Here is a 71,905-nt window from a genome sequence, read left to right as displayed (position 1 = left end):
GGTTGTATTCATAGTGATAATAGCTGCATCACAAAGGCAACCACTTTTTCCCCCTCATTTTCTTTCAGTGAAACCACTCACACACGCACAACACCACAGTATTGTACCATCACTATATTTCTTTATAAGGCAATTATACTGAGCGTTTGATTGCAGTCTGACAGCTTACTGAGATATGATGAAGAGAAACTTTGATTTAAAGGGTTCAAATGCCCTTAAGTATTAAATTAATGTTTAACAGCATGTAGACATGACATGACCTAATAATTGTCAGAAATATTCTCTCAGGGGTCTTCAGTTTTACATTTTTCCCTCGGAAAAAAAAAAAAACATAACAAACGATGATACCAAATTCATCGCATCAGGGAGAAGCAGAGAGTTGTAAAATCAGGTACGCTAATTGACAAAGTAGGTTAGAAAAGTCCTTCAGGCATCTTATTGCTACTTATCATCAGTTGATGTGATGCAGTAATTTACAGTACGAACCACAATTATGAGTTATTAGGTTAAAGGGGAACTGCATCTGGCACTCCACAGTCTGTTTCACACTCATTAGCAGCTCATTAGGAGAGCAGTGATGGTTCATCTGAGCTTGCAGAAATATTATGAAAATACGCTTCTAAATACTGCACACATGATGCCAACCTCAACAATTTGGCATCTTTTCTATTGATTGCTAAAAGTGAGTCTATTTGCCTGCTTTAATCAGTCCATATTATTGTGGTCTGACTGTTAATAACATCAACGCGTGGTCCGATTAGAGCAATAACAGGTTAAATTGTCGTTTTTTTCAAATGCTATTATGTTATTAGAGGCCAAAATGTTATTGAAGTAGGACATCTGTTTTTGTGTGTCAGAAAATAGCGACCTCAGTCAGCGTCCGGTAATTTCTGTCTCTAGAATAATAATTAGATGAATTAATTGTTCACTAAATCTCTCCCCTGAACAGCAAATGTCCAATCATAGTTTAGCTACTAGAACAAGGCACAGCAGGCCTGTCAAGGTTTAAATTGCAGTGTGCATGGGGGTTGTAGTAAGAATGTGTGACAGTCCAGACAGTAAATATTTGGACATGTATACATTTTTTTTCGCTCTAATGGGCTTCAACATATTTGGTTTAAAATGAAATCATGAAAACCATGCAATAGCTAAGGTCTCAGTTTGATTTCAGTAGGTTTATAACATTGATTGAGCTGTGTGAATGTATACTGCAAGAGTTCTGTTTTAATCGGACATTTGGCTAATAACATGTTAGTTGGGCCATGTGTCATTCAATATGTACAACAGAGCTCAAGAGAGGGTTGGGGTCTGTCTGTAGGACAAACGAATAGCTGGGGAAGCAGCTCAATGGAACATATGAAATGGGGCTAAGCTTTTAGCAGTGACTAAACTTCCAAAATAAAACAGCTATAAAAGATAACTACACATATCATGACTCGATATATCCTGTAAATCAGTGGTCTCCAACCTTTTTTGCAGCACGAACCGGTTTCAAGCAAGACAGTTTTCTGTGGATTGGTCATCACGTACATAACAAATAATAATCATATTTTTCTATTTAAATATGTGTCCTAAATGAATAAAAGTACTTTCTATTGCTAAATAGTATTTACTTTTTACTTACTTCTGTCTCCAGAGAAGTTTTTGATTAATTTTGTTAAGGGATAGATTTACGGCTTTGTTTAACGGTCAGGCGTGAAAACTGACAGAATCAAGTGCGGGAAACAAGCACAGGCGGAAGTGACAGGAAGATGATCTAGTCATTTTTCAAAATAAAACACCTTGTAGATGCCACAGGAATTAAAATAAAAAATGATAAGTTTACTTTATTTCTGTGAGGCCTAGTACCAAATGATCCATGGCCCAGTACTGGTCCATAACATATCATATGCTAAATTAAGAGTGTCCATGATAGAAGATCAGATCATCCACCCCTGACTTAGATCTATGACTAGTAATGGGCAGAGACACAATGGAAGCAAACAGATCTGTGAAGCGGTATGTCAGATTCAGTCAAATCCATTAAAACCTGTGGGACAACCTTTCAACATTCAGCAGGACAGTGGTCCTTAGCCAAAGAGCTTTTAAGGGTAAAAATGTGGAATACTCTCTACTGTCAATCACGTCAACCTGGTGAGCTGCGACATACTGGAAGACCACACTGAAGACAGAGACTCCACAACAAGCAAGAGCTGAAGGTGACTGCAGCGAAGGCGTGGGAGAGTGTCACCAAGGACGGTACACAGCATCTGTTCACGTCTTTGAATTGAGGACTTGAGGCAGTCACTGACTGCAAAGGATCCTGAGCAAAATATTAAATATGATTTTGTTTGACATTCTGTGTATCTGTCCAGTTACTTTGGGCATCTGCCCCTGCAGCATTATGTGTTTAAAGGGATCATCAGCTGGTGAGGATGTGTTTATGCCAAGGTCCCATTAGCCTAAGCCTCAGTCTGTTAGCAAAAGATTATGTGTGTAGCTATTAAGTGCTTAAACTGTTTTACGGGGTTGTTATTTTAAAACAAGTCCACATTAAAATTCAGCTGAAGTAAGCGCTGACATTTGAGTGGTAAATCTGCTACTTTTGCCACTGTGAGCTAATTGTGAGTGAATTTAAAGCTTGGTTGGGGTAAGAGATGGGGACAATACTAATGATCAGTTAGAGAAAGTAACACGCCATAGATAGCCCAGCGTCACATTAAAAGAATGGTCCACATTGCAAAACGGATTATTTTCACAAAAAAAAGACTGTAAAATGGTGATGGTTTTAGGGCTATTCTGGTGACAGATCCCATGCAATGTAGAAAATAACCTTAGCGTTGCATCTCCTGCAGGCGACGTCTGACGTTACGGTGAGCGTATTGCGTCATTTCCTGTTTCAGCACTGTGTCGTGTTGTTAGCATGGCTTCTGCTTCTGCCTCTTCCTCTCCTGCTCAGTGTGCCACATGTTTAGTTATTCCTCTGCCTCCTTTAGTGATAACGATATGTGTAATAAGTGCAGCCTTTTTGTAGTTCTGGAGGCGAGGCTCTCCGAATTGGAATCGCGGCTCCGCACCATGGAAAATAACCCGCTAGCAGCTAGCCAGGCCCCCTTAGCCGGTGCGGACCGCAATAGCTTAGCTAGTGTAGCATCTGTTAGCCGTCCCTTAGCAGCGCCCGAACAGCCGGGTGGATGGGTGACAGTTCGTAGGAAAAACAGTCCTAAACTCAAGCCTGCTGTCCCGGCTCACCACAAACCGCTTCATGTTTCTAATCGTTTTTCCCCGCTCAGCGACTCACCCGCTGAGAAACCAACTCTGATCATTGGCAGCTTCATAGTCAGAAACGTGAAGCTAGCGACACCAGCGACCATAGTTAAATGCCTCCCAGGGGCCAGAGCGGGCGACATAAAAGCAAATTTGAAACTGCTGGCTAAAGATAATCGTAAATATAGTAAGATTGTTATTCACGTCGGCGGTAACGACACCCGGTTACGCCAATCGAAGGTCACCAAAATTAGCGTGGCATCGGTGTGTACTTTCGCCAAAACCATGTCGGACTCCGTAGTTTTCTCTGGACCCTTGCCTGATCTGACCAGCGATGACATGTTTAGCCGCATGTCGTCGTTTCGCCGCTGGTTGTCTATGTGGTGTCCATCAAACGACGTGGGCTTTATTGATAATTGGAGCTCTTTTTGGGGAAAACCTGGTCTGATTAGGAGAGACGGCATCCATCCCACTTTGGCTGGTGCAGCTCTCATTTCTAGGAATATGGCTGATTTTATTAGTACTCCTAAAGCATGACAACCCAGAGTTAAGACCAGGATGCAGAGTTGTAGTCTTACACACCTCTCTGCAGTTTCCTCACAGCTGTCACCCTCCAGTAATTCAGTTAACTTTATTGAGACTGTGTCTGTCCCCCGACCACCAAAATTCAATAAATTACACAAATCAAAAATATACAAAAGAAATAGTAACCACAAAAATTTAATAAAAATTAATACCACTATTTCAACAGAGCACAGAGACAGGAAAATTAAATGTGGTCTGTTAAATATTAGATCTCTCTCGTCTAAATCTCTGCTAGTAAATGAGTTGATAACTGATCACCAGATTGATTTGTTCTGTTTGACTGAAACCTGGTTGCAGCAGGAAGAATTTGTTAGCCTAAACGAATCAACTCCCCCTAGTCATATTAACTGTCATATTCCTCGAATCACAGGCCGAGGAGGAGGAGTAGCAGCAATCTACCATTCTAGTTTAAAATTGAACCAGAGGCCTAAACCTGATTACAGCTCATTTGAAAATCTCACTCTTAGTCTCTCTCATCCAAATTTGAAAGCTCAGAAACCAGTTTTATTTGTTGTTATATATCGTCCTCCTGCTCCTTATTCTGAGTTTTTATCTCAATTCTCAGACTTTTTATCTGAATTAGTGCTCAGTTCAGACAAAGTTATAATTGTGGGTGACTTTAACATTCATGTTGACGTAGACAGCGACAGCCTTACAACAGCTTTTAATTCATTATTAGACTCAATTGGGTTTTCTCAACATGTAAATAAACCAACTCATAGTTTTAATCACACTCTTGACCTTGTCCTGACTTATGGCATAGAAATTGAAGAGTTAACAGTATTTCCCCAGAACCCTCTTCTTTCTGACCATTTTATGATAACGTTTCAATTTAAAGTAAAGGATTGTTTAGCAGCTGAGAACAAATATCATTACAGTAGGTGTTTGTCTGACAATTCAGTATCTAAATTTAAGGAAATAATACCCTCACTGTTTACTTCAGCAACATTTACTGATAAATCAGAAGGCAAATATTATTATTTTACCCCCACAGAAGTGGATTATTATGTTAATAATGCTTCAGCCTCACTGCGTACAACTCTTGATAGTGTTGCACCTGTAAAAAAGAAAGTTATATCTCAGAGAAGACTTGCTCCTTGGTATAATTCCCAGCTGCGGACTTTAAAGCAGGCATCCCGAAAGCTGGAAAGAAAGTGGTATTCCACTAATTCAGAGGTCGTGTATGTGGCTTGGAAAAATAGTCTAGTAATCTATAAAAAAGCTCTTCGTAATGCCAGGACAACTTATTATTCATCTTTAATAGATGAGAACAAGAACAACCTTCGGTTTCTCTTTAGCACTGTAGCCAGGTTGACAAAGAGTCAGAGCTCCGTTGAACCTTGTATTCCTTTAGCTTTAACCAGTAACGACTTCATGAGCTTCTTTACACATAAAATAGTTATGATTAGAGATAAAATTAATCTGGCCCTTCCTACAAATGTCACAGATGCTTTTGAATTGGCTGTTAGACCTGATGAATCTTTAGAATTCTTCACTCCTATATGTCTCTCTGAACTAATTTCAACAGTTTCTACATCCAAACCATCAACATGTCTTTTAGATCCTGTCCCAACTAGACTCTTCAAGGAGATTTTACCTTTAATTAATTCTTCAATGTTAGATCTGATTAATCTCTCTCTAGTAACAGGCTATGTACCACAGGCTTTTAAGGTTGCTGTCATCAAACCTTTGCTTAAAAAGCCCACTTTAGATCCAGATGTGTTAGCTAACTATAGACCGATATCCAACCTACCATTTCTCTCTAAAATTCTGGAAAGAACAGTTGCAAATCAATTATGTGAACACTTACAAAGGAATAATTTGTTTGAAATGTTTCAGTCAGGCTTCAGAGTGCATCATAGCACAGAAACAGCTCTAGTGAAAGTTACTAATGACCTTCTCATAGCATCAGATAATGGACTAGTCTCTATACTTGTTTTGTTAGATCTTAGTGCAGCATTTGACACAATCGACCACAACATTTTATTACAGCGTCTAGAACATTCAATTGGCATTAAAGGGACAGCATTGGACTGGTTTAAATCCTACTTATCAGATAGGTTCCAGTTTGTGCATGTCAACAATAACTCTTCTGAGCATACTAAAGTTAATCATGGAGTTCCTCAGGGTTCTGTCTTAGGACCGATACTTTTCACATTATACATGCTTCCTTTAGGCAATATTATCAGGAAGCATTGTATTAACTTCCATTGTTATGCAGATGACACACAATTGTATTTATCTATGAAGCCAGATGAAACTGATCAGTTAGCTAGACTGCAAGATTGTCTTAAGGACATTAAAACCTGGATGACTTTTAACTTCCTACTGCTAAATTCAGACAAAACTGAAGTCATTGTATTTGGCTCCAAACATCTTAGAAACTCGCTTTCAAAGCAAATAGTTACTCTGGATGGCATCACATTGGCCTCCAGTACTACTGTGAGGAATCTTGGAGTTATTTTTGACCAGGACATGTCCTTTAACTCACACATAAAGCAAGTCTGTAGGACTTCCTTTTTTCACCTGCGTAATATTGTAAAAATCAGGAACATTCTGTCTCAGAGTGATGCAGAAAAATTAGTTCATGCTTTTGTTACTTCCAGGCTTGACTATTGCAATTCCTTATTATCGGGTTGTCCAAATAGCTCTCTCAAACATCTACAGTTGATCCAAAACGCTGCTGCGAGAGTACTGACAGGAGTTAGCAAAAGAGATCATATTTCCCCTATACTTGCTTCTCTTCACTGGCTTCCTGTTAAATCCAGAATAGAATTTAAAATCCTTCTTCTGACATATAAAGCTCTTAATAACCAATCTCCATCATATCTTAAAGATCTGATAGTACCTTATTATCCTAGTAGAACTCTTCGCTCTCAAGCTGCAGGCTTACTTGCTGTTCCTACAATTTCTAAAAGTAGAATGGGAGGCAGAGCCTTCAGTTATCAGGCGCCTCTCCTGTGGAACCTGCTCCCAGTTTGGGTTCGGGAGGCAGATACCCTCTCTATTTTTAAGACCAGGCTTAAAACGTTCCTTTTTGACAAATCTTATAGTTGGGGCTGACTGGGTGAACCACAGGGGTTCGGCTTGTGTCTTCATTTGCACAGCTGACTCCCTCTTGGACGTCCCTTCGTTCTGCCTCTAGTCATGCTGCTATAGGCCTAGGCTGCTGGGGGACTTTTCTTGACGCACTGAGCCCTTCTCTATCTACCTTTACATTTAATATGTATACCGTTATTGCAGTACATTCACTCTGTTTCCCCCTGTGCTATTTCTCCGAGTGTCCCTGGTCCCAGAGCTGGATGCTTCAGATCTGCGGTTGATGTTCCACCAGCTGGTCCAGTCTCCATCATGTCCACTGTGGGATGCTGCTGCTGACCTTCCTCCAGCCCTCTGCTTCCAACTCCCTTTTTCCACCAGTCAACTCTGCATTCCCTTCACTATACTGTTATGCTAACTTACATACTGTTTGAATTTTACTGCTAGCTATATATGGAGTATGTTTAATGTCAGAGCCGTACATCATAAGAGTAAATTATGAGTCAGTTTTCAATGCTAGCTTATACTTTGTCTGTGTCACATATCCTGTCATGCATGTATCCAAATGTGTGTTGTGTTTTCCTTGCTTTCCCACCCCTCCCTCTTCTCCCATCCCTCCCCCTTGCCCTCTTCTGTCCTTCTCAACCCGCCCGGCCAGCAGGCAGATGGGTCCCCCCTATATAGAGCCGGGTTCTGCTCGAGGTTTCTTCCCTGTTAAAAGGGTGTTTTTCCTTGCCACTGTCGCCTTTGGGCTTGCTCTGGGGGTCAGGCATTTGGGTTCTGTAAAGCGTCTTGAGACGATTTGACTGTAATTGACGCTATATAAATAAAATTGAATTGAATTGAATTGAAATTGAATTTAGCATTTGCATAAGTGCATTTTAACTCACTTAAACCATGATCTGTTGCTAAACCTCACTCAGTAGTTTTTGCAGCCAAACCTACAGCTCCTCTTTGATGATAAGCAAACAAGCAGTATTCAGAATTTCCACCTTCCGTGTGCTAACTACAGTGTCACAGATCATCTCTCTACTTCACAACTGGTGTCTGGTTTGAACATGTTTGGCTGATTTACATAAATATTACACCTTGCCTTGGTGTAGCATAGAGTAGTTTTACAGAGCAGAACTGAAGGTGAGCTGGTGTGCTTGAGCTACAGTGAGTGATGAATGGGTGGAGGGAGTGAATGAATGTAGTGACAGTGAAAACAAAACACAAACATCTCTTACAATTTCGCCGCCTTTCTTGTGAAACTAACGCATTATTGTGCTGTGGACCAACGTAGTTATTGCACATTTTGGTGTGAGTCAGAGAAAACTCATCCCTGGACCTTTGTAACGTGATTGGGGACAGGATCTTTTTCTGGAGGGGAACTAGAGGGTCAGCCTGAAGCCAAAACCCAGACAAGTGAAGTCCTGTGTGTATTTTCTAACCTTGGACTGATAATACCCTCCCTGAGGTGCTCTATGACATTCCATGTTTAACTGAAAGTGCATTTGAGTGAGTCAGCGCGGTTCAGCTGCTGTGTGTTCGCTACCGCTCTCTATTTCCATAATGATGAGTCAGTCCTGTTCTCTCCCACCCATCCTGTCCAATCCTGTTTCTGTCCTTTGCTCTCATGCCCTCTTCTTTCCTCCCTTCCTCTCTCCTTCCACTGTCCCGTCCTTCATCACCTTGTCCTGCCGTCTCCTATTCTTAGACTGCTTTGTCATCCCTTGACCACTTCACTCCTCTTCCCAGATCACGCAGCGTCCCTCGGTCACTTCCCCTCTTTGTCTGCTGACACAAGCCCCAATTACTCCAATTGCAATCCCATTACAGTCAGGTGAAAAGGATTTGAACTGCGGTGTGTAAAGGAGGCACGATGTCATCTCTCTGTCTCATTAACGGACGCATTGATGAGTTAAGCTGAGCTCATGGTTACTGGCTAAGCGTGTAACCAAGCTGTTCTACCGTCAGCCAGCTCTGTGTTTTCCTCACCCCTCCCAGCAATCAGGGCTCATATGCTGAGGCTGAAAATAGAATCTGCTGCATCATATTCCCAGTACTCCTGGTAGAGTACCTATGGCTTCTGGCCGCTGTGACTGCTGCTCTAGGTGAAACTGTCCCGGGACATGGCAGAGCTTCCCATAGAACTCTGTCTAGCTATCTATCTATGAAGATTTAGCACGTCCTGGAGGTTTTTGCACAAGTGCAGAAATATCCTTTGCAAAAAAGCAATTACATCTGTGCTGCGACTGAAACGGATGGTGTTAGCCTTCCATTGTGCTTGGTCTCTGATATTGGATCTGATAATGGTCTTAATTTCCTCCACTGTCATCACAGCCATGGGAGATACGATACACACTTTCAAATGCAATTCCCAGAAATGTGATGTAGGGTCAAATAAATGCACATCATAAAGCTGTTTAATAAATGCTAAAATGATGTACAGGTTTCAGCTATGCAGAGCTTTTATAATAAACTTCACTGAAATTGAATTTATTTTAATAAAATGCAAAAAAATACAAGAGAGAGAGAGAGAGATAATGAGTCAACTCAAGCTCCCTTTAAAATACAAATCCAGCCAGTGTCTCAGCTACTGCCAAGATGGTTATTGTGAGTGGTTAAATAAATCAAATGGGGGGGATTTAATTTTGAGATGTGTCCTGGCAGAGTTTTAAACTGTTAGATGGCAGCATATGATACTCAAGGCCTGCCAGAATGAAAGGATAATGGGTTTATAGAACCAAGGGCAAAAAGGCAGACTTTACCTTCAGTGAACCATCAAGGTCACATCCGGGACTGTAGAAAGGTAATGCAGAGGCCATGCAGTTTGTTTCACCTGGAGAACTCATGGAAAATAATCAGTTATGTTGATTTGCATCAAAGTGACTCCATAATAATATATGAAGTTACAGTAACAAGTAAAAATTATATATAGGTTAAATAAACCTTTAGAACACTATATTAAAGTCTTCAAATCTCTGAAAAAAAGTTTTTTCGTGGTGAAAGCAAACACTCCAAATGCATTAAGAATTTATCAAAAGAGTGATTGAAAGCTACAAAAGCCTGTACAAGTGTTAACAACAAACTACTAATCATACATTATGGAACAAGAGTGCAGCTCAGTACAACTTAGCATTCGTGAATATTTCAGTAACAATTACTTGCTAATGAACAAGTCAGATTTTATTTCACATAATGAAAGTTTTTTGGCTGATTACACACATTTTGACATCAATGATTTGGCGATGATGAACTGGCAGAATGTGCCCCTGTAGTTCAAAAATAATTCCTTTGTTGTGATTATAATTCATTAGATACAAAATAAATGTGATTTCATAGTAAACTTGCTGCTCTCAGCTTTTCAGTGCCGTGATGGTTTCACACCATGTTTTGATCAGACAAACCGGTAAACAGGAAAATAAATGTGTTACTCTGTACTAGTGACGGAAGATTTTATATACATGTGGTAATCTTCTCTCCTCTTCAGAGAGTCAGTGAAAATTTAACACTGTAAGTTGTCTCCTAAGTTGTATAAGAAGTTATTTCTTATATTAATATATGAAGGAGTTGTTAAAGCAATACCATTCCCACTGAGAATCAACACCCTAGTCTACAAGAAGCCATACCCTCTGTACGATAAAACCCCACATGTGACCAATGCATACACTGTGGGAGCTCAAGCCTATTAAAGTAAAACTGTTACATCATTATTGCACGGCAGCCCTTTTTTTCTTTTCTCCTTCATAATTGAACTTCCCCGCTGGTTTAATTTAAGTGTGTGGCACCAATTACAATGCTCTCTCTTTCTACTGATCTTTGATCTTACAGTCCAACAGGATTACCACAAAATCAAACAGAATTTTCAGAGTCATTTAGCAGCTTGCAGTCTCAGATTTGGAGCAGACAACTGATGGTCTTGTCTGAAAACAACACACTTGATGTATGCAGTGCTTCTCAGCTTGCAGCCTCCCAACTGTGAGGTTCTAGGTTTTATCTGATCAGGGTCTGACCTGTGTAAATCACTTATGATAAAAGCTCGGTGAGTGTTAATCTTCATTTGACTGCCATCCTTTCCCGGGCAGACTCTTGTCGATATAGATACTGTGTGTAAAAAGTGTCACAGTGCTGATTTTACTTTTCTCCTCAGTTTCATTGTCCTCATCAGATCTGTTTCCATGACTCAGTTAAGTTCAATTTCTACAAACACTTAAATAATCCAAAATTCAGATGTTTCCACTCAGTCACAGCAAGCAGCTTACAATCAGAATCAAACAAACCTCTCAGCATCACTCAGTCATCACTGCATCCTTCAGTGAAGCGCTACAGTGTGGTCCTTGTGCTCCTCTGTAGATGACAAGAGGTGCATGTGATGAGCCTCAGTCCTAATTGTCGACATTCATTTGATCCGGTGGACAATTACCGTCCCAGCTGAGAGGTGCATGTGTGTGAAGCCGTGTGTCAACGCATACATTTGCCCTAATGCAGATGCTGGCAGACGTTGTTCGCCGTTCTCTGTGTCACCAGAGCATCTGCCTGCACACTCCTCCAGGCACTGTGGTTCAATCAACAACAGCTGGTTATTACAGCAAAAGGAGGAGAGCTAGCTCGCCTGTTTAGGCTTCAACACGCTCTGGCTGAGCCTCAGTGGTCTGAAGCCTGTGGCTTCACAGCTGAAGAGCAGATTTCAGTTCTTTCTTTCATTTGAGTCTTGCCTCAGAACAAACACGTTGTCTTTTGTGAGATGACATACTTCATTTTTCTCGGGGTAAATGCAATATGCTGAAGATATAAGTCAAATAAATCTGTGTTGTGTGGTTTGCAGCGTGAGGACAAATTTTATGGTGTGTGAATCACAGATGAGTATACCAAATTAATTTTTATGCATTATTCCAGACTGCTATTCTACCTGCTTGATATTTTAACATTTTGTTTCTTTATTGGGAACTCCAATTATTTTAAAACAAACACTATTTTATTACGTTTGGCGCAGTTGAGGAGGTTCCCTTGCCAATTTTCTGGCACCGCCAAGGTTTAGCACCACTAAAATAAGCACTGCTTTGATACATTAATGACCATGAAAGAGAATCCAACCATCAACAAAACGAATAACTCAATAAGGCACAAATGATCAAAATGAGTCCTATGTTACTTTCAGAACCATTCATCACCTTATATTAACAACAGCACATAGAAATTTGTGCTGGAGGCAGTATTTTCTGAAATCCACAGTGATCCATTTCCATACAAACATGCTTAAGGCAGGAAATATGTATTTTTGGTGCATTTCACCCAGTGGACAGGCAAATCATTTTTCTGACTTTTATTTTCAGAATGATTAAATGAGCCGTGCACGCTTCTCTCTGCATGGTGTAATTTAAATTTTCAACATCTCAGACAGACGCATATGTCAAACTGTCAAAATGTCAAATATAACCTTCCGAGGAAATATACAAACTTAGACTGGCTGTGAGAGATTACTGAACACTGAAGTGTGTCATCATTGGCTATTAGTTTAAAGCTTAAGTGTGTGACGGCTTTAATTTGTGAGAGAAAAACATCGGCTGGTAAACAATGGGAAGGACAATTGTGAGATGAATCGATAGTTCCACTCCCAGCTGCACAAGAAGCTACACCCATATAGGTTTGTATAGGAGATAAGATGCTGATGAAACGGCTCCAGATGACCCTGTCAGGACTGATAATGAAAGAAAGACCTGCACAAATGCAGATAAGCAGATTTTTTGTTCTTATTGTTAACATCATGCATTCACAAAAGACATGAATTTGGGTTTTGTTGCAGGTTGTGCTTAATTATGCACACAATGAGAGTGATTGGCAGTTTGGCGCTGAGCTATAAATCACACTCAGCCACAGTCAAATAACAGAATGGTCTTGAAACTGTGAGAGTGGCCGTTTCTTGAAGGATTTATATCCCTAGCTTTAGCAGAATCAAGACAGGGACTTAAAGATGGCTGAACTCTCCATCTAAGGCTGCTTTGTTCTTGATCTTTTCCTAAAATCAGAGTGTTTGCAAAGCTACAAACAAACTGTGTTTCACAAAATACTCACCTGACACTCCCTGTCTGTGTTGTTTTAATCTCTCGGTGAAAAGACTTGTCCTATCTAGACTGAAAAGGGACAGTGGGAAATGCAAATGCACCCAGAAATTTTCTCCCTGTCAGATTTATTAAAAACCAGAGTTAATTTTATTTTTCCCATCTCATTCATGTGTCATAACACATAAATGTCTGACTTTGTAGAATTAGTGAAAAGGCTCGGTGGCCGAGGAGAATTTTCATAATTTTAACCTCGCAAGTTAAAAGCAATAATATATTTCAAGGGCAATATTTGGAAACCAGAAAAAAATGAGGCTGCAGAGAGACGATTTATACTTTATTCATTTCCATCTTGGTTCTGGGCAATTAAGCTGAAGATCTGTGAGAGAAGAAATTAAATTACATTTTTTCCAGTCAGTGCTGCACATCTTTGACATTTGATTGCATACAGAAGATAGTTAAACCGGTAATTATTGCATTTCTGTGTATTCTCTTTAAATGTGAGCTCCGTTAATCTTTCTTAGTTTCCACATTCTAACAATTTTATGAATTTGTCAGTGATGAGAGTTCAATTTTTTTAACTTCCAATTCATCATTTGAACACACTGTACCATCTATTTGCACGCTGTAATATTACACACGTGGACAAAATTGTTGGTACCCCTCAGTTAAAGAAGGAAAAACCCACAATTCTCACTGAAATCACTTGAAACTCACAAAAGTAACAATAAATAAAAATTTATTGAAAATTAAATAATCAAAATCAGCCATCACTTTTGAATTGTTGATTAACATAATTATTTTAAAAAACAAACTAATGAAATAGGGCTGGACAAAAATGATGGTACCCATAACTTAATATTTTGTTGCACAACCTTTTGAGGCAATCACTGCAATTAAACGATTTCTGTATTTGTTAATGAGCGTTCTGCAGCTGTCAACAGGTATTTTGGCCCACTCCTCATGAGCAAACAGCTCCAGTTGTCTCAGGTTTGATGGGTGTCTTCTCCAAATGGCATGTTTCAGCTCCTTCCACATATGTTCAATGGGATTCAGATCTGGGCTCATAGAAGGCCACTTTAGAATAGTCCAACGCTTTTCTCTCAGCCATTCTTGGGTGTTTTTGGCTGTGTGTTTTGGATCGTTGTCCTGTTGGAAGACCCATGACCTGCGACTGAGACCAAGCTTTCTGACACTAGGCAGCACATTTCTCTCCAGAATGCCTTGATAGTCTTCACATTTCATCGTACCTTGCACACTTTCAAGACACCCTGTGCCAGATGCAGCAAAGCAGCCCCAAAACATTACTGAGCCTCCTCCATGTTTCACCGTAGGGACAGTGTTCTTTTCTTCGTATGCTTGGTTTTTGAGTCTATGAACATAGAGTTGATGTGCCTTACCAAAAAGCTCCAGTTTGGTCTCATCTGTCCAAAGGACATTCTCCCAGAAGCTTTGTGGCTTGTCAACATGCATTTTTGCAAATTCCAGTCTCGCTTTTTTATGAGTTTTTTTCAGCAGTGGTGTCCTCCTTGGTCGTCTCCCATGAAGTCCACTTTGGCTCAAACAACGACGAATGGTGCGATCTGACACTGATGTACCTTGGCCTTGGAGTTCACCTTTCATTTCTTTGGAGGTTGCTCTGGGCTCTTTGGATACAATTCCAACGATCCGTCTCTTCAATTTGTCATCAATTTTCCTCTTGCGGCCACGTTCAGGGAGGTTGGCTACTGTCCCGTGGGTCTTGAACTTCTGAATAATATGAGCCACTGTTGTCACAGGAACTTCAAGCTGTTTAGAGATGGTCTTATAGCCTTTACCTTTAAGATGTTTGTCTATCATTTTTTTTCGGATGTCCTGGGACAATTCTCTCCTTCGCTTTCTGTTGTCCATGTTCAGTGTGGTACACACCTTTTCACCCAACAGCAGGGTGACTACTTGTCTCCCTTTAAATAGGCAGACTGACTGATTATGAGTTTGGAAACACCTGTGATGTCAATTAAATGACACACCTGAGTTAATCATGTCACTCTGGTCAAATAGTTTTCAATCTTTTATAGAGGTACCATCATTTTTGTCCAGGCCTGTTTCATTAGTTTGTTTTTTTAAATAATTATGTTAATCAACAATTCAAAAGTAATGGCTGTTTTTGATTATTTAATTTTCAATAAATTTTTATTTATTGTTACTTTTGTGAGTTTCAAGTGATTTCAGTGAGAATTGTGGGTTTTTCCTTCTTTAACTGAGGGGTACCAACAATTTTGTCCACGAGTGTATGTCAGCATTGCTTGTCGATTAGAATACAGTTTCTAAAGTTTTGCACAGAATTGAAAACTAATAGAAACTGTGCCCCTCGCTATACATATGTATGAATATAAGAATAACAGCAAACCTGCATTGTCAAAGTAAATGAAAACTGAAGGTGTCTGACTGACTGCACTTTTTAATTTCCTGTCTATTTGACTGAGTTCAGCATAAAGTGGATTCTTAATGCATCTGTATATAAACTGGAGGATTATGATTGAAAATAGGAGCCTGCCTCCCAGAAACTTTGTTTCTATAGAGCTGAACTGCATTCTCAATTATGCTCGGAGGGAAACATATTTCCTTCTGGACTGTGTTTGCTTGTGGCGTATAACAAAAATGTGTCATCATATTTTTGCCATTTAATTTTCTTGTTTACTGTCACTTTACTTTCCAGCCAACCAATCATGTGTCACTCACATCATTGTAATGCTATTTTAAAAGAAGCCTGTAATGCCTGATCCCACCTGGCTGCCACTGAGAACACTGAACAGCCCAGAGTGAGTAGTTCCCCAGATGTCATCTGGAGCAACAATAAACTGAACTCCCCAACAGGAAGGGCACATATGGTTTCAACGACCAGCGCAGAAAAGAAAAAATGACCAACAGGCGACTGGACACACAGATGGATCCATTTATCACTCGTGTAGCAATCACTATTATTCCCTCGCCCATTGTCCCACAGATGTCTTCAAGTGGACCCCTCACATGGACAGCTATGAACTGAAGCATTGTGGTCCTGAAAAGCCAGCAAGCTATCACTTCAAAATCGATGCCGATATTGACACAATCACCAGTGTGCTTGCTGAGCTGGACAGCCACCCACAGGACTCAACTATACAACCATGTGCCTTACAGCAAATACCTCTCCCAGGAAGAACATTCTCACCTGGCAACCCAGATAATGGAGGAGAAGGTTCAAACATGTTGTGCAAGGGTTTTATTTTAACCCAGACCTTGATGGTTTCCTAACCAACAGTGAGTGAAAATGAAGTAGTGATGTCACACAGAACACAAATTCCAGTTTTCTGAGAGAAAGTCCTGTGTCCGACTCATGTCTTCACCTTCCTAAAGTGGATTGTGTGGTTCATTGGAGGAAACGGTTCCTACTGCATTATACTGTTACCACACTGAGAGAAAATCGTGTTTTTTTTATTGAAAGCTTCCATGAAAATGTGGTCGAATTTTATAGAAACATTCATTTTAGACAGTTTTGTGACCTTTACTTTTACTGCCATTCCCATGATGTGTTTTCCTCTCCAGACCTAAACAATAAAAAAAAAGGACAAAATTATGGAAATGCAAAAAGTTCCAGATTGTGTAAAAATCAACACATGACAGAGTGTTACTCAAGCTTGCAAATATATCAGTATGGAAAATGTCATGTGGCTAGCTCTCCTGAGTGTCAGAAAACTGTCAGATGGAGCTTGCTCATCGCCCATTCTCATTCATACAGACAGCCACACTAATGGCCCCATTTGCCTTTTTACTGCCCTCTCCTATATGTGCCCAAGTCTGCAAATTGATTTGGAACCTTTCGGTTTGTCGTTGCCTTTCATTATCAGCCTTGGCGGTTTGCACTGCTAAAAGACGCTGGCTCAGTATCTAAGCAAGTACCCACTCTCCCCGTCTCCCCCACCCCACCGCTAATCTACTTATCAGCCACTGATAGCATGAGCTTGAATAGGCTCCACTAATGGCAGCTACTCAAATGATGGTCTTTTCTGAACAGTAACACTCAGCAGTGAGTTGAACTAAATAGAGCATGTACTGTGCATGGATCTGCCTTCAGGATTGAGATAAAAGAAATAAAAAGACAGTGGTGCAGATGAAGAATTCATCATTTCATTGAAGTGTTTTCATGTTGGGCTTTGAATTTCAATATGCACTGAAGAACATGAAGTCAGTAGTCCAGTGTAATAAAAGTTGCCCTTTTATTTGGTGCACGGAGAGATTTGTTTGCTCAGTGGGAGGATAAAACCACAGAACAGCAAATATCAATATGTGGGTTGTCACTAGAGTACTCCTTACTGATACTGAGCCAGCTACCAGGAATATTACTAGAATACCACAGCCCGAAAACAGACCTCCAAGCTAATTATTGTAGGAAATAATTAGACACAGTGTCAGTGCCAGCATCATCATGTGATGATATTTGCTGCATCCAATGTCTAGTGACATCTGATCAGTGATATGTGCATCTAAAATTAAGAATATACTAGATTTTCCTACCTGAGATGCTTTCTAGTAAAGCCACAAATCTCTCCTGTTCACAGCAATATGTCCCATTTCTAATTGTACTTGAGCAAACAATAAAATCCCTCTGCTTCAACTGGCACTTGGTGAGCTGTATGAAAAGCAGTCAAGAAGTCAACTACAAGCCAGTAGGTCTTAAACCACACAGACAGGTGTTTCCAATTCAAAGATTTATAAAGAGCTCTGCAGTAAAAATGTAGCAGACAGCATCATTTAATGGTCATTGTAGGTTTAAGAATCTCTTTGAGGAAACCAAAACCAGCTCAGAATTATTCCAGTGCTACCAACAATTCCCAGTGTATTCAAAGCCACAAACAGTTCCTCTTACATATTCCTGACATTCTCCTCCGTAACACAAATAGGGTCACGGCAGCTTCTTTTAACCCAACCCGACACATCTTTGTTAAATGTGAACGGGTGCCACAGATACGCTGGGTAACTCAGAAAGAACTGGGAGATAAACGAATATGCTGTTGATTTTGGCCTTTTCATAAGATTTGCTGACATTAACAAAGTGGATATTACCAGCTTTATCTATTCCGTGAAGGTGTGTCTGCTTTCAAAACAGACAAATGTGGGTGAATGTCATACAGAGAAGGCAGCATGTTGAATCTCTACTCATAACAGAAAGGTTGATGGGATAATACGATGATCCGAGGACGCTTTTGACTTCACAGCTGGTGCGCATTTTCTCACATTCAGTGGTTTCCATTAGGAGATTTAAAAACATGGCATCCAAAATGTTTAGTACTGGGAAAGCTGTTTTCTGAAAAAAAAGCTGTCAAAATCCAAGGGCGCATCTATAGAACGTATGATCAAATACGTATGAACTGCTAGGATAGTTCATTTCTTTTGTGGCGGCTGGTGAAATCTGTCATCATGATGCATTTTAAGAGCTGCAAAGACAGAACAAATCACAAATGTTTAGCTAGTCTTATGTTTTCTGTGTGAGGTTTGTAGTGTAAATTTGTAACATATCAAAGTCTGGCTGCTGAGTTGTGGGACTGAGGACCAATTAGCTTCACCCCCCCCCCCCCCCCCCCCTCTTCATTTGATTTACAATGGCCTATCACGGTTTGTGGAATTTGCCAACATGATGCTGTCAGATATAACCAAGACAAAGTGCTGCTGAGCATATCTGCAGGGACTCTCATTGCGAACAAATCTGGTTTCCCTATATACCCAGTCAGTGGTTTTATCCCCCAGTATCTGCTCTCTCTGGGTACAGAACAGTGTTTGGGTTGGAGGAGGACCTAATGAGAGATATGAGAAAAACAGAGACACATGAATCATTTATTCAAGTGGTGACTTCAGATCCTCTGTGTTTGCCTTCTCTATGTAGCATATTTATTACTGTTTGCTATTGTCGGGCATTTCTAGGTTTGGTGCAATCTTTAAACATCCTAGGCAAGGGAAAGTAAACACAAAACAGACCTCGAGTAACTGAAATATATCCATGCATCCATTTTCTTGTGCTTATTCAAGGTCCGAGGCTGTGGTGGCAGCAGGTTTGGCAGATCATTCCAGATGTAACCCTTCCTAGCAGTGTTCTCCAGTTCCTCCTAGGGGATCCCAGTATGTTCCCAGGTCAGATGAGATATGTAAATCTCCCAACGAGTTCTTGGTCTCCTTCCAGTTGGACGTGCCCAGATCTCCTCAGGTGCCTGAACCCCCTCAGCTCTTTCTGACGTGACTCTACTTAGACCTGCCTTTGGATGTCTGAACTCCTCACCATGTCTCTAATGCTGCCACCCTCGGAGGAATCTAATTTCAGCTGCTTGTCACGCAGTCTCATTCTTTCGGTCACGGTCTCATGACCATAGATCAGGGTTGGAACATAGACCAACGAAGCTCTTTGCCCTCCCGCTTCACCATAATGGTCTGGTACGACCCCCGCATTATGCTCACACTAACACAAATCAGTCTATGTCACGGTCCATTTTCCCGCCCTTGTAAGCAAAATCCTGAGATACTTAAACTTCTTTGCTTGGAGCAGCAACTCACCTTCAATGCTGAAGTTGTAAACCACTCCAGTGAGCACTGACATTCAGGCCATGAAGTAACTGAAATCTCCAACAAGTTATCCAAATTAGGCATGACCTCTAGAACAACACATAGAAGTGTTTCATGATCTAAGGGCTGTACTATGAAGCGAGATTTGGGGGTTAGGGAAATATGTTGAACCAAAAGTCAGAGTTTTTAGTATAATAATTGGTTCTCTCTTAACCTGCTTTAACTCAATGGTAACTTACACTGTGGAGCTAACCTGGTCTGGAGCAGGTTACGTTCAGATTTTTGGATTTAAATTGGCTGGAGCAAGCGTATACTTTTAACCAAATTTTTTCTTGACCTTGGTTTATCAGCAATAAAGGTTCTCAGTTGAAGGAATATGTTTTATTTGCAAACTTGTTGAGCTGCATGTTACTAAAACCTCTGGATAAAGCGATGTAGTTACAGTATCGCACACTGCATGCATCGCGTTGCCATGGGAACCCAACATGTATTTCGTTGGTGATGCAGAAATCGTATAAATACGTTTTAATGTTTTGTTTTGATGTTAAATCCGTTTACATGCTGGTACTGCAGCTGATAGAAGACAGGTTAGAAAATTGATGAATTTATTAGTATTTATTACAGAGAATATTAAATATTAAATAACATTAACTTCACTTTGATTTGGCCACAAAATAAAGTGATAGCCTGTAGTATGAGACAGTATCAGACCTAAATGCTCTCAAATACAATATTGTGTTTAAATATATGAACTTTAACAGCTTTATTATGCAGCTTTCAGTTAGAAACTGATCAATAAAATACATACATTACATTTAACATTTTCCTACCAGCATTCCTGTTTTACATCATTTGCAGTAGCAGCTTTTTACCATCATATTTTTTTATCTTTCTCATTGTTCTCCAATAACACAAACTGTTGACTGAAGCTGCTGCACACAATCATTTCATTTTGTGGGGACAAACAGTCAAATTAGGCATTAAACCTCCATGGAGTTTGAGGCAGAAAGCCTGAGTCGACTAATAAAGTTGACAACCACCTTTGTGATATCTGTTATATCAGACTGGGGCTTTAGTTTTTGGGGAGTCAACTTACACAAATAAAGCCCGGCTATGTCAGACTTACTTCGTAGTATACTCCTCTAATGGCCCAACAATATTAGCAGAAGCATCACATTTGCTTGTGCATTCAATAACTGGAGATACATCGTCTTTATAATGTGACACTACTATGGGTAATGTTTGGTTTTGTGTTGGAGAAGATCACAGTTTGTGTTGACCTATTTAGGAAAAGTTAGAGATTCGCTGTCATTTGGCTTAAAATAGTCTTTGATACGGTTAGGGAATATTTGTTGCCATGGCTACAATAATAAGCACATGGTTGAAGTTAGGGAATGGACACCAAAGTTCCAAGCAACATATCTGAAGTCTCGGCTTTTGTTGATCCATGTATTCAATCCGATGAAATCCCTACACAGACTCGACAAATATTGAAGGTTGTGAAGCTCAAGGTCGTTCTTGACTCTTTCAAAGTCTCACTTGAGAGCAGTGCACTGTAGGCACAACTCAGAATGTAGAACTGGGGTTAAAAAAAAGAGGAACTCATCATAAATGTAAGATCTATCAAAGCAGATGGTCTATTCTTCTTTTCACAGATGGCTGCATGCGGTATGAACAGCCTAGCTGTATATACTGCATGATTTAAATGACATTATTGACAAGATCCTGAATGTTCAAATTTTGTTCTCTTTTTTTCTGTGTTTATATAACATCCTTAAGAATCAGCTACAGAAAGGCTGAGATTTTATTTTTAAGTTTGTCCAACTGAAATGACATAGTACAGAGGAAAATATCTTGAAATGGAAGTGGCATATAATGAGCAGTGTGTGACAGGGTTGCCTGCCATTATTAGATTAAAACTACCCAGCAGGCTGTGCAAACCGGTAGCAGTTTGGTATGTTTCTTTTAAATATTTATATTGTTGAACCAAGTCAATGCTTCAGCTCACACATCAGCATGCGATTTAAAAGGCTCTTAATGTCAAGATTGTTGTCATGGTTAAATATTAAAAAAGCCAGACGGAATGAACTCAGCTTGAGGTTGGACACAAATCTGGGCGTCAAATGTCAGGGATGAAAATGGAAAATGAAAGAAGAAAAATGCCCACTTCACTATCCTGACCTCCACAACTTTACTTTGTAATGTATTACATGAATATCACACTGGTGTTAAATGGTATACAGCAGAACTGTAGAGAATGAACATTAATCCTGTGGAATTACAATGTCTCGTGAGTTTTGATATTAAATCTGTGTAAAATGCACCAAGGCATCATTATATTTTAATACATTTTTTGATCATAAGCGATGTCAGTAATCCCCATTTCACGGAAGAACAACAAATGGAATGAAGCCAATCCTGAAGAAATACTGACAGGAATGATGGAGGATATGTGTTTACCAGCACCAAGCTGTATTAATAGCAAGAGTGACACTTTCATCAGACTAACAGGGGGTTGTCTGAAATGGTGTGTCACATCAGTATTTTGGAATCTGATGTGTGTGTGTAGCTAATGCCACAGTTAGCAACACATACCTTACTACTCTCATTTAACTTTCACAATTGCCTGTTTCTGTAGATATCCTGTTTCTTTTTCTTCTTTTTACTCTCCTTTTTTGATATATGACTACATTTGTAGTGTAACTTACACTTGAAGGTACAAAAAGAGATCTGTGACTTTTTACAAGAATAATAACACTGTGTATTAAACATATTGCAGGACTGAATGCTTGGAACAGAGTCGTGCAAAGGACATGGCACGCAAGCCAGAAAATGCTCAAGATGGTGTAGTAACTGTTGAATCACCGCCTTTATCAAAGATATTATCAACACCTGCTCAGAAATTATGCTTGGTTTGTGATGTAGTCCTGAAAAATATATTGGTATGCTTTAAAGAAAAAAAACACTTAGTGCTTACAGTTTACTGTGCATGTGCTTAGCTTAATCTTTATCAAACCAGAACATATGCTTTTCTCAATATTACAGAGAAGGTTAAGGAATATAAGTGTATTCCCCATGCATTTTAAGTTAAAATCCTTCCATAGTCATTGATTAAACCCATAGATAATTTGTGTCTTACATATTTGGAAGTTTTTAAAGTTAAAAAAAAAGTAATCCTTTAAAAAATTAAAACACAATTCTTCATTGTTGCTTCCTCTAGAATTTGTAAATCAATGAAGTTCCTAGCTCTCCTCTTATCACTCTGTCACTTGTTCCAGCTCAAGCACACCAGCTCATTTACAGCTCTGCTCACACACTGTAAAACTACTCAAACACGCTACACAAAGGCAAACTGCAGTATTGGGGTAACTCAGCCATACAAATTTGAACCAAAAATAGAAGAAAAAAACAATTCTGGAGGAAAATAATGACACGAAAAGCCTCAAGCTACAAGTTGACAGGATTGCTTGCTTTGGCTTGTTACATACAAACCCCCGAAAGTCTTAATTTGTGTTTTTGAGACTGTCATCAATATGCTGCCTTTCCAAGGCGGAAACACTCAGCCATGACACTGACTGCTTATTTCATTCATACCGTATGGACACATTAACAAATCTTTGGGGCTGACAATAATAATTCCATTCCATGCTGATGCTCTCAAGAAAATCTTATTAAAATCAAATGTTCAGAATTTCTATTGACTTTAGTCAATGCAGTAGAGTGTGGTGCCGCTCACTTCTTTGTTAGTGAGTCTTTTGTTATGTGCAGTGAGCAGCCTTTATAATTTAAAACCCCTGACTGCCATCTCAGACTCTATTCACCTTGTGCCCTCAACAGAAAACTGGAATGCATGTGTGCAAAATATGAACATTTCACAGTCAAATGACATTTAAGTCGTTGAATTCTGTGAATTTGGAATCCACATTTAAATGTTAAACTCCAGTAATTCAGATCTCTCAGTAGGTGCACAGCAGGATAGCAGAGCACCAGACTCAATTTAACCACAACCAGAGACCATTTCTCCAACACCCTCCGTCATTCTGAGGGTATGGAGCAAAATAAAGAGATGAAATCTAAATGTCACATATGTAAATGACAGAGGCGGAGCATCACAAGATGCAACTTATACAGTAATAAAAAAAACTGATCATGCTGTGAAGACCAAGAAGAACCTCAAGACGCTTGTATTACTACTGAAGGACATTAAAGTGAAGATATTTTAAAGTTATTTAGGTGTTAATATTTAAATACAATCAGCTAATTACCCCAAGTGGCATATTCCATCAGCCAAATAGATAATTAGCTTACACATAAACACCCTTGGTGGTCATTCATCCATAAATCTTGACTTTCATTTGTAAATGTACGTCTTCTCCTCACTGACAGATTCATTTAGAATAAAATTCAGTCTGCCAGGAGCTGATTAAAATCAGAAAACACAGTGAGAGTGGTTAGATGCCTTTTCACAGGAGATGCAGTTCAAAGTCAGTCTCTGAGATAAAGCTATTAGTATCCCTGCTTCTTCTCTTGCTCCCATTTCATCTCAACAGAAATGGGTATGCAGTGAAAGAAGAAAGAAAAAAAACACAGAAAAGAAATGTGTGCGTGCAGGGAGTGAGTCTTTCACTTTGTAAATTAAAGGAGACAGGCTTTCACCACGCTGCCTTAAAAATGTGCATCTCTCCACGTTGCATAGTATTAAATCCGAATCATTTTTGAAAGCCTTTATTCCTCGATGTATTTTTGCAGGTTGTCATACTGATACTGTAGCATGCGACGCTGACTGAGTTTGACCAGATTTTTAAAAAGTGATTTGTTCCGAAAAGAGCTACGTGTTCACAGACTTTATGAATCCTGAGAGGTGTCGGAGCAAGACAAGTCAGAGTGTGTTTTCTCTTCCTGCAACACTGTTAACACCTCACTCACATTTGATTGAATATGAAGGAAATTGCTCCACTCGTCTCTTGAGCATTCAAGCAGGAGGAAACTGCGAAGTGGCTGGGAGTATATATGACCCCGAGTCTTAGCAGAGGGAGTTTAGGGGCCAAAGTAAAATTGGAAATACACAGTTAATTTCATCCAGTGCATGACCTCTGCTATTCTGGGACTTTATTGCCTTTAGTTCGTCAAAGGAATGGAGTTGGAGGTAATTATTCCTGCTGATCTCAGTTCTTTCTCGGCCTACAGCAGTGCGTCGGGGATTGTAGCATAATTCTATTTTCTCTGCAAACTGCAAACTCTGCTCACCTGACAGGTCAATAAACCTGAGCAGATACATGATTGCCGCTGATACGCTGCAACTGCTTCCCTGCTTTCACCTGAGCTGCACCGAGGGATGAGAATTTGTGAAAAAGACTTTGTAATCGTTATTCTGACAGAAACAGGCCGCTAATTTTGTGATGCACGCAGGTGTGCTGAAACTGAGCCTGTCATATTTAATATTCATTAACACAGAGAAAAGTGACAGTAAGAGCTGTAATTTTGTAATAAATATCCAGTTAATTACAACGCAACCTCATAAACTAGTTAAGTAATGAATTCATTATTTGACTTTGTGCCACTCAGTCCTGCTGTGTATACCAAAGTTGACTAAGAGCACAGGTCGAAATCCTGATAGACATTGTTAGGTCCCTTAATAAACAGACTATAACATTTCTATGTAGAGCAATTAAATTAAATGCAACTTATATTTAAAGACAATGACTGTGTATTTGTCTGTGTCACCATGAGCAAACAATCCTAGTTATCGATTACAATACATTAAACGTCTGAACTCGGAGCACTTTTAGTGGTTTCTTTGCTCCTGTCACATGTTCACACAATTTAGGCTCAATATCCACTCTAATATAAATCCTGCACCGAAGTGAAAACTGCATGGCTACAAGAGCAAACAGCTCAAGATTGTCTTTTGTGTAATATAATGCAGGTATCATGTCATAAATCCTAAGAAAATTGACATGCACACCATTTTCCCAAGTAACCTATATACATATTTCACTATTTACAGTAAAATATATTTTACTATACACTCCTATGGTTACTATACACAACCTGTACAAAGTGGAAACATTTTTCACATGCAGCATGTATCTTCATACAGCCTGGTGACAACTTGCTTCTCTGTGCATCATGTGTGAACTATGCTGCATTTATTTTATTTGTCAGCGCTGTTTTATTTTCCTCTCAATCTCTGATTTTATTCCATGCTTGCCTTCTCTCTGCCAAACACAGCCTGCACTTCAACTAAATACTAGCTGATTTTTTGACCCAGCTGGTTGCAGTGTTTCACATCTTAGGGCAGAATTTGTTGTGTTTTGCAGGATCTGCTGCACACACTTTACTTCAGCATGCTTTTTAAAAAGACATGAAGAAGAAAACAATTTTGTTTGTTTTTAATTTAAGGTTAGATTGGGTTAAAGAACTGCACATCACATATGATTAGTTCAAGGACTGACAGAAATCTGACTGTTCTCTCTGTTTTCACAGCTTCTCGGTCTGACAATAAGTATAATTTTGTAATTAAGAAAATAATACTAACATATCTTTCAAACCAGCCACTAGGTTTTGGTGTTCAGAGGGCTAAAGAAAAGTAGCATTAATTCAACACTGGGTTGTCTCATTTAAATATTGTTTTTATCGATAAACCCATTTCTATGAGAGGGCAGAGATAGAAACCAACTCTGTGTATTGTATTGAACTTAGTGAATCTGTATGTCAGCTCCTGCTGCTGTATCTAACAATAGGCCTGGGATCTCACCCAAGCTATTAGAAACAGGATATAACGTTTTCTCCCTCCAACTCAAAAACAAAGTATTTGACTGTTAAACAACATTCACATGTCATTTGTCCATAAAATTAAAAAGAAATGAAATCCCTGTGTGTTGGTCCGATGTGGCTTATCTTTCAAACCCGATTGTTATAATCCCAGTGAAGTTGTCCTCTCTGAAAGGCTTAAGATAAACTAAAAGGCAAACACATCAGCTCCCTCAGAGCAGCACGACTCCTCCACCTCAGCTAATCATCACGTCCTGTCAAAACGTGGAGGGTGATGCTTATTTCACTGTCATGAGAGTGCCACCTGCTGATCCGGACCACGCTCAGCATCCATCCAACGTCCCCACCAAAACAACCCGACACGCCAAAATGAAAACAGAGGCAACCTTTTATGGATAAACTGCAGCTTCAGCTGGTTTTACAACAATTTATTCTGATAGTGCACCAGGTCTGCTTGCTGTTGATTTTAAAGCTTCTTAATCATCGAGGAAAGGCAAATTGTGATATTAAAGGCGAAAGGCACAGCTGAAAAATGTGTAATTGCCAGCGTCTTTGATGTAGCCTGGCAATTATGGGAGACTGGAGGAAATGTTCCAGTTTTATAAGAAAAATCGATACGTGAATGTAGGGCTAGCAACAGTCATGAATAAAGGCAGCAGAGGATAGTAAATTATCTTTTTGTCACACACACACTTAAACTGTTGGTTTTCAAAAAGAGGCAAAGGATTGAGACAAAAAAAAACAAATGTAGACTTTGGATTTATTTTACACCAAGCATGTAAATGAAGGAAAAATATCCCAGGATATTACTTGGAACACTTGTATAAAATCCACACTTTTATATGCAGATTTACAATGATAACAGTCCATTTACATTCTTTTACACTCATTAACGGTATTGCAAATGTAGTAATCGATACACATTCTCATACTTTCCACCCCAGCAGGTATTAAGGATGGAACACTAATTCACAGTAAAAATCGACAGAGCTAATTGCTGTATCATTGCATTATGGGGCTTTTATTGAATTAGTTTGTGTCTTTAATTGTCCTATGTGTATTTTAATGTATGTTTGCATTATACTGTCCCTTGTGTATGTGTTGTTGGATTTTATATCTATTGTTGTGCCCCAATCTTTCCAAATTAGCTGCAGCTTTGAGTACTGAGTCATGTAGCGCCGTTTCATGACACATATTTGTCCCTATATGAATAAACATCATATAAATGATTCAGTAAATGTTGTTGTGTACACTGTCTTCTGCATCCTATCGTCCAATTCTGCTGGTAATAAAAGGGCTACGGTCTTTTGTTTTCATAGGGAGAGGAGGGCTGGTTGCTTGGCAACACAGCATGTTTCAAAAAAAAATTTAATTAACTAATAACAATAATGATAAATAAGAAATTTTTCTAAATATTTATTCAGATCGGTTTCACTGATTATCTTCCTCGTGTCATATTTCTTCTGCATCACAAAAAAAAAACAATACAGTGATTGAAAGCGTGCATTGCTGGAATCTGTCACTGGGAAATTTATGTGCAAAGATTTTGATTCTGACTTTAGGAACAGAGTCATCAACATAGATTCTCATTACATGCCATTTAGTTAATTGCTTTCTAAATGAAGTCAGCATGTATCAAATTAATGCTGTTTATGTCGTATCTGCAGTCAAATGTGTAGAAGTAATAATCATGTAAATACAACAATGTTATCAAACCGGTCTTCACTTCTACTTGAAAAATGAGTATGGGATATTGACTTATAGTATTTGCTTCAGGGCAAAAATCACAAGAGCTGATGAACCAGATACCTCCATTTATTAAACCTGACACTCAGTCAGGATTGTTCCTCCGAGGCTTGTATCAATGTGGGCTTTTGTTTATGATCTAATAGCGTGCCACTGAAACAGAAAAGGTCATTAATAATGTTACTCTATTTGCACTTCGCTTTGCCGTCATTTAATACACGTGATGTCACCAGGAGTCCACTACTGTGAGATTTCTTTTTACTATGATTGAAAATCACAACAACGGGGCGATACTGCTGCTTTGTCTGGCTTTTGTGTACATTTGTGTGCCATCAGCAAGAAAATTATCTTATCTCTATCAATTTTCTTCTCCATCTACCCCCAGCTGTTTCTCATCAGGCTGTGCTGAATGTGAGACACCAGCTTAGGTAATTGACAGTCGCTTTGCTTATGATACCTGATGCCAGAAATAGTGTCAAACTTACTGATACACAAACTCCCTGATCTGTAAAGACATCTTTCTTCCAGCAACAAACAAAGGCACTCTTAAGTAATTCTATAACACCTTATCCCATCATGGAGCCAGGAACCAATTTAGATCTGTGTAGGAGGCTGAAAGCTGAGAGGGAATTTGAGGCTGCTTGTGATTGTGGATATTACACATACAGCTCATACTGAAACAATTAACTTATGTGACAAGTCTATTTTGTTTCTGAGATGCAGCACAGTGTGGGGCTGGCAAACAGGAGATCCTAAAAAAGCAGAGGCTGCTGTTATTGAGGTTTAATGAATCACAATTGAAATATTACATTGTTAAACACATACATTGCACTGACATGTATGTACGGTAAAACGACACAAAATACTTGATATGAGGTAAGGACACTTGGCATTCAACTAGGGAGATAATTAGGTAAGATTATAGCACCTTATAATAAAATGAAATATTCACTACAAGCCTGTAAGTGTTAGGGTTATGATCTGGGGTTGGTCAGGTTCAGCAGCGTTATGTTCCCAAAGAATGAGGTCAGCTGACTACCTGAACATACTGAATGACCAGGTCTTTCCATCAATGGAGTTTATCTTCCCTTATGGGCATGTTCCAAGATGGCGATGCCAGGATTCATGGGGCTCACATTGAGAATGAGTGGATCAAGGAGTGTGAGACATTTTCACACATGGATTGACCTCTACAGAATCCAGACCTCAGCCCCATTGAGAATCTTTGGGATGTGCTGGAGAAGACTTTGTCTGACTCTCCCATCATCGATCTAAGATCTTGGTGAAAAATCAATGCATCTCTGGACAGAAATAAATGCTGTGACATTGCGAAGGCTTATCAAAATGATGTCACAAAGAATGAGTGCCATAATTAAAGCTAAACACAGTCCAACAAAATATTAGAGTGTGTGACTTTTTTTTTAAAATCCGGGTAGTATTCTATAGCAATGCTACTTGTGATGACCTTCAATATTTTAATTATCAATCTTAGCTGTCTGAAATTGTCCGGTCATGTTGAGATGAGACAAATTAAGTTATTGAGTTCAGATTGAATTTGGCTTTAAACCAGTTAATGCAGTAATTTGATTTTAAATTACACATATTGTTAGGTTGATGCAGTTACTAACGATGTTAAAATGCAGCCATACTTTCAGTTAAGCTACAGACAAGGTCCTTTGAGTTATTTCTTAGGATGTGTATGTAAATTTATACAAGAGAACAATGATAACAATAATGAAACTAAGAAATGACAACACAAAGAAACAAAACTGCAATGTTTGGAAAGATCAACCACATAATTGACAGAAGAACATCTAAACTTGATAGATTACAAACCATATGTTGCATCAGAGAAAAGTGATGAGTAAAATACGGACAAGCTGAATAAAGATAAACTGAAGAATTATCTTAAATGTTTTTTGTCCTAATAATGATCTAGAGTGAGTTGTGTCTGACTTGCCGAACATAAATTGTGGGTATAAACCTGTCACTGGCTGTGCATTTCATTAAGCAAAATTCTTTTTACTACATGAAACAACAGCTTGCAGAATAGTAAATGTACCTAGACTTTCAGGTTTAGATGAAGGTTTGATCCAGCTCTTTAGTTAACTTTTCTTCGACACGACTATAAAACTTAGCACATCGCTTTCTTTGGAGTTTACATTCCTCTGCAGTTCTAATGGAGACTAGTTTTGTCATTCAGAAGACATTTCTTTGGCCCAAAACATGTCTTGGTGTCTGTTATCTGAAAGTATTAGTGTTTTAGATTTTTTTTCTTTAAATAGATCCAGAGCTAAAGTGAAAATGAAGTGTGTTCCCAATGCTCATTTTCCATATTCCCCAAAATCTGTATCGTTTGCAACACTTACTATAAAATGAAAGTGATTCCTTTGTGATGTGATTCAGAGATAGATCATGATTACTTTGTGAGTACAGCTCCCATGAAAGAACTACAAGCACAGCTGTGCAAGTAGTTACAAGATCATAACTCTGCTTCAGTTCATAGCTTCAAATCCATATCAGAAAACATTTGGCATCCCAGCTCCACCGGCACCAGCTCCTCCAGAAATACCCAGATCTGACCGTCTAAATCCTGCTTCAGCTTCTTGCTCAGATTGTTTCAGAGCATCACTCAAGCAGAGTCATAGCCAAACACAAATGCACGTCATTCCAAAATAAATGGTTAAATCTGACATAGTGTCTTGTTTAAAATTAAACTATAATAGTGCCCACTTGAGAGGAATCAAGAAATGTAAGTAGATCTAACTAAAATCAGTAACAATTATATTACTCGTAAACTTAATTTGGATTAATTTAATTTAGCTACCAATTGAAGCAATTAATTTAAGTTGATCCGACAGCTCTCTTTTTTCAGTGTAGTGGTGCTGGTAGGTGGATTTTGAAACCTTGAGTCATTTTTTGACTTTCTTAGATAGTGACAGTGAAGCCAGACAGGACACAATGTGAAGACGCAACCGGGGAACAGCACGAAACGAGGCCGTCGGCAGGTCAGGATTCAAACCAGGAAGTCACAGCTGATAGCATCTGCTCCCAAGCGATATGCACTCCAGCCACTCTCCAATCAGCACACCCCTTCTCAATCTTTTAGAGAAAGCAAACATATTTTCCAAAATGTCAAACTACTCCTCATATTGCTTAATTGGAAATGGCTTGTTTACATCTCGGACATGAGCGATGTTAGAAAAAAGCAATTTTATAAATACATCTTAGAGTGAATAGCTCATCTTTTCAGCTGATGATCTAGAGATGTGCTTACAGTATCATCAGCAGGTTGTTTTGGCATAAATGGGGCAAGTCAGTGTCAGTGAGTGTGAAAGTGTAAAAGCACGATGCAACGCAGGGATGATGCTTGGGCTGCTCTCGTGCACCTAATAGCTGCTGAGTGACTTAAAGGGAGGCGGTAATTCTGGGGATTTATCACATGATGGATGGGATCTGATGTGCTAAGAGACCTATGAGGGTCCTAGACAGCAGTCATAAATCTTGGTTCATGCATGAAACCACAAATATATTTGCATCTCTCATATCGCCACATGAAATTAGCTGTAAAATGTGATGGAACAGACCAGAGCCCATTCCACGGATCACTAGAGGAGGGATAGCCATTTTCAACCCAATTTCTGCAATCTAATTTGAGCACTGGCTTGGACTCTGAAGTCGAGCGGTAATATTGAAGCATTACTCATACGGAAATGCACTGTCACATCAGTCTGATACTGTCTTAGTCTGCTTGTATTGAAAAGTAATAAGTAAATCACAGATGTGGGGGTGCGAATGACGACAAAAAAATTTCAACTGTGTTTCTTATAGGTGCATATTTCTACTCATCTTTGCTGTTTTGGATACTTGGAATCACATAATTATTATTCTGGGACGTGTGCAGGCTGTAATTGGCAAAGTAAATGAGAAGATGTTGTTCTCTCTGGGTAGTAGCCGTGTTTGTAGAAAACACTTCTCTGTATTCCTAAGGCCATGTGTCTAGTCGATGTGTGATGTTACTTAAAAACCAAATTGCAGAGCAGTTCTTGTTCCATCACAGTGTGCAATGTGTGAGCTATTGTCATTGATACAAAGCTCTAAAACATCTGTATTTCTTTGAATAATCCTTAAGACTTTCTTGTTTGTACAATAAATACTATTGATGTTTGATATTTTGAATATATTAATTATCTAGACTGAGCACAAGTCCAATGTCCACTAGATGATGATTTGTTATATGATCATTTTCTGGATTCATATTAGTATGTTTTGGGGAAAACTATGTTATACATCTCTTGTTTCAATATGCTTCCAAAACAATAAAAATGCCTACTTCTCAGCTGTCAGTTGAAGCATAAGCTCCTGCTTAAAATGCACCTGGCAGGGTTGTATACGTCTAAAGGAAACATGTTGAGAGAAAATTCCGAAGCTATAAAAAGGCTGAGACCATGTTGTTTTCTTTTATAAAGGCACACTGAGTGTTTTCTAGGAGTAATATGTTAGAGAAAAAAGGAGAATGGGACATTTGTTGTGGCAATTTCTAAGCTCAGAACAGACCATTTAATTTGTTGTGGCTTTTCAATCAAATATGCAATTTAAGAAGATGGTTTTTTCTTTTCTTTTTTTTAAATAATCATTTGAAATTGTTTTCTGGGCATAGTTGCACAAGTAATTCTAATATAATGACGAAGTATATTCAGAGACATTTGGATTTCAAGTTTTGGACCAATTTGCTTTCAAAAGCTTTAGTTCTTATTTCTACAAAGGAAGAATCAATTTCAAATGTGCATTAGCTCTATTAGAATATTTATGCACGATGAGCCAAAGCAAAGCCACCTGTACAAACCAGAAAAGTGATAAGAACAGTCTGCCTTCATATGAGTGCTTCTGATTGCAGAGAAGTTGCATGTGAACACTAAAGTGTACCAAAATGGACAGAAATAAAAGGAGTGCATTCCCCATTGTGTGTCATTCAGCTGCAATATGCCTTTCAGACACAAGTTTCCCAGTTAGCTCAGACGGATAATTTCCATTCTGTTTCCTTTTCATCTTGTCTGAGGAGGCAGACGCTCAGCTGCCTCTGTATTAGAAGCTGTTTCACACACGTTATAACAAGGCTGTGGTTAAATTTGACGACTGTGTCAATTAGCAGTCGGACTGAAAGCGGACGGGCAAGCCTGTGGAGCTGAAATTAAAAGGTAAATCCATGAAAAGGAAATCCGAGCACACTCATTGCACAGTATGTCTCATATGTAGATTGTAAACGAGGTACACAGTTGCTGGTGTGGGCTCACATGAAGATAAATGTGCAATTTCAAGTTCAAATATTAACACTGGCCTTTGGGTTCGTAATTGACATGAAGGCCAAAACGATTTCATGCAGCTCTGAATGTTCTCATGCATGTCACCTTGTTTCTGACTATACATACACTCCTTAAACCATTTTCCCCATTTTACAGTTCTTCTGTTACTTTACACTCCAACCAGCAGCTTTTCCAGTCTCCTTGCCCACATCCATCATTTATTTCTGTGCCAGTGTTGACATTTTGTGTTAAATAGTGTGCCAACAGAACACGGTGTATTCATTTGTCTTTTCTGCAGGCAAATGTGTAAATTCCTTTGGTAAATAAACACCTGGCTGGTGAACTGTTGGATAATTAATGTTACACCTGCGTGCGTTTTTCATGCTGTTGTTTTAGTCTATAGATGTTAATTACTTTGGCCTTCATAAGGATTCACCTCACAGCAGTGTGCTGATTTGGGAATATGAGGGGGATGTTTGAGAAACTCTGAAACGTGAATTAGCTGGTTTTGGAGTTTTCACAAGTGCTCACATAACTGTCTTAAACAGGTTGTTTTTAAAGGGAAATCTGTGACTTCACAATTTAGTTTTGTTTGTTTTATAACTGGCATTAATTATATATTAGGGAAGTGAGCCGCTTCTCATGTCTGTACAGTCGTACAATATGAGTTGGATTCATTCAAACACATTGGAAAAAGTGTGTAAATACAGTCATCTGTATTTGTGAAGATGATTTATTCCAAGAAATAACATGAGCATTGTTAATTTATTTTCTTTTGTGGGTAATTAAGCTCATTGTGCATTTTTTCTACATTACATTTTTCACAGATTCCAGCTGAGCAGATTTTTTTTAATTACTTGAAGGATCATTTTTCCCATCTGCACAACTCTGTGCAGATTTTAAATTAGTTCAGATTTAAAAAGTCTCATCCCTAATTATGTTTTGTGTACTTCCTACACCGCTAGAAACCACCAGGCACACCAATCATTTTATATAACTTTGCTCTATGTTAATTCCCTGACCACTACAGGATTTTGTTGGTGACATATATTATTTTTAAAAAGATTAACAATTCAAAAATTATTTATTTGATGAATATTTGCCATCTTCCTATAAATTAAATTTCACTAACACTTCTGTGTGTTTCCTTGAGTGAATGCGACATGAATATTTTTACTGATGCACTAAACAAGAAACCTGATTAACAGCAATGCCTGCTTGGTCAAACAGTATCTGCAGGCGGTCATAAGACATGAATGTAAAATACCCGGTTCTCATACCTGAGGAAGCAATCACTGTGCCGCAGATGCAACGAGACCAGCAGTATCTGCACCATGCAGTTCCATCACTGCTTACTTTCAGTAATGAGTATAATTAAATAGTGGGATAAATCCATCCATCCATTTATTTTATCAGCTTTATCCTGTGGAGGGTTGCAGTGGGCTGGAGTTCATCCCTGCTGACACTGAGCGAGAGGCAGGAAACACCCTGGAGAGGTCACCTGATGAACATACACACTCACATTTATAACTAATTTAAAATCACCAATTAACCTTTCAATCGTCTTTGATCTGTGAGTGAAAGCTGAAGCATCTACATGTACGAGGAGAACATGTAAACTCCCCATCGAAAGGCCTGAGCTGATTCAAACCAAGACTTTCTTGCACTAATCACTGCACTACTGTGCCACCTATAAATTCAAAACAACGTAAAACTGTAATGCAAAGCATTCAGTGTGTCTAATAAAACTATTATATTATTCTTAGCACCAAAATGACAGTGGAGGGTGAGGTTCAGCGTAATGATTCAGCAGAGCTGCAGCTATAAAGAAGATTTAGCCTCTTTTAGCTTTTTATCATATAGTTCAGTCTCAGTCCTTTCATTTGCTGAACTAAAATGTAATCAGGGTTTGGCTGTGAATCTATGACAAATCCATCAACCATACACTACCTGCTCAGCAAAAAAAGCGAAAAAATTGTGAATAACTCTGAATGAATAAAGCCTCGCCTAGCTAGCTAAATTATTTTTCCAGTATTTTGCTCAGACTGAAGCAGCTAAAAGGAGACCGAATAGACTTTCACTGATCAGGTGATCAAAAACACAAGTGCAAATGGATGCTAATGCAGCTCTACGTTGTCAGCGAGTCCGTTGTTTTCTTATGGAAGAGTCTCGAGTCCCAACTGTCCTCAAGATTATTTAATAAGCATTGGAAAATTAAAGAGCATGTACATGGATCTCTTCTGTTCAGAAATCTGAAGTTCTCTGTAGTTAACCCACAGAGAGTTGCTGCAGTCAACTTCCCAAAAGAGAATAACCAACTTAACACGTATACAATCTGCTATCTAATTGGTCTAAAATGATGGGGAGGCCTCGTGGTTTAAACTTAAGTCTACTTCATTGGTGCACGGATATGTCCACTTTCACCAGCCAATCCACGAGACTCACCCTCTAAAAGAAGACATCTGCTTCTCCTTCCCTATCTCTCTGTTTCACTTTCATAAAGGTCCGTGTGTGTACATGACTAATGGCATGTAAGCTTGTACATATTCTAGGTCAGGCTGCTGTGCTGTAGTTTAAAGAAAAGAGGATGTCGTTGTTGTTGTCTGTACATTCTGTTTACCACCGAAAGCAGAATCCCCTGTCTGCAGCAGTTCCCACACACCAAAGGTCATGTCATCTAAATTTCATTGCTAATAAATGCCATGCATTTATATTTAGCACAATAGTAATGTAATTGATTATATCGGTAAATGAGTTAAATGAGTTGTGATTAAGAGTAATTCCCAACAACGTCTCCTCCATGTCAGTTTGTTGTGGTAGCAGTAAGTGTTAAAAAATACATAATAATGCAGCTTTGACAAACAGGTAGGCTGAGTCTACAGGACAGGGATTTTTGCCCCACAGAATGTGTGACAGAGTAAAGAGTTACTTTAATTTTGATGGTACAATCTTTATAGAGAGAGTTTTTCCTTGCTAAGTCACAGTCATAGACTGTATATATAATGGACGTAGCATCTGGCTCCAGAATTGAAGCCAACCCGGAAGTGTCAAAAACTTGCAATATCACGCCGTCCGCTAGGGTTGGCTCCGAAAAGCTTTTTCTCTATAGACCCCAATTCATTTTTGGAAAAAATAAAATTTGATAGACTGATTTTCTACAGCTCAGGATTTTTTCCCCGTTAGTCTTCATGGTCAAAATGAGAGATCTTAAAATAAATCAATACTGAATTTTAAATAAATTGTTAAAGTTGGCGGAGCCAGGGGCGTGGCTATACTTGATAGACAGCAACAGAAGCCTCTGAAGTAAAATGTGGGCAGGATAAGAGAGTCCTCAGCCAATCCTGCCCCTAGTTGCTCTTCGGTCCAGTCTGTATGATGACGCTTTTTACGTCACTGGCTCCAAAATATCCAAAATGGCGACCAGGAAGTAGCAAAATCCGGGCTTCATTTTCTCAGCGTTGAAACCAACGGGTGACGTCACGGTTAGTTTACGCCTGGTCACAGTTGAAGAATAGTTAAGCTGAATTTTCTGTTAAAAGGTGTGACCAACAATGCCTCACAATAACTTGGTTTAGCATCTTTCCACATATTGTTGACTGCAACAGTTTGTCCCCAGTCTGTTAGTTTGCAGTTGCTTTGGTGGGAGTGTTTTATAGGGCCATTATGAGGGAAAATGACAGTGTGGGAAATAACTTTTGAAATGTACACGAGCATGTGCATGTAGTTTTGTTTAAGGTAAGACGCTATAGTCATATCATTGTTTTATCGAGCACTGTTTAGTTTTGAGATTCTGGGACATTTTGCCTACTCTGAGCCATCCATCCATCCATTCTCTACACACCGCTTTATCTTCACTAGGGTCACGTGGGGTGATGGAGCCTATCCCAGCTGACTCGGGCGAAGGCAGGGGACACCCTGGACAGGTCACCAGTCTGTCTTAGGGCTACATATACAGACAAACAATCGCACTCACATTGACACCTACGGGCAATTTAGAGTAACCAATTAACCTCAGCATATTTTTGGACTGTGGGAGAAAGCCGGAGTGCCCGGAGAAAACCCACGCATGCACAGGGAGAACATGCAAACTCCATGAAGAAAGATCCCAAGCCCACCCCGGGATTTGAACCAGGGATCTTCTTGCTGCAAGGCGAAAGTGCTAACCACTTACTTTGAGCCAGAAATGTCCAATTCATTATCACCCGCAAACACCAAAGTGTTTGATTGTATTTCCATCTCTATTCTATTTTTTCTTTTTTTCATTTATATATCATTTACAGCCTGATTTATTACACAGGTTTTTTTTTAAACACAGCAACTGGCAACATTTTCTGATCTCTGAAATGATAAACAGTGACATTCAAAATCCCTCCCTCCAGCTTGTTTTGAGGAATTACAGAAGCATTTAAAAGCCAAGGTCAGTGTTTTCTTTTATAATGGGAATGTTTCTAGTGTTTCAGTGTTTTCTAGTAAGAACCTGAGATACAATAAGAAGGGGAATGACTGATTTGTTGTGGCAATTTCTGAACAAATGATTTTTTTTCCTTTTCAGTGATATGTTTTTTGTTTTTTTTTTTACAAAAATTTCTTCTTCGTTATTAATTGTTTGAAATGGTTTTCAGGACACAGATCCAAGTAATTATAGTATATTTGCAAAATATATTCAAAGACAAGGATCAGACCAATAGGCTTCCATCGACTTAAGTTTTTATTTATACAGAGAAATAATCAGTTCGAGGTCTCAAAATTCGCATTAGTCATAGCAGATTTTTTTGTATTTATTTCTTTATTCATTTATTTATTTATTTATTTATTTTACAGATTTTCTGATTTATGTATATGCAATTTTATTTTAGATCCCCCCCCCCCCCTTTTTTTTGTTTATTTGTGGAAAACCTTTGTAAGTAAGCAGCTGGAGGATAACTCGTCAAACTGTTTTCAAAATATTTTCTTGCCACAAAAGGAACGCTGATCTCGTGCTTTTATTCTGAAGGTTAACAGTCAGCCGCTAGCCGTGGATGACGTTACGTGGAGACTGTGGAGGATCCAGTTTGTCCTCGCGCACAGTCTATGCTGAGAGCAGGTCAATCAGTAATATCTTTAATTAGGCGTCATGTGTGTGGGTGTGTAATATGAGCGTGTCAGCTGACCCGAATGACAGAACTTTCAGCTTTTCGTATGCGTCGGTTGTCTGTATCATGGCTGTGACACTTTGTGTTGTTTTCATACTTCTGGTTTCTTTCCACGGCTGTGGTGAGTACGCTTTGACCAAACTTGTGTCGCTGCTTTGGACTGCTTGTTGATGTTCTAGCTTTGACACTGACTTTAAAGCAGAAACCACAAGCCAGGTCCCTCAAATGCACCTCGCAATACAGGACACCATATCTGTGCCCAACTCCTGTTTCCTTAATGTTTTACTCTGCTGCTTTATTCTTTAATTGTTTTTGTAGATGGGAACCTGAGCTTCGCCTCCTACTATGGAGACCACATGGTGCTGCAGAAGTCTCCGGACAGAGCTGTGTTGTGGGGGTTTGGTCCTGAGAATGAGCAGGTCACCGTCTTCTTATCAGGACCAGTGACACAGAAAACTTTGGTCACAGTCACAGGAGGTAAGTGCACCAGATTGCTGTCTAGTGGATTTTTTTTTAATATCATCTGTTTGATCGTGACAGGAGCAGATGTTGTACCCTCTGCTCCGCGATTTTGGGAGAGGTTGGTGGAACTTTTTCCTAAAACTTAAGAGAGAGACGAGACGTGCGTCCTTTCTCCATTTTGTTTTATTCAAAAAAGCACAGAGCTAAAACAGTGCAGGCAGGAACACAACTCCAGACCAAAGCAATCGATCATGTATCATCAACCTCTAAATCATTTGTAAATATGTAAATAGTTTCTATATCTTTAGTACAGTTTTACCATTTTAAATGTAACAATCATGTAAACGAAATAATTATGGATAATAGATCCTTTTTAACTTGTTTTTAACTGATAATTGACTCATCATAAACTCTGCTTTCAGCTTTTAAACCTGTGTATAATACACTTTTAATACCTTAACCATTTCTAATCTTTTCTAAATCGATTTTTTAACCTGTCACATACTCCCCCTCAAAATAGATGTTGTCCCCAACATCAGGACACATGAATTCCTGGGTATAATACCACTATCAAAGTGCAAAATACTAGTTAAGTGCATATTCAAACTCACTCATTTGCAAATGTTTACAGACTGGAACTCTTTTCATACATCCTGTTTCTTTGAGTAAAAACTCATGCACAGTCTCAAGTGTAAAGTGTCCGTTTCAAAAGTAAATGCATATTTTGTATACTGGTATGAACCAAATTTTGTTCTTTTCCTTCAAGTCACCATTGTCTCACCGTAAACACAGTTTGAATGACGTTATGACTTCTAATTAAATCTTTCAGCGCGAGTCTAATGAAACCACATTTACTCAAATTCAGCTAGATATGTGATTACCCATATCAATATTGTGCATAGAACTCTGGGAAAGAATAAGGATGAACATAGTAGACCCATGGCATTCTCTGATCTGGATAATAAGGTAAAGTCTGAATATTATAACATGCAGGTGTACCCAGTTTATCATAAGTGAAAACTTTTGGCTTTCTGGATTCACGTCTTGGTCTCAGAGGCACTTCTTCATTAGAATCACAGTGGGCAGGAGAAGCAGGTGGGCGAGGAGAAGGAAGGCTCACCTCCACAGGCTGGTCTTCTACCTGATCAACATCATCCTCTGGCTGGTTAACATCTGCAGCTTCAGGCCCGCACTCCAGCAACACCTCTTCAGGTTGGTTTTCCTCCTGGTGAGTCGGTTCTGTGGTCCTTTCAGGCTGTGGTGAATCGGGCCGAGTGTTTAGGCGGCGTAGCACTGGATAACACTCGTCATCGTCGTCGTTCTCATCTGAGTGGATCTCTGGCGCCTCAGCTGATCTAGTAAAAGTCCTTTTCTTTGGACGAGGCTGCAAAGAAGTCTCTAAGGGCAAATGGTCACATGGCAGAAGAAGGTTACGATGTAAAGTTCTGGATCTGCCCTTGCCTCGCTCAGGTTTCAGTTCATACACAGGAATGTCCTTGCTCACTTGACGAACCACTGTATGTACAACATCTTCCCAGTGGCTTCTCAGTTTGCCAGGACCTCCGCGTGGAGTCAAGTTCCTTACTAAAACACGATCACCGGGCAACAGGGTAGAATACTTCAGCTTACTGTCATAAAGTCGCTTACTTCGAACACCAGCTTTGTTTACATTCTCTCGTGTGGTCTCATATGCATCTTTCATACCCTCTTTCCACTTTTGCATGTAGCTCTGATGGTTACCATCGCCTTGATCATCATTTGAGGATAAGCTGAATAACATGTCCACTGGTAACCGTGGTGACCGTCCATAAAGTAAGTAAAAAGGGGAAAATCCTGTCACTTCACTTTTCGTTGCATTGTAAGCATAAACCAGTTTGTTTAAGGAGTCTTTCCAGTTACTCTTCTGTTTCTCAGTGAGTGTTTTCAACATCTGAATCAAAGTCCGGTTAAACCGCTCACATTGTCCGTTTCCCATTGGATGATATGGTGTTGTCCTTGAGCCTGCTACTCCACAATACTCTTTTAGTTGGGCAAAAAGCTGGTTCTGGAATTCCCCACCCTGGTCATGGTGAAGTCTCTGGGGGAATCCATACTTTAAAGCGTAGTCATTAAAGATTTTGTCTGCTGCTGTTTTACCAGACTTGTTTGTGGTAGCATAAACCTGGGCAAAACGTGTAAAATGATCGACAAGAACAAGTACATACTCGTAGCCGCCCTTACATTTGTCTAAATGTAAAAAATCAACAGAAACAAGCTCAAAAGGCTGAGTAGTAACAATGTTTGTGAGCGGTGCTCTTGTCTCGCGGCTTGGTTTCTTGTTCTTAAGACACACACACTTTCTCAGTACATAGTCTTCGATTTCTTTTTGCATGAAGGGCCAGTAAAAACGATCCCTTATCAAAGAAGTGGTTCTATCTACACCATGGTGACCCATCTCATCATGTAGTTCTTTTAACACTGTTGACCTATGCTTCCCAGGTAGAACAAGCTGTTTTCTGGTTTTTGTTTGTCTGTATAAAACACCTTTGTCATTAAACTGTAACTTGTCCCACTCTCTCAAAAGACACACAACTTGTTGATTAAGCTGTTTAAGTTCTGAACCTGATGGTTTTGTCTCTGTCAATTTATATTTCACAATCTGTCCAATAATAGGATCAGTTTCTTGGTCTTGTTTGATCTGTCCTACAGTAAGTGGAGCTATGGGCATGCTCACTGACACTGTGGCACTCTTAGCTGAAATACCCATAGACCAAGCTGCGCTAGATTCATCTTGATGGTCAATTGCCTGTGTTGTTGCACTAATGGCATCATATGACATTTCTTTTGAACACTTCTCCATATAAGTTTCCATGTCTAAAGGCATCCTAGACAGACTGTCTGCATCTATATTCTCTCTACCAGGACGATACTTCACTGTGAAATGGAAATCAGCAAGTTCTGCAACCCATCTACATCCTGTTGCATTTAACTTAGCTGTAGACAAAACATAAGTAAGCGGATTGTTGTCACTAAACACAGTGAAAAATGGTGCATAGTACAAGTAATCACGAAACTTATCCGTAATAGCCCATTTAAGAGCTAGAAATTCTAACTTGCCTGAGTGTAAGTTGTAGTTTTTCTCAGCTGCGGTTAGAGTTCTAGACCCATATGCTATAACACGGAGTTTGCCATTCTGTCTCTGATACAATACAGCTCCTAGACCTTGGTTCGAGGCATCTGTATGTAAAACGAAGGGTTGTGTAAAGTCTGGAAAACCTAGAACAGGAGGCTGAACTAAACAGTCTATCAACTGCTCTAAGACTGACTGTTGTGCATCACTCCACTGAATAGGGGTACTTGAGGGCACATTGTTGTTCTGTTTCATTGTCTTTTTCCTTATTCTCGACTGAGTCTCTGTTTTCAAAGGAGCTTTAAGCAAGTCATACAAGGGACTAGCAATACGAGAGAAATCTTTGATGTACTGCCTGTAGTAGCTTAAAAGTCCTAGTATTGCTCTGAGCTCACCAACAGTACCTGGCTGCTTGTCTTTCAGGGCTCTCACTGCAGCTGTATCTGCCGGGTCCATTTTGCTTCCTTCAGCAGAAACAATCCTGCCGAGATACCTCACTTCTGGTTTGAAAAGGTCACATTTTCGGGGTTTGAGTTTTATTCCATTGCCTCTAAGACGCTTTAAAACTCTCCTGACGTCCTCAACGTGGTCCTCAAAAGTCCTGCTAAACACAAGAATGTCATCGAGATAAGGAACGCATATCTCGTCCCGCAGTCCTTCTAGGCATTGCTCCATACCCCGCTGGAACGCAGCTGGCGCATTCATGAGGCCGAAAGGAATCCTTATCCATTCGTAAAGGCCCCAGGGGGTCACAAAGGCGGTTAGATGTCTGCTCTCCTTGGACACGAACCCCTGGTGATACGCCTTACCCTGGTCCAGTAATGAAAAAATTGTGTTCCCCCCCAGGCTGTCCATCACGTCCTGTACCCGGGGTATGGGGTGTCGATCTGGGTGTGTCTTACGATTCAGCTCCCTGTAATCAATACATAAACGTAGCGAACCGTCCTTCTTTCTTACACAGACAACAGGAGATGAATAAGAGGAAGTAGACTTTTCCACCCATCCCTGTGCTATCAAGTCCTGTAAGTAGTCCTTCATCTCCCTGTACAGTGGCTTTGGTACAGAAAGATATGTTTTCGAAACTGGCTCAGTGTCCTTTAGCAAAATGTCCATTTGCAGATTCTTCACACACCCAATGTCATTGTCAGTTTTTGAAAAGGATGCGGATTCCTCTCTTAACATCTGCTGAATTGTCTTTCTTTTATTTTCATCCAGATGAGACAAGTCCACAGGAGGGTCCCATTGCTCACTTGTGGGAGTGCATCCTGAAGCCTCCTGGACATTGATCTTGTTGATGGCCGCAGACAGAAGGTCTTTACTGAAGATGTTAGCAGGATAGACAGACCCCACTGACTGCACAGTACCAATAGTGGTTCTCCCTGATAATGTAATGTCATGGTTGGTAGGGTTCTGCACACTTACAGTTATCTTTGGAGCGAACCCTGCTTTCACCGAAACCAGCGTGTCACAAAATTCTAACCCATCTGACCATTGTGGGTTTTCAAAAGGTTCAAAAATCAGTGTAATGTCCTCTTTAAATGGCTTAGCCTGTACCCTACATTCAATAAACACTGAACTCTGGCTAGGTACAGTCACTCTCTCGTTTCTTGTTTTCACATTGTACTCATGTGCTTGTCCCACACTAACTGCTTTTATGAAAGTTGTAGCTTTGTTCTTCTTTAGTTGTGGAAAAGCTAATTTTACTGCTTTCAAAAGTTTCTCTTTTTCACCTGAGTTAGTTTCATCCCTCATACTTTCTGATACCAAGTGCTCAATAACATTGAACCCAATAATTGGACACTGCTGTTGGTTACCTTTAAGCACGAGAACCGGTATGAGTAACTCAGAGTCACTAGCAGTAAGTTTAAATGGTATCTCAACCCATCCCACAAATGGCATGTCTGTACCATTAGCTGCTTCAAGTTGAAGGGGTTCGTTTGGGTCAATAATCTCACTCACATTTCTCAGTCGTACCTCAGGTAAGTTAATGTTCTTCCATGACTCATCAATAGCACAAACCTGTGAACCAGAGTCCCAAAGTGCTTCAACCTTGTTTTTACCCAAAAAGCATCTAATGAGACATTTACTTCCCACTAACTGCCTGACTGAAGGTATTTTGTCTTTTTCACACATCTTACTTTTGACTTGTTTCACAGAAAACCTCCTATTTCCCTTCTGAATACTACCACAAGAGTAGGGCTTACATTTAGTTTTGTGTATGGGCCAGTGTTCCCCTTGGCACTTTTTGGAACAGTAGAGGGCGCTCTTACACACAGAACAACATTTGAAACTTTGAATTTCACCTTGTATAGCACAACGGTAACAACACAGGGACCTTTTAATGTCACTGGTCACACCATGTCCCGTTGGAGTGACCTCCCCTAGTTTAAAGAGTTACCTTTTGCTGATTTAACTGGCCTTGGTGCTTTACAGCCAGCTCGAAAATGCTCACTGCTCCCACACCTAAAACAGTGCTGACAAAACTCTTCACCTGTTTGAATACAAATAAAACACCTTTGCTGTGGCCGGGGCGTGTAGAAACGCTGAGGGGCGAAGCGCTGCTGGAACTGTGCAGTGCCTCTCATCGATGCAAAGCCAGGTTCTGGGTGGTATGGCTGAAGAGCTGCTCGGGAGTGCTGCTGGAAGGCCGGAGGGGCCCGCTGTGGGTAGTTGTGCTGAGCAGTTGGATCCAGTTGGTATGGTGGACATGATGTGAAGATCTGCGCTGGGTAGTGGTCCTCAGGTCCTCCGCTGGTGAGTTGTGTCGTGGTTGTAGACTTTTGCATGGACTCTCTGATTTGGGACACTTCCGCTCGCAGGTCCTCTAACAGCACCATCCCCGACCGCATCTCTTTAATCTCTGACAGCAGATCAGATGTTGAGACAGCTGGGTTTTGTTTCTGGACAGTCTTTTTCTCAACAGGTGCCGGGGTGTCACTGGGCTGGACAGCATGCACAGCGGTGGTTCGCTGGGGAACAGTCTGTTTCTTCTTGTCTTGTCGTTCTTTTTCATTTGCACATGCTACATTTACTTTCTCAAGCAAAACTTCATCAGAGGTGGCGGGCTGAAGAAGGTAGGGCTGCATGTCATTCTTTACATTGTCACTTTGCAAACCTGTTAAGATGGTGTGCAGGAATAAACTTTGAACCAGGGCGGGATCATATTTTAAACCTGACTCAGCCTCCTGAGATGCAAAGAGAATCTTTTGACGAAGGTCCATAGCTCTCAGAAGGAAGTTTTGCGGCGTTTCTTTACTGCTCTGTACCTCAGATGAAAGCTGCTTATACAGTTCAGTAGCCCCTCTCTCCCGATAGTGAGACCTTAGGATTCTCCGCAGGGCGGGAAGAGTCAGATCACTTTTGCCTTCCAGGTAACTTCTAAGCTGCAAACCTGGTGTAATGGCACGAATCACTGCGTCAATTATTTCGTCCTCTTGGTAGCCCTTACTGTGCCCACTTTCAATCTGCCTGGCCAAACTTGAAAATGTGAGCTTGTCCTTTTGTCCTGGCTCACCTATTTGGCCTGATATCTTAAAGTCTTTGCGCCACATGGCATTTTCTTGGGGCATTGGCACTCTTCTTTTTATTGGTGTGTTTTGAAGGCTCACTTTCTTACTCATTAGCTGACTCATTGCTTCTTCTTTAGCTTGTAGTGTACTTCGTAGGACATTTACCTCTTTCTGTAGGTCTTCTCTCTCTTTATCTTCACCTGATAGCTCTAACTCTGGCATCTTTAAACTTTCAATCAAGTCTTTGATACTGAGCAAATCAGAAATCCCCTCGTCTTCAAGCTCAGCTAACTCATCTCTTCCCACATAGCTCACGATAAAAGTGATTAGCTGGCCTCGAGTTTTTTCTTCAAGCTTCTCATTTTCAAGTCCAGATATGTTTAATTCGTTGCAAATCTTTAGCAGTTGTTCAATATCCAGTCCATATAAAGCTCCTGTAACTTCGAGCTGCACTTTCTCCAGCTCTGACTCCATTTTCATCAGAGAATTTGACACAAACAGTTCAACTTGGCTTCTGTTAGCTTTGTGATAAGGTGGTGTCCTCTAGTGGTGGCTGTGCTCACTAGTAGATACAACCTGCTGCACGTGCTGACAGAGCTGCGGTGAATGCCTGAGGTGCGTCGTGTCTCCGATGCTAGCTTGGCATGCTAGGGTTCGATAGGGATATTCAGCTTGAGCTCCCACTTACTTCTGGTGGATTTTTCACTCACTAAATATCCCAGCGGTGCCTCCAAATGTTGTACCCTCTGCTCCGCGATTTTGGGAGAGGTTGGTGGAACTTTTTCCTAAAACTTAAGAGAGAGACGAGACGTGCGTCCTTTCTCCATTTTGTTTTATTCAAAAAAGCACAGAGCTAAAACAGTGCAGGCAGGAACACAACTCCAGACCAAAGCAATCGATCATGTATCATCAACCTCTAAATCATTTGTAAATATGTAAATAGTTTCTATATCTTTAGTACAGTTTTACCATTTTAAATGTAACAATCATGTAAACGAAATAATTATGGATAATAGATCCTTTTTAACTTGTTTTTAACTGATAATTGACTCATCATAAACTCTGCTTTCAGCTTTTAAACCTGTGTATAATACACTTTTAATACCTTAACCATTTCTAATCTTTTCTAAATCGATTTTTTAACCTGTCACACAGATATGTCAGCAAGTTTTTGTTTGTTTGAGAGCTTTTGCTATGTAACAACAATCAGGAAGCAGTTAGAAAACGAAACGTTGAACGTTTCAGAACCTGTTTTTTTTTTTTTTTTAACTTTTTTTAACCCTCATGTTGTCTTCATTTACAGGCACCAAAAACATTTCCTTGTCTGAAAAGAAAGCAAAAAAAAATCCCCAAATTTCAGAAAATTTGCAAAACCTTCAGGAAGAAAATTCCAATAATTCCTTAAAATTTTCCTTAGAATTTTCATTTAAAAAAATTCCCCCAAATTTGGCAAGAAAATTCTTGTAAATATTTTCAAAAAATGAGTATAAATCTTCCAAAAAAAAATCCTGAAAATATCTAAAGTGATTACGTATATATCAGTAGAACGTCTACAATTTCTTTCAGAACATTCATGTAAAAATCAACCAAAATACAGAGAAATTTGCTGGATTTTTGTTGATTTTTATGTGAATGTTCTTAAAGAAACATTTTTAACATTTCTTTTTTTCCACTAAAAAAAATGTTCAAATTTCTCAAAAATGTTGAAAATGTGTACATCAGAAGTTTCACTGTGAAAATGTAAATTTTTCCACATTTTCAAACTTTAAAACGGGTCAATTTTGACCTGCATGACAACACGAGGGTTAATAAATGTAACTTTGTTGTTGAGTCACGTTTTGTACCTGCATGTGGCTTTCATTTATTTATTTGATCGCTTTATTTTGTTTTCACAAACTATCTCAAAGAATATGACAAGTAGGGAGTGCAGGCAAGAGATTTACTGAAGTCAAATGAAATTTCTGAAAACAGAACTAATACAAAACAACGATAAAGGTCTAGAAACTGGCATTATTAGTCATTGTGGTGAAAACAAAACTGTGTACACAGGCCGTCAAGAGGTGAAACTACAAAACCAGACCGTAGATGCACAACTGGTCTTATGATCAAGATCCCGTTAGCAATAATATACCAACCTGCTGCATAAATATTACTTTATATCAGAGAGGTGGATCCATGCTTATAACAGTATGTCACCAAAAGACTCGTTCGGAATTGGTAGTTGTGATGTTATAAAAGCTGATATGTTGTAAACAAAGTTATTAAAGGGTTGCTTCTTTGTTTGCTGAGAAGGCCAGGATTTGTCACATGTGTTTCAGGTGACCAAGGGTGATAATTGGCAAACATGAAGACATAGTTGAATGATAAAACTATAAAATAATAATGTTGAATGATGGGAAGTTTATGTCAATTGGGGCATAAAAGATATGGATTTTACACTCAAAGTCAGTCTCTGTGTTCAGGATTTGCACCCAGCTCTGCCTGACTTTAAGTATTACTTTGCTGTCTTGGTACATGTTGAGTTTTATAACAAAAAATACTCCTAGTTTATAAGCAAAGTATTGTGGAAGACTTGACGGATCCCTGGCCTATGGAAAATAATTTTCCACAATAATTTGCAACTACACATAAATTCAACAAATGTAATTGCCATTTGACAAGTCCAAAAGCAAAAATTGTTGTTGAAATGTTGCGTAACTGTTACGTAAAAGCCTCTTGCAAACATGACTCGTGCTTAGACTGCATAGATTGTGCTAGAATGTTGCATAGTAACAGGTGACACTGCAGTCGTATTAAATAGTCTTATGTGAATACACAGGTAGGCCACATAAAGTTCCATCTAAGGACTAACTGTGGAGCTTTATGTAAAGCGCCACCATACCGGTCACAAAATGCTTTCCACACAAATTTACACCCCCTGTACAAAGTTTTAGGACACTGTCTCATTCAAATAAAGTAGAACCTGTCCTACAACTTTTGACAGGGGCTGTATTTCATCATATGGATGTGATCAGGGCAGGACTCTGATCATACATGTAAAGTTTCAGGCAGATTGGAGCACGTTCAGGGCATTTACACAGCATTTGAAATTTCATGGCGAAGGATCAAAATTCCAGACGCCGCCGCGGACACGCCCCATGACTTTGGAAAAAGATTTTAATAACTTTAGATCATTAAGGCCTCTTGTATGTACTGGCCGAATTTGAGGTGAATTGGAGTTTCCCCCTAGGAGGAGTTCGCTCTAGAAAAAAAGAGAAATGGGCAAAATCTGACATTCATTGCAAAATAGCTCACTTCCTGTTGGGTTTGCAATGTGGCTGTCACTGACTTTTTTTGTTCAGCCTGATGTGCTGCATATGTGTACCAAATTTGGTAGATACACCCCCTGTCAAAAGTTGTAGCACAGGTTCTACTTTATTTGAATGAGAAAGTGTCCTAAAACTTTTGACAGGGGGTGTAGTTGTTTCTCTGGACTTCAGTGGTTGCTGTCCCTGCTCTGCTTGTTGACAGCATTAGGCCTTCATTCTGGAAATCTACTGCATGATGGGAAAATAAGCCTTTTCATCATGTATAATGTGAGATGTGCAGTATACCACTTCACAAGTTTTAAGCACTGCACTAGTTTAAGAGTAAAAAAATGTTAAATTTACTGCATTTTTGCCCAATGTCAGGTTTGTTTACACCACAGCTAGAGATCAAGTCCCAGATGCATGGGAACACCCGGATGACCCTGGTTTGCCATGAAGTGTGAAAGTCAACATTGTCAGTAATGCGAGCAGTGAATGAGTGGTGTCTTGTGTGCTGTAGAGTAGATCAAGGTGCAAACGCAAAAGACGGTTGATTCCAGGTGGATAGAAGCAGGAGAGTAGACACACGTGCCAGCTTTCCTTGAATTGAGGCAGCATTGAGGCATCCGTTGTGATGGAGCACAAAGATTGATTTCAGGCTCACAGGCAGCAGGACAGAGGAGACGAGGAGGCTGAAATTAGTGAAATGAGAAAAGCCTCATGTGTCGATGGCTGTTTTTACAGGCATCTGGCGAGTCACTCTAGACCCTGTCGATGCTGGTGGTCCCTACAATGTGACAGCAAGTTCTTGGGGCAGCAAAGCTACACTGACAGACGTGCTGTTTGGTGATGTCTGGCTCTGTGGAGGGCAGAGCAACATGTTCTTTAAAATGTCTGAGGTACGGCAAGCCAGGTAGTATTTTGGCTGTAATTGTCAAAACGTTTGCACAAATACCTTCGTGTCATGTAGCTTTTTTATCCATGTACTTGTTCTCCAATAGATTTTCAATGCATCAGAGGAACTGGCCCTCTCGGCTAACTATCCTCATGTGAGACCTTTCATGGTAGCCTTGAAGAGGAGTGAAATTGAGCTACTTGATCTGATTCAAGTGGAACTCCCCTGGTTTGAGCCCACAGCAAGTAAAACAAGGACTTCTTTATCTATTCCTAGAATTGTTTTCAGAGAAACATGCACATTTTGCTCCTATTCCTAAATGCAAGTTACAGTTTTGTTACCATTACAGCAACAAAAGCTATGTTGCTCTACAATGTGATAACTTTTTTCAAATTAATACTCCAAGACAATAATCCTCATTGACAGTAATGATGCCATTTGTGCTTCTGCTACCACTTCCTTGCATTACACTGATTAGCACTTGTACTTCCAGCTGCTCTCAGAGAGTTTTCTGCAGTCTGCTGGCTCTTTGGACGTTACATGCATGACAAGTTGAAGTACCCCATAGGACTAGTGGAGTCCTGTTGGGGAGGCACACCAGTCGAAGCCTGGTCATCTACAAGAGCCCTGCAGAAGTGTGGACTGGAAAAAACTGAAGACGTGTAAGGCTATAACAATGACACAGTCCAGGACCAAGAATAGTTAGCTTTCACTAACTGCCCTATTGCTGCTTTTTGCATGTTACAATCTCTCAGTGACATAGAGAGCAATTCTGTTTTGTGGAATTCAATGATCCATCCACTGCTCAATATGACCATCAGAGGAGCCATCTGGTACCAAGGTAGAGTAATGCTGTCTGCACGAATATCAGATGTATGTTCATTATAATCAATTACAAAACATACATCTGTGAGATTTGTCATGCTTTCAGGTGAGGCAAATGCAGTCTATCATCAGGACAACTACAACTGTTCCTTCCCTGCTATGATCGATGACTGGAGGATGGCATTTCACCACGGCTCAGGGGGGCAGACGGCTCTCGACTTTCCCTTTGGGTTTGTCCAAGTATGTTGATGCAGTATTACTTTAGCTTCACATTTAGTATACACCAGTCTGCCACAGCATTGAAACAGGTGAGGTGAATAATGACATGTTTTGTCTACAACTTCTGTTGCCTGAAGGAAAGGGCTGAGGTACAACAGCTGGTTGTCCTGCTGCGTAGCTGAGCTTGGTGAAGAGCAGCTATTGAGCTGAAAGATGACTGTGATGGCAGGTGTTTATGTGCAGGCAGGGCCTCACATATGTCATCGCAGATCATCTTCAGTCAGGCTTCACAAGAGAGTGATATCCCCAGCTGTACTACTAGCAGTATGTGTTGTACTTTGAAACACAGGCCAGATTATGATGGTTAGATGACTGGGTTAGAAAATCTCCAAAACTGCAGGTCTTTTAGGGGTGTTTTCAGTATGCAGTAGTTAGTACCTCACAAAAGTGGTCCAGGGACAAACGGCTCACTAACCGATGACAGGTTCATGGGCACTCATCGTGCGTGTGGCGAGTGACAGCTGGCAAGTGCGGTCTGACCCCACAGAAGAGCTACAATAGCACAAACTGCTGAAAACCTAAATGCTGCCATGACAGAGAGGTGTCGAAACACACATTGTGCTGCATATGAGGCTGCATGACTGGTCTAACCTGAACTACTGAGCAATGAAAGAAGATGGCCTACTCTGATGAGCCTTTTCTTTTTTTTTTTAAATCACATGGATAGCTGAGTGTGTGTGCTTTGTTTGGCTGGGGAATAGGTAGCAGCAGGATGCCAGCTGTGGGAAGAAGGCAAGCCAGTGGAGGCAGCATGGTGATCTGGTTAATGTTCTGCTCGGAAACCTTGGATGGTGGCATTCATTTGGATGTGACTTAAACATGTACCACCTACCTGAATATTGTGGCAGACCATGCGCATGGCTTCTGCTCACTGCCACACAGTCAAAATGTTTCAGGGAAGGTTTGAAGAACACGATAAAGACTACAAGGTGTCCATTTGGCCTCCAAATTATCCAGATCTCAATCCAGTGGGAGATGTACTGGAATAACAAGCCCCATCTCACAGCCTAAAGAGCTTAAATGATCTACTAATGCTACACCTTTAGTGCTTGATACCACAGGACACCTTCAGAGGTCTGAAGTTTATGGGACCTATGCAATATAATGCTGGTGGCTTTAATGTTACTGGTCTCAACATTATAAAACACCTAAAAATGATCGCATTCGGTATAAAGCACATCTTAAAGACATTGCACCGTGGAATCAGAAAATTTCTGATTTGTGCGCCCCCTGGTGATAATATTAGAAAGACACCGTGGAGACATTAATGCTGATTTCCCCTCTGTACAGGTAATGCGGACGTATAGCGTACAGAGCCTTCTCAGATGTCATTTGTTGTTTTGTGCAGCTGTCCACCAACAAAAAATACTCCACAGATAACGGCTTTCCAAACATCCGCTGGCATCAAACGGCAGACACTGGCTTTGTCCCGAACCCCAGGATGAAGAAAACCTTCATGGCTGTGGCTTTGGATTTACCAGATGAAACTTCACCCTACGGCACGTAAGGATCCCGTTTTATATGTTTTCATGGCATGTGAAATTTTCTGAAAAGCGTTAAACTTTCCTTTGACCTGCTGTGTTTGGGAGTCACACTTGGTAACACTTGAAAATAGGCAGGGATTATTCACATCTGCCTTCAGAAAGTCTGCACCTCATGACCAGGCAGTCACCCCTGCCTAGGCCTGATACACTGAGAGCCCTGTCATTGTGGAGTGCAGCCGCTCCTTCATGTTGATTTGTCAGCATACCGTGTACAACCAGCTCGAAATGTGGTGTAGAGAGTCAGTACAATTTTGAACTACCGTAACAGGTTTGACCTGATGTCAGTCTGTTTATAAAAAATCCTGCTGCTAGAGTTTTTAATCTGAAATACCACCTGTTCATAAGCTTCTGCTCTTGCTTCCAGTTAGTCTTTGGATAAATTTTACGATCCTTCAGAACTTCTATAAAACTTTTCATGGTGTTGCCCTCGATATGCTGCCAACACACAGGAAGTCCCTGGCAGAACTTCATAACATCACAGGCTTTCTCTAAGTACCAAATACTGAAAAAACAACAGGGAAACCACTTTGTTTTTTTTTTTGGTCTTCATTAAAAGTGTGCACATGTATTAATCTGCTTCTGTATTTGGAAGTTACGAGTTGCTTTTAATTACTGTTCTGACTTTCAACATACTTTTCTGCTCCTACAAGCTGCCTCCTCTTTGCCTTTTTCTTTCCAACTGTAATGTCATGGTTTTCTGTTTCAGGATCCATCCACGAGACAAACAGGATGTAGCTTACAGACTGACACTGGGTGCCAGGGCAGTGGCTGATGATGAAAGGGACGTGACCTTCCTTGGACCTTTCCCCAGCCAAATCGCGTCCAATCAAATGTACGTCCACGTTACCTACGACCAAAAAATCTCGGTCACGCCGTCCCATGACATTTTTGAGGTAAGGCTGGCAGCGGAGCAGTCACTATGAATTATCATTTCCTTAAAAAAATACCTGCTAGCTATGTTAGCCAGAGAAAGCAGGTGTATTGTCATTGTGGGTTGGTCATGTCGCATTGGACATCAACCTATAACTGCTGAACAATCCTTCGATGTTAATATCTGCTCTTGTCCTAATCTTGCTTTTCTTTTAATCAAGATCTGTTGCTCAGAGATATGGGCTCCATGCAGGCCTGACTCCCTCTGGCTTCCAGCTCCGATCATACAGTGGGGTCCAAACACCATCCAGTTATCTGCAGCTCAGTGTCTGTTCTCCGGGGAAGTCGCTGCTGTTCGATATGCATGGAAAGACTGGCCTTGTGACTTTAAAGCCTGTCCAGTCTATGGTGACAGTGGGATTTTGCCTGCACCTCCTTTCATTATCAGTCGCTATGGGGACAAAGCAAGCATGTGGAAAAGCTACTGAGCCAGAAACTGGGAGATGGTATTAAAAAAAAAAAAAGATCATTTATGTTTAAGGTTCTTGAAGTTTAGGTGATTGGGCAGAAGTGTAGCGGGGTTTATCTAAACTTACTGTAATTTCAAGACTTGACAAACGGTGCAGAGATTAAATTACAGCAATACTGACAGCAAGTAGAATTTAGATCATTTGTCACCTTTTCACTGAGAAGTCCATTTTGATTAGTCACTTAGTGGTTCAATCAATTTCCATTTTTTTAACAAAGAAATCAATATATTGTTTGAGAGTGGGGCAGTCGGCCCCATGAACTACAAAAAAAGTCCCACTTCATACTGTCTGAATATCACGTTTATCCTGACATGCATTCAAAGTTGTCTTTGCCCCAGTTTATCACAAAGTGATATCCATTTGTTCATTCCAATGTCTTGTCTTACCAGAATGAATGACCTTTACACCGATGCTACTACATTTGTCTCAGGCTGAACTCAACAGCATTTTTATATATTTTTAAAAGGTCATTCTCTTATAAAAACACTGAAAATGTCTGTATAATTTTGATGTGATTGTTTCTTTTATATACAATATATTCTGGTGCAACCACTGCAAATAAATACTAAACTGTGATTATAGAAAACCATGACACTTTTTTTTTTTTTATTTTAACAGGAGAAACTGCTTAAGTTTACAACAAGTCATTTTGAAATAACATAATTTGCACAAATAAGTGTGAAATGAAAACGTAAGTTTGCCAGGGTCCATTACATTTAAAGCAACACAGAACAAAATAGAATGAAATTATTGATTAATCTGAGATGAGCCTGTTGTTATAGCTGGAGAGAAAGATTAAATGCAAGGTCCACATTGGAATACTGTTTAAATTAAATAGCAATGCAACAGTATGCATTAAAGCCTACGTATGGGGAAGCATTTGTTTAGTTTTAAGTGTAATCACCAATTAACAAGATTATGCTAACTGAATTTGAAACATAATTTCAGCTGGGGCTCAGTTTCTAAAGCCCAGCACAGACGTGTTTATACAGTTTTTCAGGTTTCGGCTTTATGTTGTTATTGGCACTTTAAGCACAAAGCTAAACGAATGAATACATTAGCATCAGCTATGCTAGCACACATCCACAGTAATGCTGCCTGAGGCTTGCTAGAAGATGATATAAATAACAGCTTCGACTTGCGAGGAACATAAAAGTTAGTTTTCTGAAATACTGAACCAGGAAGGAAAAACATACTGCAGGCCTTGTAAATTAGAATGAAAATTCACAGCTACTGACATCAGCAATGGCCTGAAATTTCAGAGGTGGTCAAATTATCAGGAGCTGAAGTATGAAGTAGTGGGCTTCATGGTGGGGGAGGTGAGGTGGTGCTGATGAGAGGAGCTGGGAGACTGTGGTGTTTGTCCTGAGGAGAGATGAAGAAGAAGGAGTCACAGTGAAATACTGAATGATCATCATGTCAGCATTAGAAAACACGACATTACAAAATTAGGCATATGGGCTATACATTTGCTCTGAAAAAATCCAGATACCAACATCTGTGATACCTGTAATGGGGCACACTTTCATTTGCGATCTATTATTTACACCAGAGACTGAAAGGAGTAGTTGGTGGGGTAAAGAGGGTTATATTTACACACACTCCAGCAGGCCAAGGAACAACCAAGTGGCTTTGCTCAGACATTTTCACAACAGCTATTGTGAAGGAGAAAGTTTTTCATTCGTGTCCTCGCAACAGTGACCTCAGGCGAGCTTCTAAACCTAAAGGCTACACTGTACATGCCACAGTAAAGATCCTCTAAATGTAACAGCCCTGCAGCCAAGCTAAAATACATTTGCTATATGGAAAACCTATATCTACGACACCTGGGATGTGTTCTGTCTTGATGTTCTCTTCAAAGCCCTGGTGTCTCTGGTAGGCTTCAAAGTTGACTGAGGCGTCGTCCTCTGACAAGCTGTGAGGAACCTGACCGTCACCAGGACGACAAACCTCAAAGCGGATCCATCTGTAGCTAAATAAACAAAGTTTAAAAAAAAAAAAGAACATTAAAGGAATCTAGTAAAGACATGCTGGCTGAACCTGTATATGTAATATTTTTAATTAAGTCCTGCAATTAAAAGCACAGTTTGTTTGCCCACATGATTGAAAAAGGGAAATTCAAATTACTGCAGAAGTGAAGAACATTTTCCTGTTATCTTTCAGCTGCAGCTAGACTTTACTGCATGGAACTGGTTGCGTATTACTGTAAATAGATCTGGGTCTAAAACAATAAATTTACAATGAATGCAAAAGTGAGCATGTATGCGTTAATGACCTAAAATGCTATAGCTGGCCACATCACCTAGAAACTTGTTTTAATCATCATATATTGCTCGCAATGGGAAAAGATGTTTTGTCTATAATATTTACTGTCATTAAGTAAACCACGTGTACAATCCGCCTGCACTTCCTGAAGTCGTAGATCTATATATAAATGCTGAAAACACTGAGCTGTGCCTACATACACTGTAAGTAGAAATTAAATACACACATTTGCAAATTCAGCTTGTAGCGTAAGTTGTACCATAGAGGATAGTGACACTACCTAAAGTATGTTCTTGTTTTTGAAATGAAAACAAACTAGACTATACAGCACAACTATTCTTGTACAGCTGACATCAAAATTTTGGTAAAACTTTGAAAAAACATATCCGATTTGCATTCTTAAATGATAATCTGCGAGTCAGCGTAGTTGTCAAGTGTGTGTTGTGTACCAGCGTGGAAAAGAGTGAACTTACTTGCTGCATTTGCGAGCTCCAGGACAACTCTGGATGAGATTCTGGATGGTGGGATGAGAGAAGCCAAAGAAGTCGGCTCCTGACGGCACAATCGGCGCCACAGACTTGGAACTAAGAGAAGGACACATTCTTTATTACACTAAAAAGTGGCAAAATAAAGTTACCTGTGGAAATCATAAGGCGTGCTTTTGCCGGATAAACACTAAACCTGAAAACACAAAGCCTCTGTCTAGTCACAATAATCAGTACGATCCGCTGTGGTGAAACGTGCTACCTGACAGACGCGACGGCCTTCAGTAGATTGGAATGACACGTCAGGGCAGAGGAGGCCACGATGGCGTTCTGAGGATCTTCTTCAGGCACAATCTCAAACTAGAGGTAGAAGTGTTTGAAAATGTTGAAGTAGACATATTCCACATCAGCTGATATAAGACAGAGCAAACACTCATTCAAATATTTGTCTTTCCAGCCGCGTCCCAAAATGTTTCGTCTCTTGTTGTGTGAACTTCTAGGTGTTTTACTTTTAGGCATTCCATCGATGACAGTCAGCATTTACAGCACAAACCTGGTGGATTGAACTAAAATGAAAAGCTGCGGCAGGCTGAATGGAGGTTTTGGTACATTGTTGTGTTTATTTTTTAAATTTTCTACATTTTCAGTTCCTAGCAGTATTTCGTAAAGCGTATTCTTTTAACTCGCCCTGCTTTGTTGTATTATTATTTTGGTCCTAACATTTTTGGGTATATTATCCAACTCAGTCCCGTGTGATATTGTTTGTATTTGTTTTGTAATATTTTTGATCTGTTCAAGCTGTTTTATCTAATTTGAAATTAAGAATGTGTATCTCAACAGTTAGATATACATTCCTCTAAAAAAGTTGATGATTTTAACATTGTTTTTATTTGATCTCATCTATTAGAGGCTCTTTTTTTGGATTTGATGGCTTGTGCAGTTACAGATACGCAAAGTGGCATGTCTGCCATCTTACAAACTCCTTCTGGAATAAATCTGTGTCAGTAAAAATCATTCAAATTAACATGTTTCATTTATATCACTACAGCCTAACTACCAGTATAGAAAGTATTCTGATATGTCCACTTGGTTCTGAGAAGTATTTTATTTCCAGTTTTCTTTTTAAATAGACCTATAAATGTGCAAACAAGTTTCAAGAGGATGATGATTGACCACAACCGTGTGTGTACCTGTGGACCTGCTCCCCCATCCTTGATCTGGCAGGTGTAGAGGCACTGCTGGTCGGGGATTTTCATGCTGGCAAAGATGCGTGTGCTGCAGAATCCCACTGGGTAGATGGCACACTCGTCATGGAACAACATCCTGTCTGTGATGATCTGAGGAGCAGTCAAAGGCTTGTAATCAGTAAAATTAATTCAGTGGTTAGTGTCAGCTTTTAGAGAGGCTTTAGTCCACATGTAGCTGAAGCAATCATAGCTAAAAGACTTCATTTTGAAAGATTCCTGTTACTGTATTATGGTGTTTACAAAGTGATTGCATATATCATATCAAACACTGACCTCTCCCAGACTGTAAACCGTTAACCCTCCGAGGACGATGGGAAAAACAGGACGACCAGACGAGTCGAGGGGGATGGGCTGCACCAGCTTCCGAGATCCGTCTGCTAGCTTCCTCTTCTTCGACATCTTCTTTGGAACTAAAAGCACAATTGTAGCACATACATGTCAACACAGGAAACCTTACTTCTTTATATATACTTGATCGTAACACTCACGCTCTTCCTTTCCGTTCTCCCTCCCTCGTTCTTTCCTTTCCTTCTTGGGTTTTTTAAGCAGTCCTTCCTCCCCGGCTGACACCACAGATGTGAGGTTATGAGCCCCAGACAGGCCTGAAGTCCCTGCAGGACCGGAGGTTAATGCCACCGGCGGCGCAGGTGGATGAGAGCTAGAGCTGGGGGTGGGCAGCATCTCTCCCTCTGACAGAGACTGGTACTGCAGCAACGACTTCAGTAAGAACCTGGAAATTAAAAAATGACCAATAACGTGAAGGAATCATTAGCTTGAGAATAATAATGTCACATCACATTCGTCATACGTGGGAATTTGGAAAAACAAAAGACAAAGTGACACAGCTAGATAAGTCCTTGTTAAACACATCATGTGCTCAATATTATTTTTAAAACACTCATAGAACGCACTCACCTGCGCTCCTCCTTTGCTCTCAGAAACTTCTCTTCCAAGTGAGCGACTTCATCACAGAGAGAAGCATTCTCCTGTAGGCCAGACAGTATTATAGCACTGAAAAGAACAGAACTGAACTACAGCCAGGCTCACACTACAAGACTTATGAACTGATTTACCCTTTTCCCACCCCTCCTGACAATCTGAGGAGAACTCTGCCCTGGGATCTTAGTCTTAGAACAGTGTTTCACTCGGAGAGTTTTCATTTTGTAAAGGATTGACAGATCCGGTCTTAAACCTTCCCTAGCTGTTCACAGACTCATCGGGGCTCCCTGATTAATGTCAAACATGTTTGATATTTACAGGGATGGTTAGAATTATCACACTACCTCCCAGAGCAGCGGACACTGTTGCCAAGCAACACTAAACTTTGTAGTTCTTGAGGCTAATGCTAGTAACACACATTGAAGCTGATTATTAAATTCTCACCTCTTTTTCTTGCTAAAAAGTAAACAACTAGTGATGACTGCATCTTCTCAAACATTTTCTCATACTGAACTGCTCAGCCTTTTTCTATTGTTACAGAAAGTTGATAAACCACAGTCTTATTTTGCTAATGTCTGCATCCACATGAGAACACGTGAGGTGAAGCACAGCTCCCTGACTGTTCCCTCTGGTGTGATAATCTTAATAGAATATTGTAGTGTGTGATGTGCTCTTATTTTCCAGTCTTGTAGTGCTTGCATGTCTGGGAGTAGAGAGCAGAACATCTGTATATCTAACTTGATTTCATATATGGAAGGATTCTAACACTCCTGTAGTGGGAGTCAGCAGACAGTATTAGACCTTATCTTCTAACTGATTTCATTGTAGCCTGTCTAGATGACAAGACACTTTTTCGATTCCATATACGTATGATGTGAAATAATATTTCTTGCTTTCACTAAAACATGGATTACTTACAAATATCATGGCACGAGCAGCTTTGCGCAGCCTGAGGTACTTGAGTCTATACTTTTCGTTCTGGTTTTTCCGCGGACCTCTCTTCATCTTGGCCTTGTGCTCCGAGGAGCTGGTGGGAGACGGGAAGGCGGCCGCCGAGGCACCTGAGCCGGAACTGGAGATGGTGTTCTGCTGCGGAGAGCTGAGGAAAGACTGGGCAGTGAAGGCCTGCAGGGTCTGCTGCCGCTCCTCAACATTGTGCAGAGAGACAAGAGGGGAAGACAAAGATCGAAATCTGTACGCATGTACCAAGAGACCCTGAGGCTAATGCTTGTGTTGCCTTCAGGATGATGAAATGCAGACAGAACAAAAGAACACTGATGCAGCTGCTACTTAAAGTGCTGTGTGACAAACAATGAAAGTTACACAATGTGCACGGTCTGTTGAAGACTGAAGAAATTAAAACAAAGAAATTATTTCGGCTCTGAATTTATCTCAGAATCCTCTGGGAGTGTTTAAATCTTACACATCTTTGCAACTAGTTATCCAACACTGCTTGAAGATCAGCCAGACAGCGTTGAATCTCCACAGCAAAAGCTCTGCATCTACCACTTCTGATCATGTAGAAACCTACTCTGTCTACATGATAGAATTATACTCCTCTGGGCCAAAATCTTTCGTCAACAGGCCTCAGTATTTACCCACAACCAATAGCACGGCATATAAAGTCAAGAGAATTTTCAGTATCCAATAACATGTTTAAGTTTTGTGTGAAACCAGCGTTAGTATCCCAGAAAACTCACCAGCAATGCAAAGACTCCGTTTCTGTTTTCAATCCTCTTGAATCTCCTGCTGCCTTTTTGTGTCTGAAACATAATGTGAGACGGAGGCCAAATGCAAGGGTCTGGAAAAGCTGAGTTTGAGTCCCAAAAACTGGGGGGGTCAATTTAGAATAATTAGATGTCAGATTTATTTCAGTCATTGTTAGGTAAAGTTTAATGCTTGTGCAAGTGAGCACGGATCGTCTGTTGTTGCAATTAAAGCACAAAAAAATCTCAGTTTCTTTTAAAAGTTGTAAGTAAGAGGTTAAAGAAACGAGATGGGAAAATGTGAAAAAAATAAAAGATACTGACAGAAATACAGATGACACATGTACCACTGAAGTAGTGAAGGTGTAAGTTATTACACTCAACAGCAGAGGTTGCTGTCAGCCTGAGTCTCAAACATCCTCCTTACCTCACGGTACATGACAGCTTCCAGGCTTGACTTTGCACTGTCAAGAAAAGAGCAGCAAGGTAAGCAGAGTCTAAATGGAGATTCAGGGACTAATAACCCTGGTGCAACCCACAGACTACCTCTCCTCTTTAATGATTTGCCCAAAGGCACAGCAGTTATCCTTCACAATTTAGAATTTCATGAACTTGTTTTGGCACTATTCAGCTGCAGCAACTCAACATAATCGAGGAACAAAAACAAAGTAAATCTTTTGAAATTCAAGACAGTGAGGGACGCTCCGAGTTGCTGTTTTAGGATATGAATATATGCAAATAGTTCATATTGTTATGTCTCATAAAGTGAGGGGACTGATGTACTTGGATTGCACAAGTCCTCTGTCAATGATTCTCTGTTTAATCTCCTTTATGTGCATGGGGCGTCCAGCTTCTTCCAAGACAATCTACATGAGAGAAAGAAAAATAATAAGAACTTTAAAAAAAAATCACAGCAGGGAAGGATGATCAGCATTACACATATCAAATCCAATCAAATTATGCAGCCTAATTTGCCCAAAGTCCTTTACACCACACTAAAATATGATGAATATGACAGATACCTGTGCAGCATCCAGCCATGTGAGGTTTGGTTTCTCTGCAATTTCACTGGGTGGTTCACTACAACAACAAAAACAAAAACACTATTACTTAAAATAAAAACAAAAATGCAGCCCACATTTACTCATACTTTAATAAATTGTAAAGCTGTGTCTGGGATATCCATAAATGCAAATGTGCCATGGGATTTACTGTTTATATATTTAGACCATCAAATGATATAACTCATGAAAAAAGGAAAAATTGATACAATTCAAAACTGCAAAACACTTCTCCAATGTCAGTCTGGTACTAAATCATGATGACAAATCTAATCTGTATTTTGATTTGATGTGTGAGCACAAAAATACAACCACTGACTACCGTATATCTATTTAAATTTCAGCACATTTACCTAAGTCAGAACTTTGCTAACCCTGAATGAGTAGTATGACAATAAATGCACTGCCTAATGGAATAGCAGGAGCAGCAGAAGAAGTATGATACATTAGTGAGCATAAAAATAGGGAAGTTAACATAAAACTAGAATAGAAGAAGTATGAAATAATACTGGCAATCACACTAAAGTAACAAAATAATATTGCATAAGAAATTGAAATATTACACATCCATCCATTCTCTATACACCGCTCAATCCTCACTAGGGTCGCGCGGGGTGCTGGAGCCTATCCCAGCTGACTCAGGCGAAGGCAGGGGACACCCTGGACAGGTCACCAGTCTGTCACAGGGCTACATATACAGACAAACAATCACATTCACACCCACGGACAATTTAGAGTTACCAGTTAACCTCAGCATATTTTGGACTGTGGGAAGCCACAGTACCCAGAGAAAACCCACGCATACACAGGGAGAGCATGCAAACTCCATGCAGAAAGACCCCTGGAAGACCAGGATGCAAACCAGGGATCTTCTAGCTGCAAAGCAAAAGTGCTAACCACGACTCCACTGTGTAGCCTGAATATTGCACATGGTGCTGAAGTTAATAACGGTCATACGATTGCTAAGTCTTGCATTGATAAAATTGGTCTCATAGTCTCAAGTTATAACGCTAATGGACTGTTCTTTGCTCAGCAATACTTTAAAGCATTATTACTGACAGTATCTGATTTCTATCAGCCATGAGCCTGCAGTAGATGTTTCTAACTGTGTCAAACTGCAGAAGGATTACTTTTGTACAACCTCTCCAGAGTTTCTGAAGTCCCAGATAGACTAGCAATGCTGTCCAAAGCAGGAAACAGAGAGTAGTTCCCCTGTCCATCAGCCTCCATCTCAGATTCAAACGTGTTGAGAGACTCCATGAAGACAGAGCTGAACCTCTGGAAGGACAAACAATCAAGAGACTGTTATTACCTGACAGTGTTTCAGTGTGCAGGTACGTCAAAACAACGAAACACAGAAACCTCCAAATTCTGCTCAAACGCAACACTTGCTAATTGCTATCAGCTCCTAATAACATTAATATGCAGGAATAAGGGTTAGCTAGAAGAAAAACAGACATACCTCAATGAAATGGAAGCTAACGCACTTATTACAGTTCGTGCTCCTGTATGTTCGTTTCCGTGTCAAGCGGAACCTTCCTCAGTCGCTTTGTTTACCTACAGAAGGCTAAATGCTAAAAGCTAGCAACAGCATCTGTCGTGGATGTATAGCTGTAACGTACAGCTGTAAGCATAATGGATATTTCAGTATTGTGGTGCAAACTCTCTGCATTTTTGCATTCGCATAAAAAAATCGACTGGCAGCATATTTTAGCGAAAATAATATGGAGGATACAGGAACCAAAGTTCGCAGTTCACATCGGACATTATTACTAGGAGCGCCGTCAATGGATATCCGGTACAGTATTTGAGAGACTACATGGAATTTGAAAATAAAACCGCGAAAGTATTGCTTATTATTAGGAGACCACTTGACTAAATAAACAAAAAGAGAAATTTTGTAATAGTATAAAATGAGCTAAACTTATACACTACAAAATATTAAACAGCATTTTAGTGGAATTGCCTTATCTTTACTGGTAAACACAGATGTTCTGTGAATTTCAAGTTGTGGTTTGTTGAAAGAACAGTCCCTTGAGATGAAGCATGTCATTTAATGAGGGTCCTAAAAAAAAACACATTCCAACATAACATACAATGAGCAGTACAAATACAGACAGCTCAGTCACCCCCAGGAAAATCACTTTCAAGGACCCAGATAATGCAACAATTACATCCACTTAAACAGAGATTGAACAGTTTGACATCTCCTTATCTGAAGCACTAATTAACTAACAAGCATAAATAGATTACATTATGATAAAAATAGGTTATAGATCTCAGATATAGGAGGATTATTCCAATCAGAAGGAGCTGAGATAAGGGGCTATCGAAACGACCAGCATCCAATGTCTTGAAAAAAATACAGGTAAAATGGAAAAGAGATCTTTCATACCTCTGGAAGGATATGGCTATGCACATGGGAGAGGATTCCATTTACAATACTAAGGACAAATGTGAGCATGAACCTAACCCAGTGAAACAGCCTTCTAAATTTAGGCCGCAACCAATTAAACTATTCATATAAGAGGCAAGATAATTCAACCCAAAATGTGTGGGGGGTTTTTGTTAGATCGTTTTAGAACTTATAAACATTAGTTGCCTGATTTGATTTATTTGTACATTTAATAATGACCAAAATGAATTTATATCTGAGAGTCGATTCAACTAATGAAATCATGTTTTAAAGAATCAGAAGTAGAATGCTACTAGGCTTCCCGGAAATAATCATTTCAGAGTTAAGACTATCCAGATCCTCTTCTTCTATAGCTTGTAGAACTGATTCACAAAAAAAAAAAAAAAAAAGAGCTCTGGGTCATTTAGGCTGTTCTAAACCTGGCTGTTTCTTTACATCATAGTGAGTGCAGATGAATGTTCTTCATAAGAAATAAAGAACTTACTGTTTAAATTCAGAAAATATAAGAGGAAGGCAAGTTTATCTGTGATAACTGTCTAAGAAACATCACGGTTGATTTATTTTAATATCTTATCTTCATTATTTAGTTCAGTTGTAACGTCAAAACTCATTAGATGATGTGGAAGTAATTATTAAACCTGAGTTTGGCTAGCTCATTTTTTGAAGGAGGCAAGAGAAGTGATGTCTACCCAGATAGCAAACTATGGGTGAATCAATGTTGAATCTATGTTGAGACCTAACGTCGAAATTATACAGAAAGCGCAAGGTTGATAAAATGTTGAGTCAACGTTTGCTTTTCAACCATAAATCACACTTTACCCAGATAGCAAAAGATGTTAAATCAATGTTGAATTAGGGTTAAGAAGGTTGAATTTTGGTTACGGTTGAAGATTGATGGTTGGATCAATGTTGATTCAACAACATTTTGTCAACACTGAAGTTTGTGTTTAAAAGATGCCATTGAATCTACATTGTATTTTGGTTTAATTAAAATGTTTGACAGGTCAGTGTTTAATTAATGTTGAATCTATGTTTGCAAACATGTAATCTATGTAAGCAAACGTTGACTCAACATTTTATCAACCTTGCGCTTTCTGTATAATTTCTACATTAGGTCTCAACAAAGATTCAACATTGATTCACCCATAGTTTGCTATCTGGGTACAAGTTATGTGTATGGTACATACATTTTAAATGTGTAACAGTGTGAAAACACTTAATGTATTTTTTTCATTTTTATGCATACATAAAGTTTCTAGTTGCTGTTGGTTTTCCTTCACTGTTTTTGTCATTTGTGCCTAATTTTATCAGTGGCCTGCTTTACTGGGTGGGAACTGGGCACAAGAGTGTAATTATTTTTTTAATTTTATGAACTTTACTGTGAGTTAAATACATTTTCTTAATGTAACAATCAAACCAAAATCATGTAAACCTATAAGCATTGCTACAAAGGCTCACCAGAGCATGATTGCATCCATACATATATAAAAAAACAACATATATGGCTGGTACTCTGTGTTCTTCTGTGCATTGTAGGACCTAAATGTTTGTGGCAGGGACATCTGGAATGTATAAATATGTCAAGAACTGGTTAAACAATTTTTTTTTTTAAAATGATGACTGTAAGAAATGAAGACAAGCAGGCTTTTTAGCTGTGTCCTTAAAAAAAGTGTCCTTCTGTCATACCAGCAGACAATAAAGGGACTACTATTCCCCGAAATCTGATTTAAATAATTATTTTTTTATCTGCCCTAAGAGCAGAAAAAAATTCTGTCCCAATTAAAGGGTTGGTTCACCCAAATTACAAAACAACATTTTCTCATTTTTAACTCACTGCATGTGGTATTTAGCCAAAGGTTTCAGCCAAAGGTTTTATCAGCTGAGGTTTGGAGATAGCCAACAAGTTTCTTAGAATTATGCATCTCTGTTACAATAGAGGTGAATGAAATGCATTTTGTGGTGCTGGCCTGAATAATTCATGGACGTCACTGTGGACAGTTTTGTGTGGGTGTAATTGTTCAAATAACAAATGTTGGGCAGTGTTGTGAGGATTATCTGGAGGATGGGGACACACTGTTTCTGGAAGGAGATGTTGCTATTGTATAAAGCTATGAAGATGACATAAGAAAAAAATCCTTTAGCCCTGCTGAATTGGGGTGGCAACAGAAATTTCAGCAGCAGATATTTCAAAACATTTGCAAATAAAACCAAGCTGAAGGGAGAAAAAGCTGCTGATTGTATCTTCTGCACTTGATAACCTCCTTGGCCTGTTTTTGTTGTGTGTCTCAGCCAGCTCTGTACTTTGTGCCCTCATGAAACACTGCACTATAAAAATCCTTAATTTATCCATATTCATGAAAACAGTAGTGACTCAGGACTCTTTCTCGGTTAGATCTTCTCTTAAGTGGTTAAACAAGCCCTGTGGTCCTAATTCTAAAATTGCAGCATCCAGTCAAAAGACAAATTTGTTTCACAACTAAAAAGTTCAGACATGATCGAGAACAACCAGTATCTTAAATTGTTTCCTAACTTTTGTTGTGTCACTCGGCTTTGTTTTAAAAAACTTGCTCATTACTTATGAGCTCATAATGTCTCTGCAGTTACGGTTAAATATTTTGCATAGCTCCATTTCAACATTTATTTGTATAATTTGCATGAACTCAGAAGACAGCTTTTAAACAGCTTATTCTATGCCTGAAATTGTGTTATTTAGCATCATTGAAGAGTTCCGAGCAAATTCATCCATCATCAATATTTGCAAGTTTCATACAGAAAACAACAGCATTTTAAAAAAGGGTCAAAGATCATTTACAGAATTGATCGCTACCGCTAATCATTCACTGGCCCTGTTAAATGACAACTAGCAGTAGGTGAACTACAGTTAGCTGAACTTCTCTCCATATCATACAAACATATACTACAAGGCTCCTTTGTAATGCTGTAACTACAGTGTGCATTTTGAATGGCACTGGTTCTGATGTGGTACATGTGGGTTCTCAGTAGCAGTTGAGCCAGCCGTAGTTGAGCAGAACACGCATCACTCTCCTGTATGGCAGGTAGTACTCGCTCTGTCTGGGGCCGTCTGAGAAATACAGATATCCTGTGGAAGGACAGATTCAGTTTATATTCAAGTATGCAACAAAACCTAGACCTTAGGAAAGTACAACAAGCTACAACTACAACATTCACATATAATTGAGTTGTAAAGTTTCTATGGCAGATTTGTTAGTTGCTTCTTCATACATCCAGCAGACATGTGGTAACATGAGCAAGAACTGTAGCTGTTTTGAACCATTCACTCTCTTTTTTAAACTCTGTTTTGGTCTCCACCACCTTTTGAGACAAAATATCTATCTTTTATGCTGCATTGCACCACAATGTTCACCAACTAGTCACTAACTTTGTCTACCATTTGATCACAGACATACTACACTTTTTTTTGTCATCAGGGCTTTTTCCTTTAAAGAGGCACCTATTTGCAGAAATTCAGTTAATAGAGCCAATGAGAGGAACAAAAACAGTCAAGTTGTGGTCTGTTAGACCTAAACAGTGATCTGAAAGGTGCTAAAGTAGTGTAGTGAATTTGGTTAAACGAGAAACATTTCTTACCATAATTCTCAAAGGCTGCATCAACTTTAGAGCCAATGCCTGGGAAATCCTGGGTGATATATCGTGGGTAGCCACTCTCCATTCGGTTTCTACGCTCATCATAGCTGTAGAAGAGAGAGAGAAAAAAGTGATGCCATTACAAAGTCTGTATTGTATGTAGACGGAGCTAATAAATTAATCTCAGTGATACATGCACATTTTCATTTTTCTATACCTAAGACCATCAGGTACATAGCCTAGCCATGCTAGATCCCATGTTTCTGACGGCACAAGGGTCTAGGGAAGCTCGACAGGGAGGGAGGCGGGCTAAAAGGTTGTCTATCAAATCCCTCTGCAGCAATTGGGTAGGTATACAACCAATCAACGCAACGAATAGGCTGACGTAGTTCCGAGAGCGCCGGCGGATTGTGTGGCTAAGTCCCATTAGCTTCCCAACCAGCGGAGCGGCGGAGCCAACTGGTATATTAAGGATTTGCCATATCCCTTCGGCATAAGTCCAAATACGTCTTTCTTCTCAATGAAACACTTAAGTGCCGTCCTTTGTTTATCTTTCAAATTGAATTTTAGCTTCAAATCTTTAAGGGCTGTGGCCAAAGCCGAGTCGAAAGATAACTGTTTATTGTGCGCCGGTTGTTTCTGTCAGAATAGTCACGCCTCTGTCGTCACTTTGTTACGCCCGCCTTCTGACTCTACACTTCATGGTGATTGGTCCGGCCAGTTTTAGGAGAATCCAGCCTCGAGCCTTATGGAGGGTAACTAGACCCACCCTGGCAGAGAATTAAATTCGTTGCCATGGGTTGTCTAGCGCGGCTAGGCTATCAAGTACATGCTATGTTAGGAAAAAAAAATATATATATATATAAAACCTCACCTCCAGTACTTATTATTCACAAAAATGAGTGTTTTTCCAGTACTTGACACATAGACAGCTGCATCCACCTTACTGACTGAGGAGGGAAGGCCAAGGTTGGTGATGGACTTTGGATAGCCTGGCATTATTGTTTTTGAAATTGCCCTTATTCCCCAGTACTGGCGACCTGTAGAGAGACAGCTGGAGGTTCTTAAATCTTGTAGTTACTTGTACATCTTCACAGTTATCAGCTGCTTCAGTTCATCATAGTCCACGTATTTAATCTCAACCAAAACCCGATGAATATTACCTTCAAAAAAGTACACCACATTTTCATTCGGGACTTCATAGGCAGCATCCACAGAGTTGATCCGTGGCCACTTTCTGTCCACTTTAGTTAAACGGATTCCTTGGAAACTTGAACTCTTCCTCCAGTAGTATCTAGTAAACATGTTGGATTGAAATGTAGACAGATGTAGGATTCATGCTCTACATAAATGCAGCAGTTATCATGCATTAAAAATGTACCCATTTTTGAAGAAGTACAGGTCTCCCCTGATGGAGGTAGCATCATCAAACACCAGGTCACGGTTGCATTGTTCATCTGCGGGGTTTGGAGGTTCTGTTGGATCTTCTGGTTCTGGACTGGGAGGTGGTTCAGGTTTTGGTGCTGTTGTGGGGACTGTTGTACGGCTGCCTGGAGCAGTAAATTCAAAAGTGACTGAGCTATAATGAGCCAAACAATTGGCACAAGTAGACCAACAAATGCACTTATAGAAACATTTATGTAAGGCTTAGAACCATGTATGAGTCACAAAGAATATACATTTTATGTTCAGTTCATTAGAAATCTTGTCATCATCAGAGATTCGTGTGAGTCAGTTCAGTGTTTCTATTTACCATAAAGGGCTTGAACACCACGTCTGTCGTCATCTGGTAGCCTGTACCCATTTGTGTTGACATATTGATATGTAGGGTACATCAGTGCACGTCTGTCTCTGGAGTGATCCAGGCCCAGAGCATGACCAAACTCATGGGCAGCCACCAGCAGCAGATTCACACCTGAACATAGTGTACAATTTTGTGACTTTATATTTGCTTTTCATGCAGATGTTCAGAGGTAGAACAGCATTAGGAACAATAAACGCAGATTATATACTTCCTCCCCAGTGGATAGAGCAGTTTCAGCTTCACCACAATAACATGGTAGAGTATGTTTACCTCTTTGGGTCAGAGTCCAGCTTTCATCATCATCAAAATGCGTATCACCTCCCTGACCTTGTCCAGGAGAGTTAGCATGAGCCAAGACTCCACCCGCTCCGTCGAAAGGGTAAAAGTCCCCGTGGTCTGCGACAGGACAAAGAAGATAATGCTTAAAATGTCAGAACCTACATAAAGCCATGATCAAGTTCAAAAGGCAGATTGCTCTAAAACACAGTGGTGAATTCTTGCAGACTCACATCCGCCCTGAAACAGGATCATGATGTCCGCAGTACCACTGGTGACCTGTTTGAAGTCCAGGGGGATGACGTCGCTGTAGAGCTGGAAGGCCTGAGCGATGGTTGTGTCCACCTGACGCTGGGTCAGATCTGGAGTGTACCGAGTGATCCTGTTCAAATCATAGGCTGTTATTGTTAAACCACAGTCATATTAATACACCTAGACACTTAAAATACAATTATATGACTAAAATATTGACAATATTGTATCCAGCAACAGCAAACAGTGCTGCACCTGTATGTAATCAGCCTTTTGTTCCATTTGGGTCTCCCAGGGAAGTGTCCATATCGGCTTATGTCTGACACTCCACACCTCGGTGCCTTCATCACATCTACAGTCTCCTTATCCAAGATGCCAGTCACCTGAGGGTACACAGATGATGATACATTACAAGATTTTAATGTAACCTCTTGAACACTTTCAAATTTACCAAAATAATTCCTTGTTTTTCATTTCTTCTCTTGCAAGAAGGCAGGATTTGACATATTTGTTCACGATAAAAGCAGAAAATTACGTGTTGCATGTATTCCAAATTTAACAGAGATCAAATTATTTATTTCCGACCAGCCTGCTCAAATGATATGATAAGTACAATCTTTTATCCATTGAAATTACCTCCAGGCCAAAGAAGGCCTGCATAGCCTGGAGATCCTGAGTGAAATTGTTGTGTCTGATTCTTCGTACTGTTGAGTTCGTCATCCCAACATCAGCGTAGAACTGAGAGAGATATCCCTGATACAGAGAGAGGAAACACACACTGAGAAAATCCGCATATTTAATTTATATTCTCTAATCACTGATAGCTGCTACTAACGCTTATAGTGACATAGCATTACCTCGGCCAGATCTTGGTCCTCAGGGGACGTTGTTGGAGCGATGGTCGGTGCTGCATGGCACAGGGATAAGAGACCCAGCAGCACTATCCAAAAAACAGACATCTTGTTCCAGTGTTTTCTTCTCTCCATCCTCTCTCCTTTTGAAAGCCAACCTCAGCAGCTTTAGGTGTATATTGTTCTGATAAAAGCTGAATAAGGGGCACGCAATGTACTCTGGAGCTTTACAAATGTAAAGAGAGGTGAGGGGACGGGGAGTGAAGAGGGGCCCCCTCTGATAACACAGTGGGAGGAGATTGTATCAGTTTAACTTCACTGATGAACTATTTGGGAAGATGTTGCTTTGTTCTGTTGTTGCCGGTTTCCTCTTAAGAGATGCCTAAATTATCTTTTCTTCCTTATCTGAAATTTTTGTACCAGTTTTCACACACACACAGTGGAGCAAACTACAACTGCAGATAGCAAGAACATCTAAATTAAATGAGACTGATCTTCCTTTTAAAATATTCCTCTTGTAAAGTGATTTGTCCTAAGTAAAACTGAAACATGAACAACTTTTTTTTTTTTTTTTAAAAACAGCTCTCACACAGCCTTAACATTTTTTTTGCTTGTTTGTGTTCAGTGTGTATGTACTTTATGATAAAAATCTGACGTATCGTGTCCACAGTCCGCTTTGGTGGGTAAACATGAGCGTGATGTTTGCAGGATTCACATGACCACCGAGGTTCACGTATGGAGGCCAGAACTACGTTTAGCTGCCCTTTGAGGACGCTAATGTGGCCAAAGCTTTCTCGCACACATCTAAAGAACATTTCAGGACAAAATACAATCATCTGCATCCATTTGCTGATGATAAATGCTTTGACAATAAATACATGCATGCGTCTGATTCTTGCAACAATCACAGAGGTGTGACGTTGGAGCAGTGTTGAAAGATTTCATTAATTACACTGTAAGAAAAATCTTTCATTGGTACAGTTATGTGCAATTCTGGGCTACTTTAGTTGGATATTTCCATTTATTGCTACTTTATACATTTCAGAGGTATTTTTTAGTTACTTAGCACCTACTATGAGCATCTAAATTAATGCATAAAAAGCATATCGAATTGGTAAAAATAACAGAGAGAAATTCTGCACACATTTTTATGTATTAATAAAAAAATCCAATAGTATAATATATGTGAATCCAACAATGGCAGAAGTCATTTTACCTGCAAATAAGAGCTTTTCTTGTATGCTTAGA

The 71,905-nt window shown here is 39.8% G+C and overlaps 3 protein-coding genes across 5 annotated transcripts; 1 reads left to right on the top strand and 2 right to left on the bottom strand.

Annotated features, from left to right (window-relative positions):
• The first annotated feature begins 38,275 nt into the window (after positions 1-38,275).
• siae (sialic acid acetylesterase) lies at positions 38,276-54,325 on the top strand. Of its 2 annotated transcripts, none has more exons than XM_022199676.2 (10): positions 38,276-38,390; positions 38,758-38,916; positions 49,551-49,705; positions 49,808-49,946; positions 50,195-50,363; positions 50,457-50,542; positions 50,633-50,766; positions 52,154-52,308; positions 53,056-53,242; positions 53,441-54,325. In XM_022199676.2, the coding sequence occupies exons 1-10, from the start codon at positions 38,378-38,380 to the stop codon at positions 53,705-53,707; spliced, it is 1,464 nt and encodes a 487-aa protein (XP_022055368.1). In that variant the 5' UTR covers positions 38,276-38,377; the 3' UTR covers positions 53,708-54,325. The 2 variants fall into 2 exon arrangements, with proteins under 2 accessions (XP_022055368.1, XP_022055367.1); XM_022199675.2 differs by having other exon boundaries at positions 38,324-38,560.
• On the bottom strand, positions 54,326-63,160 carry tbrg1 (transforming growth factor beta regulator 1). 2 transcript variants are annotated; one of them, XM_022199672.2, is made up of 15 exons: positions 62,915-63,160; positions 62,594-62,730; positions 61,414-61,471; positions 61,175-61,257; positions 60,819-60,855; positions 60,386-60,448; positions 59,604-59,831; positions 58,662-58,732; positions 58,235-58,476; positions 58,020-58,156; positions 57,690-57,836; positions 56,762-56,859; positions 56,488-56,598; positions 55,576-55,721; positions 54,326-55,114 (listed from the first exon to the last, which is right to left on the bottom strand). In XM_022199672.2, exons 2-15 carry the CDS (start codon positions 62,710-62,712, stop codon positions 55,026-55,028), a joined length of 1,629 nt encoding a protein of 542 aa, XP_022055364.1. In that variant the 5' UTR covers positions 62,713-62,730; positions 62,915-63,160; the 3' UTR covers positions 54,326-55,025. The 2 variants fall into 2 exon arrangements, with proteins under 2 accessions (XP_022055364.1, XP_022055365.1); XM_022199673.2 differs by lacking the exon at positions 60,386-60,448 and having other exon boundaries at positions 62,915-63,159.
• Positions 63,161-66,497: 3,337 nt separating this feature from the next.
• Positions 66,498-70,773, bottom strand: LOC110954913 (collagenase 3-like). Its single transcript, XM_022199677.2, has 11 exons — positions 70,664-70,773; positions 70,443-70,559; positions 70,062-70,189; positions 69,788-69,936; positions 69,549-69,674; positions 69,228-69,389; positions 68,856-69,024; positions 68,638-68,768; positions 68,349-68,514; positions 67,478-67,581; positions 66,498-66,968 (listed from the first exon to the last, which is right to left on the bottom strand). Exons 1-11 carry the CDS (start codon positions 70,763-70,765, stop codon positions 66,865-66,867), a joined length of 1,458 nt encoding a protein of 485 aa, XP_022055369.2. The 5' UTR covers positions 70,766-70,773; the 3' UTR covers positions 66,498-66,864.
• Positions 70,774-71,905: the final 1,132 nt, after the last annotated feature.

The sequence above is a fragment of the Acanthochromis polyacanthus genome, chromosome 13 (assembly GCF_021347895.1).
Source record: "Acanthochromis polyacanthus isolate Apoly-LR-REF ecotype Palm Island chromosome 13, KAUST_Apoly_ChrSc, whole genome shotgun sequence".
Lineage (NCBI taxonomy): Eukaryota > Metazoa > Chordata > Actinopteri > Pomacentridae > Acanthochromis > Acanthochromis polyacanthus.
This window is presented reverse-complemented; position numbering and strand designations above follow the sequence as displayed.

Excerpts from the sequence above, each read along its gene's own strand:
- siae (XM_022199675.2), top strand. The coding sequence starts at position 38,440 with ATGAGCGTGTCAGCTGACCCGAATGACAGAACTTTCAGCTTTTCGTAT. Across the intron at positions 49,706-49,807 it reads TGTTCTTTAAAATGTCTGAG|ATTTTCAATGCATCAGAGGA; the intron begins GTACGGCAAGCC and ends GTTCTCCAATAG. Across the intron at positions 53,243-53,440 it reads CGTCCCATGACATTTTTGAG|ATCTGTTGCTCAGAGATATG; the intron begins GTAAGGCTGGCA and ends CTTTTAATCAAG.
- tbrg1 (XM_022199672.2), bottom strand. The coding sequence starts at position 62,712 with ATGGAGTCTCTCAACACGTTTGAATCTGAGATGGAGGCTGATGGACAG. Across the intron at positions 61,258-61,413 it reads CATGGCTGGATGCTGCACAG|ATTGTCTTGGAAGAAGCTGG; the intron begins GTATCTGTCATA and ends TCTCTCATGTAG. Across the intron at positions 58,157-58,234 it reads GGAGAACGGAAAGGAAGAGC|TTCCAAAGAAGATGTCGAAG; the intron begins GTGAGTGTTACG and ends TTGTGCTTTTAG.
- LOC110954913 (XM_022199677.2), bottom strand. The coding sequence starts at position 70,765 with ATGTCTGTTTTTTGGATAGTGCTGCTGGGTCTCTTATCCCTGTGCCAT. Across the intron at positions 69,025-69,227 it reads TGGTGTTCAAGCCCTTTATG|GCAGCCGTACAACAGTCCCC; the intron begins GTAAATAGAAAC and ends TTACTGCTCCAG. Across the intron at positions 68,515-68,637 it reads TGTGGTGTACTTTTTTGAAG|GTCGCCAGTACTGGGGAATA; the intron begins GTAATATTCATC and ends GTCTCTCTACAG.